Source organism: Bombina bombina, chromosome 2, assembly GCF_027579735.1.
Source record: "Bombina bombina isolate aBomBom1 chromosome 2, aBomBom1.pri, whole genome shotgun sequence".
NCBI lineage: Eukaryota > Metazoa > Chordata > Amphibia > Anura > Bombinatoridae > Bombina > Bombina bombina.
The window spans coordinates 812,211,888-812,283,976 of NC_069500.1; the positions used below are offsets into that span (position 1 = coordinate 812,211,888).

At 38.0% G+C, this 72,089-nt stretch overlaps 5 protein-coding genes across 8 annotated transcripts in view; 2 read left to right on the forward strand and 3 right to left on the reverse strand.

Annotated features, from left to right (window-relative positions):
• Positions 1–6,083: 6,083 nt before the first annotated feature.
• On the reverse strand, positions 6,084–25,272 carry MED11 (mediator complex subunit 11). 2 transcript variants are annotated; one of them, XM_053703039.1, is made up of 5 exons: positions 25,133–25,272; positions 23,795–23,926; positions 22,332–22,479; positions 7,107–7,237; positions 6,084–6,551 (listed from the first exon to the last, which is right to left on the reverse strand). In XM_053703039.1, the coding sequence occupies exons 3-5, from the start codon at positions 22,414–22,416 to the stop codon at positions 6,411–6,413; spliced, it is 357 nt and encodes a 118-aa protein (XP_053559014.1). In that variant the 5' UTR covers positions 22,417–22,479; positions 23,795–23,926; positions 25,133–25,272; the 3' UTR covers positions 6,084–6,410. The 2 variants fall into 2 exon arrangements, with proteins under 2 accessions (XP_053559014.1, XP_053559013.1); XM_053703038.1 differs by having other exon boundaries at positions 25,122–25,261.
• Positions 25,273–25,393: 121 nt separating this feature from the next.
• On the forward strand, positions 25,394–43,003 carry LOC128649658 (uncharacterized). Its single transcript, XM_053703036.1, has 5 exons — positions 25,394–25,524; positions 39,463–39,548; positions 39,782–39,846; positions 40,595–40,756; positions 41,523–43,003. The coding sequence occupies exons 1-5, from the start codon at positions 25,434–25,436 to the stop codon at positions 41,593–41,595; spliced, it is 477 nt and encodes a 158-aa protein (XP_053559011.1). The 5' UTR covers positions 25,394–25,433; the 3' UTR covers positions 41,596–43,003.
• On the reverse strand, positions 41,841–47,442 carry NDUFA11 (NADH:ubiquinone oxidoreductase subunit A11). Its single transcript, XM_053703037.1, has 4 exons — positions 47,313–47,442; positions 43,072–43,164; positions 42,812–42,934; positions 41,841–42,036 (listed from the first exon to the last, which is right to left on the reverse strand). The coding sequence occupies exons 1-4, from the start codon at positions 47,389–47,391 to the stop codon at positions 41,921–41,923; spliced, it is 411 nt and encodes a 136-aa protein (XP_053559012.1). The 5' UTR covers positions 47,392–47,442; the 3' UTR covers positions 41,841–41,920.
• A 13,833-nt stretch (positions 47,443–61,275) lies between these two features.
• VMAC (vimentin type intermediate filament associated coiled-coil protein) overlaps positions 61,276–72,089 on the reverse strand; it is a 15,090-nt gene continuing 4,276 nt past the window's right edge. Inside the window, exon 3 of the mRNA XM_053703044.1 lies at positions 61,276–62,414. Within this exon, the coding sequence (XP_053559019.1) occupies positions 62,105–62,414 (310 nt within the window). The 3' untranslated portion in view covers positions 61,276–62,104. The remainder of the gene's footprint in view (positions 62,415–72,089) is intronic.
• The window catches only part of CAPS (calcyphosine), a 154,587-nt gene continuing 144,853 nt past the window's right edge, over positions 62,356–72,089 (forward strand). For 2 of the 3 annotated variants that reach the window (XM_053703042.1, XM_053703041.1), the window contains exons 1-2: positions 62,362–62,436; positions 71,055–71,117. The gene's annotated coding sequence lies outside the window, so the exon portion shown is untranslated. Of the gene's footprint in view, positions 62,437–71,054; positions 71,118–72,089 lie in introns of all 3 variants that reach the window. The other variant, XM_053703043.1, reaches the window with a different exon arrangement.

Consider the following 72,089-nt stretch of genomic DNA (forward strand, 5'->3'; position numbering starts at 1 on the left):
ATTGATATTCCTGTTAGTAACTACCTTAGGTAAGAACCCAGGTTTAGTACGCAGAACTACCTTGTCTGAATGAAAAATCAGATAAGGAGAATCACAATGTAAGGCAGATAACTCAGAGACTCTTCGAGCCGAGGAAATAGCCATCAAAAACAAAACCTTCCAAGATAACAGCTTGATATCAATGGAATGAAGGGGTTCAAATGGAACGCCTTGAAGAACATTAAGAACTAAGTTTAAGCTCCACGGCGGAGCAACAGTCTTAAACACAGGCTTAATCCTAGTTAAAGCCTGACAAAAAGCCTGAACGTCTGGAACTTCAGCCAGACGTTTGTGTAGAAGAATAGACAGAGCAGAAATCTGTCCCTTTAACGAACTAGCAGATAAGCCCTTTTCTAAACCCTCTTGTAGAAAGGACAATATCCTAGGAATCCTAACCTTACTCCATGAGTAACTCTTGGATTCGCACCAATATAAATATTTACGCCATATCTTATGGTAAATTTTTCTGGTAACAGGCTTCCTAGCCTGTATTAAGGTATCAATAACCGACTCCGAGAAGCCACGCTTTGATAGAATCAAGCGTTCAATCTCCATGCAGTCAGCCTCAGAGAAATTAGATTTGGATGGTTGAAAGGACCCTGAATTAGAAGGTCCTGTCTCAGAGGCAGAGACCACGGTGGACAGGACGACATGTCCACTAGGTCTGCATACCAGGTCCTGCGTGGCCACGCAGGCGCTATCAGAATCACCGAAGCTCTCTCCTGTTTGATCTTGGCAATCAAACGAGGAAGCATCGGGAACGGTGGAAACACATAAGCCATATTGAAGACCCAAGGGGCTGTCAGAGCATCTATCAGCACCGCTCCCGGGTCCCTGGACCTGGATCCGTAACAAGGAAGCTTGGCGTTCTGGCGAGACGCCATGAGATCCAGATCTGGTTTGCCCCAACGATGAATCAGTTGAGCAAAGACCTCCGGATGAAGTTCCCACTCCCCCGGATGAAAAGTCTGGCGACTTAGAAAATCCGCCTCCCAGTTCTCCACGCCTGGGATGTAAATCGCTGACAGGTGGCAAGAGTGAAACTCTGCCCAGCGAATTATCTTTGAGACTTCCAACATCGCTAGGGAACTTCTGGTTCCCCCTTGATGGTTGATGTAAGCCACAGTCGTGATGTTGTCCGACTGAAATCTGATGAACCTCAGAGTTGCTAACTGAGGCCAAGCTAGGAGAGCATTGAATATTGCTCTTAATTCCAGAATATTTATTGGGAGGAGTTTCTCCTCCTGAGTCCATAATCCCTGAGCTTTCAGGGAGTTCCAGACTGCGCCCCAGCCTAGAAGGCTGGCGTCTGTTGTTACAATCGTCCAATCTGGCCTGCGAAAGGTCATCCCCTTGGACAGATGTGGCTGAGAAAGCCACCATAGAAGAGAATCTCTGGTCTCTTGATCCAGATTTAGTAGGGGGGACAAATCTGAGTAATCCCCGTTCCACTGACTTAGCATGCACAATTGCAGCGGTCTGAGATGCAGGCGCGCAAATGGTACTATGTCCATTGCCGCTACCATTAAGCCGATTACTTCCATGCACTGAGCTACTGACGGGTGTGGAATGGAATGAAGGACACGGCAAGCATTTAGAAGTTTTAATAACCTGGCCTCTGTCAGGTAAATTTTCATCTCTACAGAATCTATAAGAGTCCCTAGAAAGGGAACTCTTTTAAGTGGTAATAGAGAACTCTTTTCCACGTTCACCTTCCACCCATGCGACCTCAGAAATGCCAGAACTATCTCTGTATGAGACTTGGCAGTTTGAAAACTTGACGCTTGTATCAGAATGTTGTCTAGGTACGGAGTCACCGCTATGCCTCGCGGTCTTAGTACCGCCAGAAGTGAGCCCATAACTTTTGTAAAGATTCTTGGAGCCGTAGCTAATCCGAAGGGAAGAGCTACAAACTGGTAATGCCTGTCTAGGAAAGCAAATCTTAGGTACTGATAATGATCCTTGTGAATCGGTATGTGAAGGTAGGCATCCTTTAAGTCCACTGTGGTCATGTACTGACCCTCTTGGATCATGGGAAGGATGGTTCGAATAGTTTCCATTTTGAATGATGGAACTCTTAGAAATTTGTTTAGGATTTTTAAGTCCAAGATTGGTCTGAAGGTTCCCTCTTTCTTGGGAACCACAAATAGATTTGAATAGAATCCCTGCCCGTGTTCCGTCCGCGGAACTGGGTGGATCACCCCCATTAGTAAGAGGTCTTGTACACAGCGTAGAAACGCCTCTTTCTTTATTTGGTTTGCTGATAACCTTGAAAGATGAAATCTCCCTCGTGGAGGTGAAGTTTTGAAGTCCAGGAGATATCCCTGAGATATGATCTCCAACGCCCAGGGATCCTGGACATCTCTTGCCCAAGCCTGGGCGAAGAGAGAAAGTCTGCCCCCCACTAGATCCGTTTCCGGATAGGGGGCCCTCTCTTCATGCTGTCTTGGGGGCAGCAGCAGGTTTCTTGGCCTGCTTGCCCTTGTTCCAGGACTGGTTAACTTTCCAGCCCTGCCTGTAACGAGCAACAGCTCCTTCCTGTTTTGGAGCGGAGGAAGTTGATGCTGCTCCTGTCTTGAAGTTACGAAAGGCACGAAAATTAGACGGTTTGGCCTTTGATTTGGCCTTGTCCTGAGGTAGAGCATGGCCCTTACCTCCCGTAATGTCAGCTATAATTTCTTTCAAGCCGGGCCCGAATAAGGTCTGCCCTTTGAAAGGAATATTAAGCAATTTAGATTTAGAAGTCACGTCAGCTGACCAGGATTTAAGCCATAGCGCTCTGCGCGCTTGGATGGCGAATCCGGAGTTCTTAGCCGTAAGTTTGGTTAAATGTACGACGGCATCAGAAACAAATGCGTTAGCTAGCTTAAGTGCTTTAAGCTTGTTCATAATTTCATCCAATGGAGCTGTGCGAATGGCCTCTTCCAGAGACTCAAACCAGAATGCCGCCGCAGCAGTGACAGGCGCAATGCATGCAAGGGGCTGTAAGATAAAACCTTGTTGAACAAACATTTTCTTAAAGGGACAGTATACACTCATTTTCATATAACTGCATGTAATAGACACTACTATAAAGAATAATATGCACAGATACTGATATAAAAATCCAGTATAAAACTGTTTAAAAACTTACTTAGAAGCTGTCACTTTGGCTCTGTTGAAAAGGTAGCTGGAAAGCCCACTGCAAGTGGCAAATAAGACACTCCCCCCCTCCCCCTTCTTTTGCATATGAAAAGACCCTTTACACAAACAGGAGCAAGCTGGAGTAGGTAGTCGAGCATATTCACATAAAACTTTGGGGCTTGGTTAGGAGTCTGAAAATCAGAGCAATGTTATTTAAATATAAGCAAAACTATACATTAATTAAAAAAAAAAAACTTTATGGGCTATATAAATAGATTATCTACAAAACATTTATGCAAAGAAAAAATGAGTGTATAATGTCCCTTTAAGGTAACCCTCTAATTTCTTATCCATTGGATCTGAAAAGGCACAACTATCCTCCACCGGGATAGTGGTACGCTTAGCTAAAGTAGAAACTGCTCCCTCCACCTTAGGGACCGTCTGCCATAAGTCTCGTGTGGTGGCGTCTATAGGAAACATTTTCCTAAATATGGGAGGAGGGGAAAAAGGCACACCAGGTCTATCCCACTCCTTGCTAATAATCTCTGTAAGCCTTTTAGGTATAGGAAACACGTCAGTACACACCGGTACCGCATAGTATCTATCCAACCTACATAATTTTTCTGGAATTGCAACCGTTATTACAATCATTCAGAGCCGCTAATACCTCCCCTAGCAATATGCGGAGGTTCTCAAGCTTAAATTTAAAATTAGAAATCTCTGAATCCAGTCTCCCTGGATCAGATCCGTCACCCACAGAATGAAGCTCTCCGTCTTCACGTTCTGCAAACTGTGACGCAGTATCTGACATGGCTCTCACCTCATCCGCGCGCTCTACCCTTAACCCAGAGCTATCGCGCTTGCCTCTTAATTCCGGCAATTTAGATAATACTTCTGTTATAACAGTAGCCATGTCTTGCAAAGTGATTTGTATAGGCCTCCCTGATGTACTTGGCGCCACAAAATCACGCACCTCCTGAGCGGGAGGCGCAGGTACTGACACGTGAGGAGAGTTAGTCGGCATAACTTCCCCCTCGTTGTCTGGTGATAATTTCTTTACATGTAAAGATTGACTTTTATTAAAAGTAGCATCAATGAAATTAGTACACAAATTTCTATTGGGTTCCACATTGGCCTTTAAACATAGTGAACAAAGAGATTCATCTGTGTCAGACATGTTTAAACAGACTAGCAATGAGACTAGCAAGCTTGGAAATACTTTTCTAAATAAATTTACAAGCAATATAAAAAACGCTACTGTGCCTTTAAGAAGCACAAAAAGCTGTCACAGTTGAAATAACAATGAACCAAAATAGTTATAGCAACCAATTTTTCACAGTAAATGTATTAAGTTAGCAAAGGATTGCACCCACCAGCAAATGGATGATTAACCCCTTAATACACAAAAACGGATAACAATTTAATAATTAACGTTTTTCTCACAGTCAAAACACACTGTCACAGGTCTGCTGTGACTGATTACCTCCCTCAAAATGAATTTTGAAGACCCCTGAGCTCTTTAGAGACGATCTGGATCATGGAGGATGAAGTAGACAGATTGTGACTGAATTTTTACTGCGCAAAAAAGCGCTAAAATAGGCCCCTCCCACTCATATTACAACAGTGGGGAAGCTCAGAAAACTGTTTCTATGCAGAAAACAAAGATGGCCATGTGGTAAAAATCATGCCCCAATAAGTTTTATCACCAAGTACCTCACAAAAACGATTAACATGCCAGTAAACGTTTTAAACATACATTTGAAAAGTTATGAATTGTTATTAATAAGCCTGCTACCAGTCGCTTTTACTGCAGTTAAGGCTCATACATTATTTCAGTATTAACAGTATTTTCAGAGTCAATTCCATTCCTTAGAAAAATACATTCAGTGTACACACACTCATCAGCCTAATACCAGTCGCTATCACTGCATTTAAGGCTGAACTTACTTTACATTGGTATCAGCAGTATTTTCTCAGTCAATTCCATTCCTCAGAAAAATAATTACTGCACATACCTCATTTGCAGGGGGGGCCTGCATGCTATTCCCCTTCTCTGAAGTTACCTCACTCCTCAGATGAGAACAGCCAGTGGATCTTAGTTACGTCTGCTAAGATCATAGAAAACGCAGGCAGATTCTTCTTCTAATGCTGCCTGAGAATAAACAGCACACTCCGGTGCCATTTAAAATAACAAACTTTTGATTGTAGAAATAAACTAAGTTAAAAAACACCACAGACCTCTCACAGCAACCTATCTTTAGTTAGGCTGCAAGAGAATGACTGAATATGACATGTGAGGGGAGGAGCTATATAGCAGCTCTGCTTGGGTGATCCTCTTGCAGCTTCCTGTTAGGAAGAGATATATTCCACAAGTAATGGATGACCCGTGGACTGACTACACTTAACAAGAGAAATGTATTTAGTGTTTTAAGTCCGTTTAACTCTTCCTACTCCAAATATAAAGCCAGACAGTACATCATATTGTTCTCACTTTGTCCTAATACACAGATTTAAAAATTATATCAAACACCTATAGTATTGAAGTAAAACTTGAGTTTGTCCCATACTCCACATGAGGGTAAAAAATAAATTCTCTAACCTGCAAATCATATGCAGCATTTTAAAAACCTAAGTAACAGATTTAGCATTTTGGACTCTCTAGGAAGCTTGAGACAAAGCACAATTTTTACACAAAAGCAAGATGTGATTACTGGCCCTTTAAGACAGCTAACCTCTTGCCACCTCCTATTACAGGCATCAAAGTAATCACATTTACAATTATAAAGACAGGACACATACTGCTTAGGTCACTTTTAGAACTCTCATCACCTTCTAATATTTTAACATAAACATCACACATCTATAAACAAAAGAGGAAAAATTATAACAAGGCGACAGGAGTGGATATACAAATTAACCAATACAGCAAGATGCAAGTATTTATTTCTTCAATCAAATGCTCAGCTAACATGAGACTATTAATATAATACATTTTAGGAACAGCATCAACAGCATGAGAATGAAAGTGTGGAAGTATTTTTCTAAAATGGGGTCCACTTGTCAATGAAACTGGCTATTTCTTACATTGCCACAGCAATAAGTTTAAGGATGTGTTATCCGTGCAGTCTTTGTGCCTTTTGTCAACTTAGAGGGGTGGTTTTGTACGATTTTGTTTTGTGTTCAAATCTGCACCAGTGTTTTTCTGTATTCTTACAAAACTTGGTGATAGAGCTTCTTCGGTGTATCATTCAAGGCTGCTCCAACATCTGCTCACATGTCCTGCTTAGTTCTGTTATCTTTACTCTGGCATAGTCAATTCTATTTAATGCCATGGTGCCATCCTTCCGGGAGCTGTAACTGGAGCCTTCATGCGGCTGTCCTGTTGCTACCTGCAGTGAGAGTACAGATTCCAAGATCAGTGGGTTATCTGAACACTAACATAGCACCAAGCTGCAAAGTATTGCTCTGCCAGCTTCCAACTAATTCAGTGCTGCTCCACCAATCTCCCTTCATTCATTAACATTCTTAAAGGGACACTAAACACAAGTTTTTTTTCTTTAATGATTCAGATAGAGCATGCAATTTTAAACAACTTTCTAATTTACTCCTATGATCAAAGTTTTTGTTCTTTTGCGATCTTTATTTAAAAAGCAGGAATGTGATACATAGAAGCCGGCCCATTTTTGGTTATGCTTGCTTATTGGTGGGTAATACATGTCAGCCTCCAATAAGCAAGCACTATCCATGGTGCTGGCTGCTAAGAGTTACATTCATGATTTTCAAATAAAGATAGCAAGAGAACGAAGAAAAATTGATCATAGGAGTCAATTAGAATGTTGATTAAAATTACATGCTCTATCTGAATCATGAAAGAGAAAATTTGGGTTAAGTGTCCTTTAATTTTGATTTGCTGTCAGACATTGCCCCTATCTGACAGGTGTTACCTGGGTAAGGTAGCGGATCTGTGCCGAGAGCTCAGACTCCACCTTTTGTACAGAGCCTGTAAACTGAGTTGCATGTCTGTCCAGTATACGTTCATTAGGCTTTTCCTTTGAGAGCTCCAAAATCACATTCCCTGCAAGAGAGGAGAAAGTGAAGAATATCATAGTATAATGAAATAAGTAACTATCCTACTTTATACCAACACTGCCAGATAAAGACTAAATGCTATGTAATTGTGTGCAGAACAAACCTAAAACAGTGCATCATTAAAAGGGGCAATTTACTTCTATTAACAAAATGTGTACAGTCATTTTATATTTAAACTTTTTGAGTCACCAGCTCCTACTGAGCATATGCATTTGTGATTGGCTAATGGCTGTCACATGGTACAGGGGGAGTGAAAATAGACATAACTTCAAATTTCGAGTAGAAGATTTTTTTTTTTTCTCTGACAATTTTAAGTTCAGACTAAGTGCTATTGCATGGTCTTTTTATCATGCATATCTAATGTGTTTACTAGTCCTTTAAGATAGGAATAGTAAATCCTATATTAGGATTAAAACTGGATTGGGGAAATTCAAAAGCGCTAAAGCCCAGCGCGGTTAGTATGGAATAGAACACCATAACGGCATTAAAAGGTTAAAAAGGGTATAGATATATATATATATTGTACAAATATATTTTATCAAATGTAGAACTCTATTGTATTATAATCACTATCTGTATCAGTATTTCTCAAACAGTGTGAGGTGACTTGAGCCACCAAATTTTAATCCAAACTACACTTTTGCTGATAATATAAATTATTTGTTGTATAAAAACTTTTGCCAGCCAGCTACATAATCATTCACATCCTGGGCTCCTTTCTCCTCTCCCACCTGTATTTTAATTGGCATTTTACCCACTCTAGCAGATCAGCTTTAGGATATTGAATACAAACAATAGTACAGTATTAGTAAATCAGTCAATAGGATTAGAGCTGCTAAAATCCTATTGGCTGTTCCAATCAGCCAATAGGATTGAGCTCTCATCCTATTGGCTGATTGGAATCTTTCAGCCAATAGGAATGCAAGGGACGCCATCTTGGATGGCGTCACTTGCATTGAAGTTCCAGTTTACGGCGGCGACCGTATGAAGAGGATGCTCCGCGCCGGATGTCTTCAGGATGGACCCGCTCCGCGCCTGATAGATGAAGATAGAAGATGCCGCCTGGATAAAGATTTCTTGCCGCCTGGATGAGGACTTCTCCGGCTGGATGAAGATGGAAGAGGCCGCCCATTGCCGCCTGGATGACGACGACTTTTCCGGCTGAATGGATCCTTACAGCGGGACTTTAAGAACTGTAAGTGGATCGACGGTTGCAGGGAAGTTGGGGCGGTAGATTAGGGGTGTTTAGACTCAGGGTTTATGTTAGGTGTAAATGTTACTTGTTTTCTACCATAGAAATCAATGGGTTATATTTCTTTATCTTGCAGCATTGAACATAAACTTCCCATTGATTTCTATGGCATCCACAGCCTCCAGGGTGGCGGATTGAAAACTAGGTACGATGCTTCCGAATAGCCGCGAGCGTACCTGTTAAAAGTTTGAGAACTTGGAAAAAAAAGTGTCAGATAGAGCCGAATGTGTATTTGGAACATCTGTAATGACGTAAGCATCGATCTGCATCGGATTGAGACCGGCGGATAGTATGTTACGTCACAAATTTCAACATTTGCCGGTCTTGAGGCTTTGATAACTAGGTCGGATCAATCTCACAACAATTATGACGTGGAATTTCGGCGTATTTTAGGTTGACAGCTTGATAAGCCCCTAGGGGTTAATCTTTTCTTTATTGGGACGTTTTTCCTCTTTGGGCTAATTTTGTTGAAATACTTTATTAATATGTGTGTGTCTTATGTTTTATACAGGCTTTTTACTTGCTGCATAGCTTCCTCTCTCTGCCGGTTATGTGACTTCTCTCTGCTGTTGGATATTCACGGAGCGGCGTCATTAAAGGGATACTGAATCCAATTTTTTTCTTTTGTGATTCTGATAGAGCATGCAATTTAAAGAAACTTTCTAATTTACTCCTATTAGCAAATGTTCTTCATTCTCTTGGTATCTTTATTTGAAAAGCAAGAATGTAAGGTTAGATGCCGGCCCATTTTTGGTGAACAACCCGAGTTGTTCTTGCTGATTGATGGATAAATTCATCCACCAATAAACAAGTGCTGTCCAGGGTTCTGGACTTTCTTTTTCAAATAAAGATAGCAAGAGAACGAAAATAACTTAATAATAGGAGTAAATTACAAAGTTGCATGCTCTATCTGAATCATTAAAGAAAAAAACTGGGTTCAGTATCCCTTTAAATTTCAGTCTCTTCAGTGTCGATCTACTATACGATCGTTTTAGAGACTTCTGGCAGCCAGATTTTGCTGCACAGGTATCTTCTGCGGTATCTGCAGCATTATCTGCTTTTCCTATGCTGGGAAAACGCAAGGAAGAAAATTAGACATTCAGATAGTAAGGTTTCTTTTCCACCTACTGTTTATTATCGGTTATTTGTAGAGCGCCAACAGATTCCGCAGCGCTAACTGTTACGTAGGTTGTCCTCCCTAAGTCTGATGAGGATACGCCGGTAGCCTCTGAGGGAGAAATCTCAGATTCAGACAGTATTATTCCTTCATCTGATACTGAAGACGTAAAACTTCAGATTTAAGCCTGAACATCTTTGTGTACTGTTAAAGGGGGTATTGGTTACTTTTGACGACTCCGATACGTCTGTCGTTGTCAACCCTAAGAAGTCTAGTAAACTTAATAAATGCTATGATGTTCCTTCCTCTGTGGAAGTTTTTCCTTTCCCAGACCGTGTGACAGAGATTATTTCACAGGAATGGGAGAAGCCAGGGATTCCTTTCTCCCAGCCGCCCGTATTTAAAAAGATGTTTCCTGTTGCTGACTCCATTAAAGATTCTTGGCACACGGTGCCTAAAGTAGAAGGGGCTATTTCTACTCTGGCTAAGAGAACTACGATCCCTATAGAGGATAGCTGCTTCTTTAAGGGTCCCTTGGACAAAAAGCTTATTTAAAGAAGATGTATGTTCATCAAGGTCTTCAATGGCAACCTGCAGTTTGTATTGCCACAGTAGCAAGTGTGGAATCTTATTGGTGCGACGCCTTGTCTGAATCAATTTTAGTAGAGACTCCGTTGGAGGAGATACAAGATAGGATTAAGGCTCTCAAACTAGCCGATTCCTTTTTTTCTGATGCAAACATGCAATTATTAGACTGGGAGCCAAGATGTCTGGCTTCACTGTCCTAGCCCACAGGGCATTGTGGCTAAAATCTTGGTCAGCTGATGTTACCTCTAAGTCCAAGCTTCTTCCTTACAAGGGGAAGACCTTGTTTGGACATGGTCTGGTAGAAATCATTCCTGATATTACGGGTGGAAAAGGGTCTTTTCTACCGCAAGACAAGAAGAACAGACTCAAAGGACGTCAAAGTAATTTTTGTTCCTTTCGTAACTTCAAAAGGTCAAAAAAGTCTTCCTCTCCCTCTTCCAAGCAGGAGCAGTCCAAGTCTTCTTGGAAGCCCAATCAGTCTTGGAATAAGGGAAAGCAATCAAAGAAACCTTCAGCTAAGTCTAAGTTAGCATGAAGTGTCGGCCCCCGGTCCGGATCAAGTGGGGAGCAGACTTTACCTGTTTTGTCAAGCGTGGCGACGAGATGTCCCAGATCCTTGGGCTGTGGACATAGTATCTCAGGGTTACAAAATAGAATTCAAAACTTTCCCTCCCAGGGGCAGATTCCACCTCTCAATATTATCTGCAGACCAGGTAAAAAGAGAGGCATTATTGAACTGCGTTCAGGACCTTTCCTCCTTGGGAATGATTGTTCCAGTTCCAGTAAGGGAACAGGGTCTAGGATTCTATTCAAATCTGTTTGTGGGAACTTTTTGACCCATTTTAGACCTAAAGTGCCTCTACAAGTTTCTCAGGGTACCGTCCTTCAAAATGGAAACCATTCGTTCCATTCTTTCTTTGGTCCAAGAGGGTCAGTTCATGACGACCATAGACCTGAAGGAAGCTTATCTTCATGTTCCCATCCACAGGGATCATCACAAATTCCTGAGATTCGCCTCTCTAGACAAACACTTTCACTTTGTGGCTCTTCCGTTTGGCCTTGCCACAGCTCCCAGAATTTTCTCAAAGGTTCTGGGGGCTTTCTTGGCAGTAATCAGGTCTCTGGAAATTTCAGTGGCGCCATACCTGGATGACATCTTTTCAACAAGCAAACTCTCATACAGAGATCTTGTTGTCTTTTCTACGTTCCCACAGTTGGAAAGTGACTCCCTATCTATGAAATTTTTTCTGATGGGGGTCAGAAAATCCAAAATTCTCTCCTCTTGCCTCTCTCTTCAGTTTACTGTTCGGCCATCAGTGGCTCAATCTATGGCGGTAATTGGTCTGATTTCCTTTGCTTGATTCCATTTGAGAGCTCTGCAATTATGCATGCTCAGACAATGGAACGGAGACTATTCGGATTTGTCTCAGAGGATAGATCTAGACCAGTCGACAAGAGACTCTCTCCCATGGTGGCTTTCTCAGGACCATCTGTCTCAGGGCACATGCTTCCAGAGACCTTCCTGGGTGATTGTGACAACGGACGCCAGCCTGCTAGGCTGGGGAGCAGTCTGGGACTCATTAAAGGAGCAGGGACTATGGACTCGGAAGGAGTCTGCTCTCCCCATAAATATCTTGGAGTTGAGAGCGATTTACAATGCTCTGATGGCTGGCCTCAATTGTTCTTAACCCGGTTTATCAGGTTTCAGTCGGACATCACCTCAGTAGCTTACATCAACCACCAGGGAGGAACTCGGAGTTCCTTAGCCATGAAGGAGGTGGCACAGATTATTCAGTGGGCGGAAGCTCACAATTGTTGTCTGCCATCTACATTCCTGGAGTGGACAACTGGGAAGCGGATTTCCTGAGCAGACAGACATTTCATCCTGGGGAGTGGGCTCTCCATCCGGAGGTGTTCTCCAGGTTAACCATCACATAGGGATGCCGGAGTTGGATCTGATGGCGTCTCTGCAGAACGCTAAGCTTCCAAGGTACGGTTAAAGGTCAAGAGATCGTCAGGCCGCTCTGATAGATGCTCCGGCCGTTGCATGGGATTTTGGTCTAGCATACCCGTTTCCTCGGTGTGCGCTCTTTTCACATCAAAACAAGAGAGCATCTGTAATTCTAATAGCTCCTGCATGGTCTCGCAGGATCTGATATGCAGACTTAGTGAAGATGTCTTCTCAGCCGCCTTGGAGGCGGCCTCTGAGGAAGGACATTCTAACGCAGGGTCCATTACAACATCCAAATCTTGTTTCTCTGAATCTGACTGCTTGGAGATTGAACGCTTAGTTCTGTCTAAGCATGGATTTTCTGAGTCGATCATTGAGACCATGATCTGGGCTTGCAAGCCTGTTACTTAAAAAATTTACCATAAGGTATGGCGTAAATACCTTTATTGGTGTGAATCTAAGGGCTACTCTTGGAGTAGGGTCAGGATTCCTAGAATTTTGTCTTTTCTCCAGGAAGGTCTGGAGAAAGGGTTGTCAGTCAGTTTTCTGAAAAGGCAGATTTCTGCAAAAACTATTTAGTTACACAAGCGTCTGGCGGATGTGCCAGATGTTCAATCTTTTTGTCAGGCCCTGGTCAGAATCAGGCCTGTGTTTAAACCTGTTGCTTCTCCTTGAAACCTTAATCTTGTTCTTAAAGTTGTGCAGCAGGCTCCGTTTGAGCCAATGCATTCCATAGATATTAAAGTTGCTATCTTGGAAGGTTTTATTTCTTATTGCTATCTCTTCTGCTCGTAGAGTTTCGGAACTCTCGGCTTTGCAGTGTGATTCACCTTACCTTATCTTTCATGCGGATAAGGCGGTTCTTCGTACTAAATTGGGGTTTCTTCCTAAAGTAGTTTCGGATAGAAATATTAATCAGGAAATTGTTCTTCCTTCTCTCGGTCCCAATCCTTCTTCTCATAAAGAACGTCTGTTGCACAACTTGGATGTTGTGCATGCTCTAAAATTCTACCTACAGGCGACTAAGGATTTTCGCCAGTCTTCTACCCTGTTTGTTTCTCAGGAAAGCGTAAGGGTCAGAAGGCTACTTCTCTTTCCCTCTGGTTGAGAAGTACGATTTGTTTTGCTTATAAGACTGCTGGACAGCAGCCTCCTGAGAAAATTACAGCTCATTCCACTAGGGCTATCTCCTCTTCTTGGGCTTTAAAAGATGAGGCTTCTGTGGAACAGCTTTGCAAGGCTGCAACTTGGTCCTCTTTGCATACTTTTTCCAAATGTGATACTTTTGCCTCGTCTGAGGCCTCTTTTTGGAGAAAGGTTCTTCAAGCGGTGGTGCCTTCTGTTTAGGTCTGCCTGTCTTGTTCTCCCTCCCTGTTCATTCTGTGTCCTCTAGCTTGGGTATTGGTTCCCACTAGTAATTGAATGACGTTGTGGACTCTCCATATCTTGGGAAAGAAAACAAAATGTATGCTAACCTGATAAATTTCTTTCTTTCCGGATATGGAGAGTCCACGACCCCAGCCTTTATTAAGACAGTAGCATAAATTTTGTTTTACTATAAAAAATATATATATATATATATATATATATATATATATATATATATATATATATATATATATATATATATATAAATATATATTCTAAAATACGATGAAAAAATTGAAAGAAAGAAAAAAAAAAAACACTTTTTCTAACTTTGACCCCCAAAATATGTTACACATCTACAAGCACCAAAAATTCTGTCCTGAGTTTAGAAATACCCAATGTTTACATGTTATTTGGTATTTTTGCAAGTTAAAAGGGCAATAAGTACAAGCAGCACTTTGCTATTTCCAAACCATTTTTTTTTTTCAAAATTAGCAATAGTTACATTGTAACACTGAATCCCTGAATAACCCTTCACATGTATATATATTTCTTAAGTAGACAATCCAAAGTATTGATCTAGGGAGGCCCATTTTGGTATATTTCATGCCACCATTTCACCGCCAAATGCGATCAAATAGAGAGCTGTTTGAGAGGGATCAAGGGGTGGTGTCAGGTGAGAGGCTAACCTCTACACCACTGGTTTTCAAACCTGTCTGACTGCTTGGAGATTGAACGCTTAGTTCTGTCTAAGCATGGATTTTCTGAGTCGATAATTGAGACCATGATCTGGGCTTGCAAGCCTGTAACTTAAAAAATTTACCATAAGGTATGGCGTAAATACCTTTATTGGTGTGAATCTAAGTGCTACTCCTGGAGTAGGGTCAGGATTCCTAGAATTTTGTCTTTTCTCCAGGAAGGTCTGGAGAATGGGTTGTCAGTCAGTTCTCTGAAAGGGCAGATTTCTGCAAAAACTATTTAGTTACACAAGCGTCTGGCGGATGTGCCAGATGTTCAATCTTTTTGTCAGGCCCTGGTCAGAATCATGCCTGTGTTTAAACCTGTTGCTTCTCCTTGAAACCTTAATCTTGTTCTTAAAGTTGCGCAGCAGGCTCCGTTTGAGCCAATGCATTCCATAGATATTAAGTTGCTATCTTGGAAGGAAAACAAAATGTATGCTAACCTGATAAATTTCTTTCTTCCCGGATATGGAAAGTGCACGACCCCAGCCTTTATTAAGACAGCAATTCTTGACTAAACCTCATGCACCTCTACACCTTTGTGTTATTCTTTTTCCATTTCCTTTCGGTCGAATGACTGGGGATTATGGGTAGGGGACGTCGTAATCTCTCCATTTCCAAAAAGAAAGAAATTTATCAGATAAGCATAAATTTAGTTTTACTATAAAAATATATATATATATATATATATATATTTATATATATACAGGGAGTGCAGAATTATTAGGCAAGTTGTATTTTTGAGGATTAATTTTATTATTGAACAACAACCATGTTCTCAATGAACCCAAAAAACTCATTAATATCAAAGCTGAATATTTTTGGAAGTAGTTTTTAGTTTTAGCTATTTTAGGGGGATATCTGTGTGTGCAGGTGACTATTACTGTGCATAAATATTAGGCAACTTAACAAAAAACAAATATATACCCATTTCAATTATTTATTTTTACCAGTGAAACCAATATAACATCTCAACATTCACAAACATACATTTCTGACATTCAAAAACAAAACAAAAACAAATCAGTGACCAATATAGCCACCTTTCTTTGCAAGGACACTCAAAAGCCTGCCATCCATGGATTCTGTCAGTGTTTTGATCTGTTCACCATCAACATTGCGTGCAGCAGCAACCACAGCCTCCCAGACACTGTTCAGAGAGGTGTACTGTTTTCCCTCCTTGTAAATCTCACATTTGATGATGGACCACAGGTTCTCAATGGGGTTCAGATCAGGTAAACAAGGAGGCCATGTCATTAGATTTTCTTCTTTTATACCCTTTCTTGCCAGCCACGCTGTGGAGTACTTGGACGCGTGTGATGGAGCATTGTCCTGCATGAAAATCATGTTTTTCTTGAAGGATGCAGACTTCTTCCTGTACCACTGCTTGAAGAAGGTGTCTTCCAGAAACTGGCAGTAGGACTGGGAGTTGAGCTTGACTCCATCCTCAACCCAAAAAGGCCCCACAAGCTCATCTTTGATGTTACCAGCCCAAACCAGTACTCCACCTCCACCTTGCTGGCGTCTGAGTCGGACTGGAGCTCTCTACCCTTTACCAATCCAGCCACGGGCCCATCCATCTGGCCCATCAAGACTCACTCTCATTTCATCAGTCCATAAAACCTTAGAAAAATCAATCTTGAGATATTTCTTGGCCCAGTCTTGACGTTTCAGCTTGTGTGTCTTGTTCAGTGGTGGTCGTCTTTCAGCCTTTCTTACCTTGGCCATGTCTCTGAGTATTGTACACCTTGTGCTTTTGGGCACTCCAGTGATGTTGCAGCTCTGAAATATGGCCAAACTGGTGGCAAGTGGCATCTTGGCAGCTGCACGCTTGACTTTTCTCAGTTCATGGGCAGTTATTTTGCGTCTTGGTTTTTCCACACGCTTCTTGCGACCCTGTTGACTATTTTGAATGAAATGCTTGATTGTTCGATGATCACGCTTCAGAAGCTTTGCAATTTTAAGAGTGCGGCATCCCTCTGCAAGATATCTCACTATTTTTGACTTTTCTGAGCCTGTCAAGTCCTTCTTTTGACCCATTTTGCCAAAGGAAAGGAAGTTGCCTAATAATTATGCACACCTGATATAGGGTGTTGATGTCATTAGACCACACCCCTTCTCATTACAGAGATGCACATCACCTAATATGCTTAATTGGTAGTAGGACCAACATGCATAAAGAGGATGATGTGGTCAAAATACTCATTTGCCTAATAATTCTGCACTCCCTGTATATATATATATATATATATATATATATATATATATATATATATATATATATATATATATATATATATATATATATATATATATATATATATATTATAAAATATGATGAAAAAACAAACACTTTTTCTAACTTTGACCCCCAAAATCTGTTACACATCTACCAGCAACAAAAAACACCCATGCTAAATAGTTTCTAAATTTTGTCCTGTGTTTAGAAATACCCAATGTTTACATGTTCTTTGGTATTTTTGCAAGTTAAAAGGGCAATAAGTACAAGCAGCACTTTGCTATTTCCAAACCATTTTTTTTTTCAAAATTAGCAATAGTTACATTGTAACACTGAATCCCTGAATAACCCTTCACATGTATATATTTTTTCTTAAGTAGACAACCCAAAGTATTGATCTAGGGCGGCCCATTTTGGTATATTTCAAGCCACCATTTCACCGCCAAATGCGATCAAATAGAGAGCTGTTTGAGAGGGATCAAGGGGTGGTAAGTGTCAGGTGAGAGGCTAACCTCTACACCACTGGTTTTCAAACCTGTCCTCAGGCCCCCCCCCCCCCCAACAGGCCAGATTTTCAGGATTACCTTGAATGAGCTGATTGTTTCACCTGTGCTCCAGTTCAGATATCCTCAAAATGTGGCCTGTTAGAGAGGCCTGAGGACAGGTTTGAAAACCAGTGCTCTACAGCATGGCTAAAATTAACCTTACAAGTTACTTAATTAACCCCTTCACTGCTGGGAATAATAAAAAAAAAGTGTGGTGTGCAGCTGCAATAAGCGGCCTTCTTATTACAAAAAAGCAATGGCAAAGCCATATATGTCTGCTATTTCTGAACAAACGGGAATCCCATATAAGCATTTACAACCATTTGTGGTTTGTAAATGATTTCAGTGAGAAACCTAAAGTTTGTGAAAAAGTTAACTTTTTTTAAAATTATTTTATTGCATTTGGCGATGCAAAGGTGGCATAAAATATACCAAAATAAGCATATATATATATATATATATATATATATATATATATATATATATATATATATATATATATATATATATATATATATATATATTAGTTTTGATAGGTAAATAAAAAAACAAGGCTCTATTTGTGTGTATCCGCCACAATTCAATCCACCTACCTAGCACCAAACACACCATGTGACTCCGACATGAATAACGGACCTGATTTGGAACCTTATAACATGACTACTTGAATGGGAACTGTTTCCAATGACCCATCTGATTGGCTGACAATAAGGAAGTTGCAAGGAATTGGGTAGAACGAGTTCATACTCATCCAATCATAATAATAATTTTAAATTACAATTCTAAAATAAAAACATTGTTATTACGCCAATTAGTTTTTAAGGTGATTATAATAACAGACATAATATGAAGTTGGATGGGGATAAACTGTTAAAATAGGATGTTTTTCATTGCAAATATTTTGAGTCCTATTCCGGGAAACCGGAAGTGGAACGTTACTTACCTGTATTTAAAGCAGCTGAGCGTTTGAAACAGCAGCACTTTCTCAACTTTGTTGAAACGCGTAGAGCCATTTTTATACTTGTCTTTGAAAGACCTGTTTTAAATAAATGTTTGTTTTGCCAAATATTTGCTGTTTTTTTGAAACCACAAAAAATCTTTTTAACCACATTGCGAGGAGCTGGATTCTGACTTTATTGGAGTGAGTATACTGCACTTAAAGTGACACTGAACCCAAATTTTTTCTTTCGTGATTCAGATAGAGCATGCAATTTTAAGCAACTTTCTAATTTACACCTATTATCATTATTCTTCATTCCCTTGCTTTCTTTATTTAAAAAAGAAGGCATCTAAGCTATTTTTTGGTTCAGAACCATGGAAAGCACTTGTTTATTGGTGGGTGAATTTATCCACCAATCAGCAAGAACAACCCAATTTGTTCACCAAAAATAGGCCAGCATCTAAACTTACATTCTTGCATTTCAAATAAAGATACCAAGAGAATGAAGACAATTTGATAATAGGAGTCAATTAGAAAGTTGCTTAAAACTGTATGCTCTATCTGAATCACAAAAGAAAATTTTTGGGATCAGTGTCCCTTTAATATACTTTATTGAATACAACATATACCAGTGAAAGCTCTATTCCTTTTAGCTATATCCACTAAGGAGACAACCCTACAAAAGCCTTACTCCACATTAAAGAAGCACTCTGGAGAATTGAAGAAGTCGGACTCTAAATTTATCGGAGTGAGTATATTGCACCCATCTTATTGTGTTCATCTATACACATCAAAGTGAAGTTTCTTTTCTGCAGTTACTATTGGAAGCTTTGATTTATTGGAGGGGATAACATTAGAACCTGTGCCTCTTTTTTCCAAATTCCAATTAGTTTAACCCGTTAGGACGTTCCATGCCGCCCTAACTGCGATGGGCTTTTGCACCGTTAGGAAGGCATGGGATGTCCTAGCCATTTGGCTGTCCTGAAGCCATAGCTTTTGGGGGCGTGCCTAGCTTCATAGGCACTCCCCCCCCATCCCCGACCCCATCATTGAAATCACGCGATCGCATGAACGATTGCGTGATTTCAACTTTTACTTATTTGTAGATAAATAAGTCCAGGCAGGAAGGGGTTAAAGAGACAGTTTAGTCAGAATTAAACCTTCATGATTCATATAGATCTTTTTAAACAATAAAAATACTGGGAGTGGACTTTCCCATTAAAGGGACACTGAACCCAAAGTTTTTCTTTCATGCTTCAGATAGAGCATGCAATTTTAAGCAACTTTCTAATTTACTCCTATTATCAATTTTTCTTCATTCTCTTGCTATCTTTATTTGAAAACGGCATCTAAGATTTTTTTTGGTTCAGACTCTGGACAGCACTTTTTATTTTTTTATTTGTGGATGAATTTATCCACCAATCAGCAAGAATAACCCAGGTTATTCACCAAAAATGGAACGGCATCTAAACTTACATTCTTGCATTTCAAATAAAGAAAATTTGATAATAGGAGTAAATTAGAAAGTTGTTTAAAATGGCATGCTCTATCTGAATCACGAAAGAAAAAAAAATTGGGTTCAGTGCCCCTTTAAGAGAAACCCCAGTTAGAGAACAATGGAAAGAAAAGGAGGCTGCTGCGCATTTGGCATTTTTAGACAGAGCTTTCATTAAATTTTCAAAAACAGAAAAGCAATAGTTTTACATTTCAAAAATATGCATCTTAAACAGTATTTAAAAATAGTTAAAGGGATATTAAACCCAAATTGTTTTCTTTAATGATTCATGTATAGGGCATGCAATTTTAAGCAACTTTCTAGTTTACACCTATTATCACGTTTTCTTCATTCTCTTGGTATCTTTATTTGAGAAAGCAGGAATGTAAGTTTAAAGGGACATCCCGGTGAAAATTTAAATGCACATAGATGAATTACATCTTTGAATAGAAACATATTTCCAATATACATGCATTTACAAAAATGCTTCTATTAAAAGTTATAACTGTTTTAGTGTTAACGTTTTTCTATGCACAAGCATGTGAAGCATAACTAGATATTCTCAGTGCACCAGCATTTTAAGTGTTGCAGCTGCTCAGAGCGCCAGAGGGGCTTGTATCATGTCAGCAAATAACAAATTGAGTAATTACCAGATGGTACAAGCACCTTAGGCTCTCTGAGCAAGTGTTGTATTTAAAATGCTGGTGCACAGTGCATACGTAGATACACATTTGAAACAGCTATAGTTTTTATTATAATCATTTTTGATAATACATATATATTACAAAAATGCTTCTATTCAAATATGAAATGTTACTGGCCCATTTTTGATTCAGCACCCCGGGTGGTGCTTGATGATTTGTTCTCTTGGTATCAAATAAAGATACCAAGAGAACAAAGAAAAAATGACAATAGGAGTAAATTGGAAAGTTGCTTAAAATGGCATGCTCTATCTGAATCATGAAAGCAAAAAAATGGGTTTCATGTCCCTTTAACCCCTTAACAACCGAGGATGTGTCAGGCATGTCCTAGAAAAATAGAAAGAGAGCCAGCGAGTCATCCAAAATGCTCAAGTAGTAAAATATAAAACTTTATTCAAACAGATTCAAGGAAAAACAAGTACAAGGCAGCAGACAATGGGCTATCTTACGCGTTTCGGCCTTCAGGCCTTATTCATATACATGTGTCCTACAAAAAGCAGCCGTTAAGAACCAAGGACGTGCCTGACACGTCCTCTGGGGTTTCAAGCTCTGGAAGCGATTGTGATCGCTTCCAGACACTTTCAGGGTATTGTGGCGATACCTCGATATTGAGGCATCGTGCAATACCCTTTCCTAAGACACAGATGCAGAGAGGGCCATTTTGTTGCCGTCTCTGCATCGGACAGTGATAGCGCCGATCATTGATGGCGTGGGAGGGACCGATAGATCCGATGAGTGATCACGGCAGTGAGTGGGATGGAGGGAGGAGGGAAAGGTAGGAGAGGGGGATCCTATGTGGGATCCATGCTTCTAAAGGGAACATTGGAGGGGGGGCAGCTACACTACAGAAAAATAGTTTTTTTTTTATTTATTTTTTAATACAAAAAACGCAAAATTTTAACCAAACTGGGTACTGTGAGACAACTGACAGTACCCAAGATGGTGGCAAATAGGTAGAGGGGGGAGGGTTAGAGAGCTGTTTGGGGGGGCTCAGGGAGGTTGGGTGGTAAGGGGGATCCTACACTGCAGAAAATATATAATAAAAAAAAAAAAATCAAACCCTTTTATTTTTATACTGGCAGACTTTCTGACAGTACTTAAGATGGTGGTGACAATTGTTAGGTGGGGGAGGGATGAGAGCTGTTTGAGAGGTGTCAGGGAGGGATCAGGGGGTGTAATGTGTCAGGTGGGATGCCGATCTCTACACTAAAGCTAAAACTAACCCTACAAGCTCCCAAATTAACGCCTTCACTGCTGGGCATAATACAAGCGTGGTGCGCAGCGACATTTAGCGGCCTTTTAATTACCAAAAAGTAATGCTAAAGCCATATATGTCTGCTATTTCTGAACAAAGGGGATTCCAGAGAAGCATTTACAACCATTTGTGCCATAATTGCACAAGCTGTTTGTAAATAATTTCAGTGAAAAACCTAAAGTTTGTGAAAAAGTGAACAATTTTTTTTTATTTAATCGCATTTGGCGATGAAATAGTGGCATGAAATATACCAAAATGGGCATAGATTAATACTTTTGGTTGTCTACTAAAAAAAAAAAAATATACATTTGAAGGGTTATTCAGGGATTCCTGACAGATATCAGTGTTACAATGCAACTATCACTAATTTTGAGAAAAAAAAATGGTTTGGAAATAGCAAAGTGCTACTTGTATTTATTGCCCTATAACTTGCAAAAAAAGCAAAGAACGTGTAAACATAGGGTATTTCTAAACTCAGGACAAAATTTAGAAACCATTTACCATGGGTGTTTTTTGGTGGTTGTAGATGTGTAACAGATTTTAGGGGTCAAAGTTAGAAAAGGTGTGGGGTTTTTTTTCCATTTTTTCATCATATTTTATAAAAAAAAATTATAGTAAAGATTTAATGAAAATAATGGTATCTTTAGAAAGTCTATTTAATGGCGAGAAAAAACCGTATATAATATGTGTGGGTACAATAAATGAGTAAGAGAAAAATTACAGTTAAAAACAAACACCGCAGAAATATAATAGCCCAGGGTAAGAAAATTGAAAAATGGTCTGGTCACTAAGGGATTAAAGACTTTTGTGCTTATTTACAAGTTTCTAGAAATGTGATTATGTATCCATTACATGTCTTGCAGAGATGTCTAATCTCTATTCTGGGTACCTGCATTTAGAAGGATGGCTGCTATTTCCCTCTCAATCTCCTCCAGGACACGCAATCTCTCGTTCGCCATACTGTAGGTGGCCATAAGACTTTGCTGTGTGTGATTTAAGGAATCTTTGCAGCTTAATTGTATACCTTATCAATGTCACTAAAGGAAAAACAATGTTCCTGGTTATTAAAAGTCTCAAATGTCAGAACACAAAAGGCAATGCAAACACTAGAAAATTAGACAGATTAAAGAAACACAAACCTTTTATTTTGGGGTTACGATAAAACATACAAATTTTAATTTTTTTTCTAAATTTACAGCTATTATCAAAAGTACTTTGTTCACACTGCATTCTTTGTTGAAGAGCATACCTAGGTAGGTAGAGTGCACGAGTCTGGAGCACCACATATTAGCAGACACTGCTGTCATCTAGTACACTTGCAAATTTGTAACATTGTTAAAAGTATTCTCAAAAACTGATGCCCTATAGTGCTCTGGACACGTGCATACACACAGTAGCCTATCTACCTGCTTTTCAACATAGGATAATGAGAGAACTAAGTAAATCAAATAACAAGCAATTTGGAGTTTATTTTAACAAAAAATGTATGTCTTTTTTTTTTAACTCAAGATACATGTTTTTATACAGATTTTATCACAAAGTATCAAAGGCTCAATATTTTATCCACAAAGCTCTGAAAAGTTTAATTGCATATATTTAGATCAGTAATGTCCAACAGATCAGTAATTTAGAAGCTTTAAAGGGATTGTAAAGTTTGCCTATTTAATGCACAGCATATAAAATCATTCATAAAAACAGGGGCAAATCATTCATTAAAATATTTAAAGACGCTTCCTTTGTACAAGCTGGACGCCAAATGTGGCACGCAATGATGGGATGAAGCCGGATTCATCATTGATCAGCTAAATAAAGTATAAGATGTGGGCAAAGGAACAGCGCAATGTTTACCATCAATAATGGTAATTATTTTAAGAATGAAGCGTCTTTAAATATTTTAATGAATGAAAGTGTCCCTGTTTTTATGGATGATTTGATATACTGTGTATTAAATAATACAAACTTTACAATCACTTTAAGAGCCACAGATCAATATTATAGAAGCCGCACTGAAATGTTGAGGGGCACAGAGCCTGATTTAGGGAAGGTTGCAGGATACTCTCTGCTGTTTTCCCCTGAGGCACTGCAAAAACTAGTGCAGAAGGTCTATAGTGGCACACAGGCCCCATTTGCCCCCCCCCCCCCCTATTTATATAGAAACTTCATGTAGAAATAGAGTAAAAAGAGAGAGGATAGTATAGGCCCTGTTCAAATGAGTGGGCATTTTTTTGAAACATCATAAGATTTGCAAAATAAAAAATTAAACAAAACAAGAAAGGGATAATACCATGTTAAAGGGATATTGTAATGCAAACATATTCTCAGAAACATTGCAACATGTAAATTTTTACTTACCCCCAAAAAGGGGTTAAATACATAGGTAAATTCCACCTTGGAAGCTATAAGGTTTGCAGCTCCATAGCAGGACTGAGTCAGTGAATGGGGGGTTGTGTAATTGCTGATCTTGATTATCTGTCCGGATGTATACTGCAGAGACAATAATCATAAAACCATTAAGAAGAGTTTTCAATCTGTATCTAGATAAAAGGTTTCTAAGTAAATCTGACAATACACTATTGCATATTTTAAAACTGGTTTGAAATACCTTTAACAGCTATCATGGTAGCAGTGACCAATGCATACTTGGGTGAGCAAATATAATGTAAAAAATATTCTAAATAAACTAGAAAATCACTGATGTGTATTTCAAATAACCCTTACTGTATTACTTTTTATAATCCATCAAATGTATCTTTAATCTTAAATTATTATCTAATTGTTTTTTAAAAGACCATTAAAAAGACACTGAACCCAAATTTTTTATTTCATGTTTCAGATAGAGCATGCAATTTTAAGCAACTTTCTAATTTACTCCTATTATCATGTTTTCTTCATTCACTTGCTATCTTTATTTGAAAAAGAAGGCATCTAAGCTTATTTTTTGGTTCAGACTCTGGATAGCACTTTTTTTATTGGTGGATGAATTTATCCACCAATCAGCAAGAATAACCCAGGTTATTCACCAAAAATGGTCCGGCATCTAAACTTACATTCTTGCATTTCAAATAAAGATAGCAAGAGAATGAAGACAATTTGATAATAGGAATAAATTAGAAAGTTGCTTAAAATTACATGCTCTATCTGAATCACGAAAGAAAAAATTTGGGTTCAGTGTCCCTTTAAATACAGTAGAATTACATACGCAACAAAAACACTCTCTGAATTTAATTTCTTACAAATTTCAAAATGTACTTCAGTTTGCCAGCCCCTGTATCATTTATTTGCCATTAGCCAATCAAAGACTCAGACATATACACTGTAAACCCTTGCACATGTCAGTAGTAGCTGGTGCCTCGAAAAGTGTGCATATAAATAGACTGTGCACAATTTGATAACGTAAGTATATTGGAAAGTCGCAAGTCGCTTTCAATTGAATGCTCTGATTCATGAAAGTGTAATTTTGTCTTTAGTGTCTTTCACTTTGTGCCAATCTAAAACTAGTTTGCTTTTTAATGTAGTCACGTTGTGTCAATAAATGTTATCAAAACTTTATAAACCAGTCACACAGTAACGCCCGACAATAGACTGCAAATGTTATATTGAGTTGAAAATAGAATATAATTATTAACATACTTTGCAACAAAATAGTTACTTAAAACAAAGTGCCAACATTTTTACGTACACTTCACTTACGGCGGCAGCCTAGGTTCTCCCTGTACAAAGATGACAGGACACTTCCGGTTCCTTTAACTCTACATACAGACAGTCTGACACCCTTTTAGTATGAGTACTGTATATAGCTAGTGTAGTTCACTGCTGATGGAAGATGTCAAATGATAATATGTATTGTACGTTCTCAATATTTGGAGTACAAAGATGGAGGCAACACTAATTTCCGGATGTCACCGAGCTAACAAAAGGACTACGCTTGCGGCGCTAGAACGCCTCCTACGCTGTGAATCCTCCACTGCAAATCGCTAAGTGGTCACGTGATATGGAATCAACTTGGAAACTGCAGATCCGACGCCAGTTGAAGAAAAGGGACAGAATGCAATTGGGAAACTACGGAAGCCTGGTGGAATCATGTAAAAAAAAAAACACACAAATAAAAAACAACATAAATGTGATGTTTAGTTTTCAACTTTATGTCACCATTTAGCTGTTTAACCACAAATGTATAAAAACATTTAATTGGAATACTTGCATATTTATTAATTTGCGAGATACTGTTACAGTAATCGTGCTACTTAAAGGGACATACAAACAGTTTAAACTTGTAATATAAAATGTATGTGTGTAGGAAAAAAAACTTCACAATGCACTTTATATTGTAGGTTTTCTCAATCCCACTGAGTGGGCATTCTATATTGGAACCTAGGTTTTCTTCCTTATCATCTCTGTTGAGAACAATTAGGGGAAGATATAAAACAGTCAATAAAGGGTGTATGCAAGCAAGGGCTTTGTGGAATCCGTTAGTTTTGTTGGCACATTCCCTAAATTTATTAATTTATATCTCTCCCTATTTGTCCTCTGAAGAAAAGGCAGATTATGGAAAATTTAGGTTGTGGGTTCAGGGTGTTGTCTTTTACTTAAAAAGTAAAGTACTTGATAGAAATTAAACGTGCATACTCCAGGCTTCAGAGATTTAACCCTGCTACATTCTACACAGTAATTGCTTGAACATTATAGTAAAGTAACTAATTTATACAGTAATATATGTCACTAAAAGGCCCTGGCAGAGTAGAAAAGAGGCTTTCCAAATGGTATGTCCCTAGACAGCAAAACTATGCACAGTTTGCTATAAAAGTGACAATTTAAAATGTTTTTTTACAATTGTCTTCAATAGCAGATCTGTTTCAGTGTAGTGCCAATATGTAATATGCATAAAACAATTGTTTAGTTTCCATTTAAATTTTAACATGACATTGAGCAAAACTTTAGCATCTCAATGGGCAACATTTTAGTGAGCTTGTAGAATTGTCTCTAGCTTCTTTCTATATTTGATAATATTTGCTTATTACTCTCTTATGCGGTACCTGCAACTAAAAATAATAAGCTCTCCAAAAAATAATTGGAATATTTTTTTAAGGACAATAAAATGCATTATTTTTATTCAAGGATGTACTAGCTAAATGTTATATTTTATTACCATTTGAGTCATGCCTTTTTCCAAGTTAAAACATAGCTCTGTGTTTTTCCATGTAAAAGTAGCCCAGGTGAATAGGACATTATACTGTTTGGGTAAAAATTATTTTTTTTACCCTTTTCCTACAATTTAACTCTGAATGCTGTGGGCTTTCCAATTCCTGTTAGAAATGGAAGTGCAAACTCCATACTTAAAGGGACAGTACACTGTAAAATTGTTTTTCCATAAATGTATTTTAAATGACTTGTTATACCAACTGCAGAGTATAAAATATTTGAGAAATTGCATTTTCGGGTTTATTTGTGTATCTGAAGTAGCTGGTTTTGTGCTTTGAAATCATAGCCTATTACAATGGCATTTCATTAACATATCTCTACCGTATATCAGAAATCTTGTCTGCAAATTTAATTGTTTTCCAAACCCACTCCGTGGGTATCCTTTACTCTGTACCAATCCGTTTACAATACCTAGGTTTCAAAATGGCGCTTTAAACACAAAGTTATTGGTTTAAGTATTTTGAACATGCAGTGCTGAAAATAGTGGGCAGGATAACGTGACATCATCGGCGAATAAAAGATATAACTTTTAGAACGTTATGAAACTTCGTTTTGGAGAAAATATAGGTCAGTAGGTTTTAATTAATGTTTATTAACTTTAATATGTTAGTTGTTTAGCTTAAAAATTATAACAGAAAGTAATCCTTTCAGGTAATATCTGATCTCATTATGTCATCACTTTCATGTACACAGACTTGCTTCCTTATCTTATATTTGTCTGGAACACCAAAGCTCAATACATAGAGAGAACAATGGAAAATTATCATTTTATTACTTAACTACCATGCCCCCCACTGAGGGTGTAATCTCTTCTGCTGGTTGTGTTTACTTAGGCTTGTCAATAGCGTATACGCCAGTATCAAAACTTTCAGTATAGGTTGGGAAACCACAAGCTAAATCAGCTATTTCAAATGCTGAAATATGAGTAAAGGAGCTACTTGCAACCAATTTAATACACTCTAGCAGGTAAAAAGGATCATTGGGAATAATTTAAAGGGGAGAAAGTTTTTGGGTGAACTGTCCCTTTAAAGAGATAGTAAAGTCCAAATTAAACTTATATTTACATTTGCTGCCCAACTTACCCCCTTTGCTGCACTAGTTCTCATGCCGTTTCTGAAGGTATAAGAACGAGGCTCCCATTGGAGCCTATGAAAGCGTGCTCTATTGAGCACAAATCTTCCATGCAATGCAAATGCAAGGCCACTTTAGAGTGGAGCGCAAATTTTACGCTTGGAAAATCGCAATTTTGCGCTCTACTCGTAATTTGGCTCTTAGTGTTTAATCTCCCTTTATTGCAGACAGAAGCATTATTGCTAAGACATTCTCAATTAAATAAAGCATTTTCCATTGTGCATTCTTTGGGGCCGAATTATCAAATGGCGGGCGGACATGATTTGCGGTAGCCCGACATCGCGAAATGCCAACAGCATACGCTGTCGGCATTTAACATTGCACAAGCATTTCTGGTGAAATGCTTGTGCAATGCCACCACCCCCTGCACATTCGCGGCCAATCGGCCGCTAACAGGGGGTGTCAATCATGATTGCTGTCTGCCACCTTAAAAGGTGGCGGAGAAGTTAAGAAGTAGCGGTCTTACGACCGCTGCTTCTTAAGGGACAATGAACCCAACTTTTTTATTTCTTGATTCTGATAGAGCAATACATTTTAAGCAACTTTCTAACTTACTCCTATTATCAAATTTTCTTTATTCTCTTGGTATCTTTATTTGAAATGCAAGAATGTAAGTTTAGATGCCAGACCATTTTTGGTGAACAACCTGGGTTGTCCTTGCTGATTGGTGGATAAATTCATCCACCAATTAAAAAAGTGCTGTTCAGAGTTCTCAACCTAAAAAAAAGCTTAATGTCTTTTTTTTTTTTCCAAATAAAGATAGCAATAGAATGAAGAAAATTTGATAATAGGAGTAAATTATAACGTTGCTTAAAATTGCATGCTCTATCTGAATCACGAAAGAAAAAAATTAACTTCAGTTTCCTGCGAGCCTGAAACTTCAGGGGTAGATTGCAGCATCCGCTGCTTAATAAATGTACCCCTTGCCTTAAGAGATATAGGGCTAGATTTATTAAGCCCTATGGCAGCAAGTTCTCTCAAGAACTTGCTTGCCGGTATTTATCAAGCAGCGGTCACCAGACCGCTGCTTCCCTAACATCTACGCCACCTCTATTGTAGCGAAATTCAATCTCCTCGGTCGAGTCTTGACAGCTCCTGCCCGCGCGTGATTGGCTGTGCGCGGGCAGGGGGCTGGATTGCACACGAGCGCAAAATTGCGCTCGTGTGCAATGTTAATTACCTGCGGGTAATTTCGCCCCGCCACAGGCGAGCTGAGGCGTACAGGGGCACGTATACGCGCCCCTGTACGCCTCAGCGTTGATAAATCTAGCCCATAGTCACAGTGTACACAGTATTTGGCTTTTAACTGAAGCTCTACCTTTGCTAATATGCAGAGTTTCCCAGCCTGTTACTTGGCAATACACGTTATAGTGTAGAGTTCAGTATAACTCCAGCAGCACAAATTCTGATTAATAACAACTGTGTTAGTCACTCTGTTGCTTTGATTGAACCACCTGTTGTCAAGTAGGGAAATCCTTATAGTCAGGGGCTGTATCAGTTTTGGAAAATGCTGCTTTAGAGTATTGTTGGGAAACAAGTGGCTTTATGCTACCAAATATGTACTTAGCTGGTTATCCCACTTATGGAAAAGCTACGTCACACACTCAAACTCTTAATAATCTTTTGGAGGAAGTTCCAACTATTTGATGGGAAATCGGTCTCTCTAACTCAATTTAATATAGACACACTTATTTGTCTTGTATTCTCCCCCAAGCGCTAGGTTAATTGAATGTCTGGGTTGTGCATGAGTGGAAACTGCACATACACACATATTCTGCAGAACAAACATCCCCCTGACTGTTCTGTTTGGAAACTAAGTACTAACGGCACCCAGAAGCATATATGTATTATACAGAAAGACAGGTCAGGCGTGTATTTTAAAGTTTATTTTTGCACAGCTGGGGCTATCTAACTTAAAGTGAATGTAAAGTTTAATGAATGAATGAGCGCCCGGTTTTTAAAAATACTATTAAAAACAGGGGCACTTTCATTCATTAAACTTTACATTGCAGCGGTTTTTTTTTTTTTTTGGTTTTTTTTAAATACTTACCTTTTTCTTTAGCAAACACAGACTGCGATCCTCCGCCAGGCACTCATTCAACTTTACATTCACTTTAAATGAATATGAACCCCATTTTTTTCCTTCATGATTCTTAATTCTGTTTTCCAATGGACCTTGTTCTGTTTGTATCCTTTTTTGAAAAGCAGGTAGTTTGGCTCAGAAGCAAGTATGCGCCAAGAGCATCATATGACAGCAGTTTATTAAGAAAACTTTTACTGTTATACGTTTGCAAAGATGTGGTCCTCCAGACACGTGCACACTACCTACTTGCCCTTTAACAAAGCATACCATGAGAACAAAGCAAATATGATAATAGAAGTAAATTGGAAATATTCTATTTTTAAAATGATGTGCTCTGTCTGAATCATGAAAGGAAGAAAAATCTGTGTTTCAAGGCCCACTTTCCTCTATTTAACAGCTCATCTATCACACAAAGCCAGGGGACTAGTCTGATGTGTATTCTTTATCATTAATTCTTTAGTTCTAAATCAGCAAACTTCATTTGAAAAGAAATTGTCAGGCATGCTTGGTAAATGTATAGTATATAGGGCTAGATTATGATGGGAGTGGTATTCTGCCCTCTCTCATATTCCCCTATGTGAAGAACACTGGAATGTGAAATATTTATTAACACAGTTAAACACTTTATTAGATATGAATATTGCATAAATATGATTTTACATGTTTTCAGCTACTTGACTGCAAAAGGGCTCCTATATATATATCTGTGTGTGTATATATATATATATATATATATATATATATATATATTTGTGTAAATATGTCTGTAAACAAATACGGTATATATACATACTGTATGTATATACACACGCACCTGTGTATATATATATATATATATATATATATATATATATATATATATATATATATATATATATATATATATATATATATATATATATAAAACACGAAAGGGAACTGCACTCTCATACCGGACCGGGTACACATCCCATGACCCTGCAACATGCTCAGCCCTGGGTGCCACTGGCGCTGAGAGCTTGTAAGTGAGTGCTGGGTTTTCTCTGTGTTGTATTAATTTGTTTTGTAATTTTCCCTATGGTTCTTGCACCCAGACCTGTCTGGGGTTAACTGCTTGTGGCTCTGGGGACAGCACAGCTTCCTGTGAGTGCCAGTGGCACCCAGGGCTGAGCATGTTGCAGGGTCATGGGATGTGTACCCGGTCCGGTATGAGAGTGCAGTTCCCTTTCGTGTTTTGTATATGTCTAGGGTGGTTACATATTCCTGTGCACCCTTCCCTTGTTTTCAGTTTGTTTGGATTTGAAAGCTTGCATTGTGTGGCTGTTTTAGGGTCTCAGGTATTGGAAAGGACCTTGACGTGGTACCTGAGCTTGTCCCATTTGGCCAGATGCGGTGACTAACCTTTCCATTTTTGCTTTTAAATCTTAGCTGAGAGCTTGTAAGTGAGTGCTGGGTTTTCTCTGTGTATATATATATATATATATATATATATATATATATATATATAGGTGTAGGTATGGCGCTGGAGAACCGCCCTATCAATACTTCTAACCTAGAGTGTGTTGCTGGCTGCCTGCGAATGTCTAACCAGTGTGAATTGTGCCCCCAAGTACTCTTCACCTGTTAGATAAAATATGAAAAAAATGGTTGGGGAAAGGGAAAGGGGATAAATTCGGATGGCGCCACACTCTGGAATAAAGCTCAATATGTAATTGAAAATATGGCTGTGATGAAGATAATAATATATATAACGATGTTTCGATTCAATGAAACATAAGTAGTATATGTATACTAGTGATAATTATAATACTGTTGTTATTGGTAATGCCACAGGATTACTAAAATAAAATAAATTAAAATAAAGATAGTGTGTCATATGGTTACACACAATACTGACCCATGTATAGCTAATAGTGTGAATAAACAATCACATTGCCGTTATATTAATAATGCTCAGGGTCTCAAAATGTAAGAAACAATATTAGTAGTACAAAAAATTCGTAAATTGGGGTCACAGTAGACAATGTTACTAAAAAATAAAATATTAATTACAAATTCTGAATAAGAAATAAATACAGAGTAAAAAAGGATCACCTAATATCGTAATAACCTGATATTGGATACACAATAAAAATGATATGTGTTGAACGTCCTAATTGACAAAATAAAACTACTATGAGTGAGTGATATTATAGTCCATATCAAATGTGCAGTACTTCAACTTGATAATGCTTCAATCCACAACGTTCCCGTTGGGAGCTTACTTACACTCCTTCACCTCAATCTCATGAGGTAAGTGCCGCGTAGTGTACAGATAAGTCTCCTTCCCGGTATCGGCTGTAGGTTTGAGATGTGTTGTCTTTTCAATACTGTTCTCTCCTCTCACCGCTCTTTCCCCACAGTGCATGCAATCATATAAGAAAAAGGACATACAATAGTGCAACACTGTTTCAAAATGACACACTATTTATTAATGTATAACGATGTATGCTTACATCAAGAACCCTCAATATTATGAGGTAAATTAAAACTTAAAACTTTAAAATCCTTTTGCTAGATTGCGGGGGCACGGTGCTGGTCACATATGCACACAGTGCAAACTTAGCATAAGGTAAGACACAATCCTGACGCGTTTCGAAGGGACACAAGCAATTCAGCCCTTCTTCCTCAGAAGTAATACCTCTGAGGAAGAAGGGCTGAATTGCTTGTGTCCCTTCGAAACGCGTCAGGATTGTGTCTTACCTTATGCTAAGTTTGCACTGTGTGCATATGTGACCAGCACCGTGCCCCCGCAATCTAGCAAAAGGATTTTAAAGTTTTAAGTTTTAATTTACCTCATAATATTGAGGGTTCTTGATGTAAGCATACATCGTTATACATTAATAAATAGTGTGTTATTTTGAAACAGTGTTGCACTATTGTATGTCCTTTTTCTTATATGATTGCATGCACTGTGGGGAAAGAGCGGTGAGAGGAGAGAACAGTATTGAAAAGACAACACATCTCAAACCTACAGCCGATACCGGGAAGGAGACTTATCTGTACACTACGCGGCACTTACCTCATGAGATTGAGGTGAAGGAGTGTAAGTAAGCTCCCAACGGGAACGTTGTGGATTGAAGCATTATCAAGTTGAAGTACTGCACATTTGATATGGACTATAATATCACTCACTCATAGTAGTTTTATTTTGTCAATTAGGACGTTCAACACATATCATTTTTATTGTGTATCCAATATCAGGTTATTACGATATTAGGTGATCCTTTTTTACTCTGTATTTATTTCTTATTCAGAATTTGTAATTAATATTTTATTTTTTAGTAACATTGTCTACTGTGACCCCAATTTACGAATTTTTTGTACTACTAATATTGTTTCTTACATTTTGAGACCCTGAGCATTATTAATATAACGGCAATGTGATTGTTTATTCACACTATTAGCTATACATGGGTCAGTATTGTGTGTAACCATATGACACACTATCTTTATTTTAATTTATTTTATTTTAGTAATCCTGTGGCATTACCAATAACAACAGTATTATAATTATCACTAGTATACATATACTACTTATGTTTCATTGAATCGAAACATCGTTATATATATTATTATCTTCATCACAGCCATATTTTCAATTACATATTGAGCTTTATTCCAGAGTGTGGCGCCATCCGAATTTATCCCCTTTCCCTTTCCCCAACCATTTTTTTCATATATATATATATATATATATATATATATATATATATATATATATATATATATATATATATATATATATATATATATATATATATATATATATATATATATATATATATATATACATATTTAGTCATGTGTATGTATGTATGTATCTCTGTTAAAGCCCTTTGCATGCACTCATATCTTTGAGCTTTTTATACATTTTTCTTTGCAATTTTTGAAAATAATTTTTATTAGATAGTGTTATGAGTGTAACTGTACTTTTAAATGTATTTTTGAGGTGCAACTTTTTAGTTGACCAGAGCTCGGAAGTCATGCTATCCCGACACACGTTAAATTCAATTGCGCTCAAGCAAACTTGTTTACTTTTAACATGCGTGCTATTTCCGATGCTCACAAAGAGGCGCAATAAACCACTTTTTGCTTGTGTGCAACAGTTATTGTGCCACTCATAATCTAGCCCATAGTTGGCACATCACTAATAAATGATTGTTGCTGAGCCTGCCATAGATATTATAGGTTTGCTGATAATGAAGTGTAAGGGCTCCCTCTAGTGTCTAAAACAACTCATTACATGTTCTTGCCCAGTGTTACAATTTGTATAATGATTGGATATAATACAATACTTTTATAATTGTTTTTAGATCTTACATTTTAAGGAAATGTTGATAATGTTGTTTCTCATAATGTATTACCATGATAATCATGTCCATAATAATGTATTATTAAAGGGACAGTCAACACTAAAATTATTGTTTAAAAAGTTAGAAAACGTCTTTACTACCCATTGCCCAGCTTTGTACAACCTAAATTGTAATTAATAATATACTTTATTAAAACTTTTAAACCTCTAAATTTCTGCCTGTTTGTAAGCCACTACAGACCGCCTCTTAATCACATGCTTTCTTTTTTGCTTTTCACAACAGGAGACTGCTAGTTCATGTGGGGCATATAGCTAACATTGTGCTCACGCCCGTGGGTTCTGCACAACACAACTAAAATTCAGGTCAATAGATAATAAATAAGTCATATGATCAGGCGGCTGTCTAAGAGGCTTAGATACAAGGTAATCACAGAGGTAAAAAGTGTATTAATATAACTGTGTTGGTTATGCAAAACTGGGGAATGGGTAATAAAGGGATTAGCTATCTTTTTAAACAATAACATTTTTTGAGTTGACTGTCCCTTTAACCCCTTAATGACAACTGCCGTACCAGGTACGTCCTGCAAAAACTGACAGTTAGTGACAATGGACGTACCTGGTACGTCGGTTGTCTAAGAGAGTGCTGGAATCGATCGCAATCGCTTCCAGCAGCTCTCAGGGTATTGCAGTGATGCCTTGATATTGAGGCATCCTGCAATACCCTTTAAAAAGCATCCGATGCAGAGAGGCGGGTGGGCGGCCCATCGCTCCCCGGCATCCGGTTCCATCAAGTGCTTTGTGCACGCCGGATGCTGGGAGCGTGCGGAGGGGGGGGCCTGCGGGCACGCGCGAGTGCGTGTGTGTGTGTGTGTGCGTGCATGCGCGCGCAGCAACCACTACCACCAATGACTAGAGAAGAGAGAGGGGGACAGAAAACTTTTTTTTTTTTTTTTTTAAATAATAGGATCTGCTAGGGTAGGGGGATGGGGTTAGGTGGGGGGGGGGGCAGCTACACTACAGAAAACCACTGTTTAAGAAAAAGAAAGAAAAAAAAAAAACAACCTTTCTTTTTTGGGGAAAACTGGGTACTGGCAGACAGCTGCCAGTACCCAATATGGTGGCAAATAGGTAGGCTGGGAGGGTTAGAGAGCTGTTTGGGGGGGATCAGGGAGGTTGGGGGCTAAGGCAGGGGTCCATCACAGATGAATAATTAAAAAATAAATAAAAAAAATAAAAAAACACCTTTTATTTTAGTACTGGCAGACTTTCTGCCAGTACTTAAGATGGCGGGGACAATTGTGGGGTGGGGGAGGGAAGAGAGCTGTTTGGGAGGGATCAGGGGGTGGGATGTGTCAAGTGGGAGGCTGATCTCTACACTAAAGCTAAAATTAACCCTGCAAGCTCTCTACAAGCTACCTAATTAACCTCTTAACTGCTGGGCATAATACAAGTGTGGTGCTCAGCAGCATTTAGTGGCCTCCTAATTGCCAAAAAGCAACGCCAAAGCCATATATGTCTGCTATTTCTGAACAAAGGAGATCCCAGAGAAGCATTTACAACCATTTGTGACATAATTGCACAAGCTGTTTGTAAATAATTTCAGTGAGAAACCTAAAATTGTGAAAAATTTAACTTTTTTTTTTTATTTGCTCGCATTTGGCGGTGAAATGGTGGCATGAAATATACCAAAATGGGTCAAGATCAATACTTTGGGTTGTCTACTACACTACACTAAAGCTAAAATTAACCCTACAAGTTCCCTAATTAACCCCTTCACTGCTGGGTATAATACACGTGTGGTGCACAGCGGCATTTAGTGGCCTTCTAATTACCAAAAAGCAATGCCAAAGCCATATATGTCTGCTATTTCTGAACAAAGAGGATCCCAGAGAAGCATTTACAACCATTTGTGCCATAATTGCACAAACTGTTTGTAAATACGTTCAGTGAGAAACCTAAAGTTTGTGACAAAATTTGTGAAAAAGTGAACGATTTTTTTTATTTGCTCGCATTTGGCAGTGACATGGTGGCATGAAATATACCAAAATGGGCATAAATCAATACTTTGGGTTGTCTTCTAAAAAAAATATATACATGTCAAGGGATATTCAGAGATTCCGGACAGATATCAGTGTTCCAATGTAACTAGCGCTAATTTTGAAAAAAAGTGGTTTGGAAATAGCAAAGTGCTACTTGTATTTATTGCCCTATAACTTGCAAAAAAAGCAAAGATCATGTAAACATTGGGTATTTCTAAACTCAGGACAAAATTTAGAAACTATTTAGAATGGGTGTTTTTTGGTGGTCATAGATGTGTAACAGATTTTTGGGGTCAAAGTTAGAAAAAGTGTGTTTTTTTTTCATTTTTTTCCTCATATTTTATAATTTTTTTTATAGTAAATTATAAGATATGATGAAAATAATGGTATCTTTAGAAAGTCCATTTAATGGCGAGAAAAACGGTATATAATATGTGTGGGTACAGTAAATGAGTAAGAGGAAAATTACAGCTAAACACAAACACTGCAGAAATGTAAAAATAGCCATTGTCATTAAGGGTAAGAAACTTGAAAAATGGTCCGGTCATTAAGGGGTTAATAAAGGCAAAAATAACTTTTTGTTATCAATGCTTTTTTGTACAACTAGCAAGTGCAGTGTCCCCATTGCAACCAATAGATTACAAAACCTTGAAAAATATTTTATAGTGTGCACTAACCTGAATATTTAATATCACAGAAAGTGACCTCAAATAAACCTGCTACAATATATAAATTAACTAAACCCTCCTTTTATTTACAGATAGCTGTTACAAATTCTGTTTTCTTAATATGTTCTAATATGTTGCTAAACATTTCAAGGGTTGAAATTCAGGTGTTTCAGCCCACATCCCCATTCAGTCACCAGCATTATTATTTGTGCATGATGTACGGCCAACCCTGCTCTGCAGGTCAGGGCCAATCATGCCCTGCTCAGGCGCCTGTTATTTTAAGTAACTGATGTGCAATAGCTTCTGGTTTTTATTATATTACACTTTTTTACTATTTAAAGCAGGTTATAAAATACAGTGACAAAATCAAATTTTATATCAAACTGGTACATTATACTTGTCAGCTTTGGCGTTTGGTTAAATAACAAAGGGGGGGGGTGCTCTTCCTTAAAAGGTTAGGGCTTATTTTTGCTCCACCAGCAAGTCCTGGGACTTGCACGCACCTAATCAAAGTGGTGAGATTCCAAAATTTTAGCAACAGGTCCTCTAACTTATCTATAATAATAATCATAATAAAAAAAAAAACTTTACACTTCCTACATTTTAGGAACAGGCTCTTTACACTTTCAGAATTTTAGGAACAGGTTCTTAAAGTGATGGTAAATCCAAGCATTTAACAAACGCTCGGATTTACCATCATTAAAAATAAAGTGGAGTTTAATCAAATATGTAAAAAAAGGGTGCTTAACTCACCCTGACTGTGCCGCCACACATCGCTAAAATCAGCGGCTCTGTTTGCCCACGGTACATCGGTCTTCTACAAATGAGGTGCCGCTTGCAGCTCTAAACCAATAGCCGTGCTTGCATACACAACACTGTCAGTTGACAAGCACGGCTATTGGTTTAGAGGTGCAAACATCACCTCATTGAAGGAGACTAAAGTGATGTTGGCGGCTGGAGCCGCTGACTTTAGCGATGTGCAACGCCACAGAAATAGTGAGTTTAGCACCCTTTTTTACATAGTTCACTTAAAGGGACACTGTACCCAATTTTTTTCTTTTGTAATTCAGAAAGAGCATGTAATTTTAAGCAACTTTCTAATTTACTCCTATTAATTTTTCTTCATTCTTTTGCTATCATTATTTGAAAAAGAAGGCATCTAAGCTTTTTTTTGGTTTCAGTACTCTGGACAGCACTTTTTTATTGGTGGATGAATTTATCCATCAATCAGCAAGGACAACCCAGGTTGTTCACCAAAAATGGGCCGGCATCTAAACTTACATTCTTGCATTTCAAATAAAGATACCAAGAGAATGAAGAAAATTTGATAATAGGAGTAAATTAGAAAGTTGCTTAAAATGTCATGCTCAATCTGAATCACGAAAGAAATTTTTTGGGTACAGTGTCCCTTTAAACTCCACTTTATTTTTAGTGATGTTAAATCCTAGCGTTTGTAATACACTTGGATTTACCATCACTTTAAGAACTGAGAACTGGCTGAATCCTACCACTGAGTCTGCCCCAAATCATCAAACAATCCTTTTGCATTTTGAAACATCACCTCCCAACTCGTATCTTTATTTATATATTTTTTTTATATCATGCATTACTTTTTGTCAAAATCTGGATATATTCATGTTTTACAAATTTAAAAATAGTAAAATATTGAAGCCAACTACTTATAAACTCTCTACAAAATAGTGCTGTACTGGTAATGTGCTGCAGAAATCCGTATATGTTGTTAAAAGGGCATTAAAGGGATACAAAACCCCAATCCTTTTTTTTTTTTTTTTTTTTTTCATGTTTCAGATAAATACAATTTTTAAAAAGTTTGCAATTTACTTCCATTATCAAATTTGTTTTGTTCTTTTCTTATTCTTTGTTGAAGAGATCTAGATATACATTAGAAAGAGCACTAGATGGTTAACATTGTTGCAAGACTGCTGCTATATAGTACTGCAGACATGCACTCCTGAACTTATCTTCCTGCTTTTCAACAAAGGATAACAAAAGAACATTTACATGTTAATAATAGAAGTGAATTGGAAAGTTGTTAAATTGTATGCTCTATCTGAAAAAAAAAGAAAAATTTTAGGTTTTACGTACCTTTTAAAGAACTTTTTGTGTAAAATGGTGTTTGTTCTATGTGCCTCAGAAAGGCCAAAATCAAATTCTGCAAATCAAATTAGCTGATTGAAGCAAATTGCAGCATTTTGGTAACCTAGGTAACATATTTGGCTTTTTGACCTCTCTAGGGAGCGTCGGAAAAGGCACAATTTTACACAAAATAAGGTGTGTTTTTTGGGTTACATACTTATTGTAAAGGATTTTTTTTTTCAAGAAAAGCTCTTTAAAATCTTCAAACACCTAAATTTTCGTCCTCCTTTAAAAAGAAAAAAATGATGTCATTTTAGTTTAGTTGAAGGTTATATTATTGCTCCAGTTTTATATCTATATTGTATTAATCTGTTACTTCAAGGAACAATACATCATTAGTACACACCTAGCTATGAAACTTGTACATCAGAATAATTATGTAAGACGATAATCACAAATCTTTCTCACAGATGCTCAATTACTGGGGGAGAAATATGAGGATACACAGATAAGACAAGGGAGAGAGAGTACAGAAGACAAAAAAGATTCCACAAAGGTAGGTGGAGAAAAGGGAAAGTCTTGAGAATTGAAATTATGTGGTGACAAATACTGCATAGACACTTGGACTTATAAAACTACCTTGGATACTATTTGAAATATGACATCAAATAAGAAACATTTAGTACATTTTCTGTTGTCCATGCATCAGTATGTTTCTGTACTGTCTAGCAGACAAATGGTTTACATTTTAGTATCACTTATAACTACTTTTTTTCATCTTTGAAACAGTCAGAAGAACCTTCAATGTGTGACAGATCTGTTAGTCAAAGAGCACTTCACAATATCTCCGACTGGTGAGTATATGACCTGGCAAACCACATGAATGAGAGATTTTGTTGCCTTGGGTGTGTAAACAGGTGATACTTCATCTTCCTTGAGCCGATGAGGGAAATAGTGACTGTGCCTGATCAACTTTCATTATTTATTTTGTCCCCTTTTCCTGGAAATCCATTCTGAATTTGAGCTTTTCAGCTCCTGTTATTACACAGCCATTGGCTGTACACGCTACTGACCTATTTAGAACTGTCCCTAACTGGTCACAGCAGAGAAGGTAACCTAAGTTACAAGACGGCAGCTCCCATTGTTCTAGAAACACTGAAACTGTACACTTATTGTCACTATTTAAAACAGCTAAGACTTTAAAAAATACATCTACATGTTCTCAGACTAATCTTTTCTTTGAATGCATCATTCTATCTAGCATTTATTTAGTGTTAAATGTCCCTTTAAGCATTTGTACCCCAATTTCTTAATTTCAGTAGTAGTTAATTTACAATAATTAAATTCCTATATTAAAAATGTGAGTATAATATAAAACTTAGCCATGTGTTATATTAACCATGTAGGAGTATAATATAATGTGGCCCACTAGCAACTGTCCCTTTATACAAAGTAGATTGGGTGCCCATGGTATAAAACTGTTCTACAGAACATAAAAATTAAATATCCACTAGAGAAATCTCTTAGGAATTATAGCCTATTGTTTTGTAATATTCACCAGTTATGTCTTCTCCCTAAAAACGACTGTTTTGTATAATTAAGTGTGTCCTGCCATGACTCACAACAAATGAAAGAAGAGATTGTAACATTACAGCATCATCTGAGTCACGTTGAAAGTGAGTACCAAGCTCTCCTCACACGGTGGATCGAGGAAAAAAAGAAAGAGGCAGAGAGAATTAACTACAGGAATGCAAAAGTAGAAAGGTAATGGGTAGCTGTGTAATCAGAGTGTTGGTTTGGATCTTTACAACTTATCAGGCGAGGATCAGTCAGTTCTGCATTGATGTAAAAAATAAACATAAAGGGGTGATATGAATGGAGATTAAGTGCTGGTTTTCTAATGTAGGGTGAGCTGATTACATATCAAGTAAGTTTGGTAATGCTAAATGTAAGTGTGATCTCCTGACTGCAATAATTAGGACAGTCTCAGGAAACTGTCCTAATGAATTTTATGTTTTTGACAAAGATTTAAGGGAAAGTCTACTTCAGAATGTGTTTTTTTTTTTTTTTTTTTTTTAATAAAGATAGGTAATCGCTTTATTACCCATACCCCAGTTTTACATAACCAACATATATTAATACACTTTTTAGCTCTGTGATTACGTTGTATCTAAGCTTCTGCAGCCTGCCCCCTTATTTCAGTTCTTTTGACAGACTTGCATTTTAGCCAATCAGTGCTGACTTCTAGGTAACTCCACAGGCGTGAGCACAATGTTATATGGTAAACATGAACTAATGCCCTATAGCTATAAAAACCTGTCAGAATCCCCCTGAGATAAGAGGCGGACTTCGAGTTCTTAGAAATTAGCATGAGCCTACTATGAGCTTACAACAAAGAATACCAAGATAAAGCAAATTTGATGATAAAAGTAAATTGGAAAGTTGTTTGAAATTGCATGGCCTATCTGAATCATGAAAGTTTAATTTGGACTTTACTGTCACTTTAATAAAAAAATCTTGTTTTCTACAGGTACTGGCGGCTCCTTTGGATAAAGGCACAACGTAACAAGACTCCGGTAGTGTCCATAACCTCTGATTTATAAACTAATACCTACAACAGCAGCCCTATAGTTTATGAATATTTTAATCTGAATCACATTTTCCATCCTTAGCTATTACACAAGCATCGTATGTACCTCTCATGCCCTTTTAACCAAATAATTATGTCTCACCTACTCAATATGCAAGCGCACACACACAATCAAACCACTTACAAAGATGAAGGCATCTAAGAAAGTGTTTTACAACATCACTGTATTACTTATAACAAATACTCTTCAGTACAATATTGTATACAGAAATCCATAAGCATAGGTTTTAGTTTAATAAGAGCAATTATTTTACAGGAAGCAGAGTGGTCAAGTGAGGTCATAATTTGGGTTCAGATGGAATTAAGACCCAGCCTTCCTTCTTCCCAATCTTGGTGAGGGCTGCAATTGTCCCCAGGGCAAGGCAGGCAGTTGTCCCGGTCATGTAGTTGTGGGCTGCAATAAAAACAATTAGATTGACATTTCAATTTCATCCCTCATAACATTTTTTTATGTGCAGATGAAAAGAAAAAAAAAGTGAAATACTGTAGTTTTATCTACTGCACCTAGAGAGATTGGGTGGAACCTGCAACATGCTACACAGGGATTTTTTGATCAGGGCAGGTGGTTATTTAAAAGTCCCTAAATGGCTACAGTAGAAAATAAACTACATTTCTTGGCCTTTTCAAGAGGTGTGTCCCTGGTCTACAAAATAACACTTTCCTAACAAAATTACAGTTTTAAGTCTTAAAAGTTAAAAAAAAAAAAAATTACTAAAATGTGCTAAACATTAAAAAATTAAAGACTCCAATTAATGCAGCTTAATCCAGCTAAGTCTATACATGCTATTAGTCTCCTGTATTAAAGGGATATTCGTGGGTAAAAAATAAAATGCTCTGTTCCTTTCTTCTACTATGTGTTTAGCTCTTCCAAAAGGGTTAAATACATAGACAAAGTTGTGCTCCTGTTGCACTCCAAATAAGGATACAGCTGGTAAGCAAATCAGGAGGCGGCATACAAGCATATCCTCCAATGTCTGGCTGTATCATCATCTGTAGCAGAATGGGAGTATAATTTTAACTATGTATTTAATCCTTAAAGAAAAAAAATGCTTAATAAAATGCTGTTAGCAGAAGCTTTACTGTAGAATTTCTAGTGAATGAATCCTGACCAGAAGTCTTTAGTTCTGCTTGCTCAGCATATACATATGAGTGCCATTACAAATACTCACTTTTGACACCTAGGAAGATGCCTGAAGCACACCCTCCTACAAAATAATTAAAAGCATCATCTGGCTTCTCGCGAATCTGGGCACTAAGACAGGTGGAAATCCCAAAGATTGCACCAAGAGTAGCTGAAAACAAACAAAGGATTACGCGGAAAATACGGGAAAACAAGAAATAAAATATTATGAAAACATTCATCACTGTTGTGTGATTATTATGCACCAAGATAACACATTTAACAGCAAATACTGACAGGAATACTTACCCATAGTTATGGTCCCTGTAGCAGCTCTCTGAAGTCCCTGCAACGCTGTGTTGGGCTGAAATGCGACAATATGGTATGCAGAACCAACCAGACCTGGAAAATACAGTAAAACAAAAATTCATAAGAGTTTTTTACATGGAAGATCTTGCTATAGAATAACATATCAGTCAAAACGTAAATTTGTTAAAAACAAACAGCCTGCTTGCTGCAATAGTTTTTAAATAGTCAAATCCCACCTACCATTTGTCTTATTTGGAGTAGACAATCATCCAGGCTTGAGTCTGCAGACAAGGCTAGCCAGTGTCATCATCTTAGTATAAAGTACATTGTTTTGCAGTTGTTATGAGCTACGGCTAATTAGGGAACAATATGTAGCAGGGTTTGACTTGAGCCTTTACAGTTTTGAGGTGTGTGGGGGGTGCAGCTAAATTACATTAAAGGGGACAAAACATAAATAATGAAAGTATATTGCAAAGTTGTTTTACTATGCATAACTAAGCATTTAATGTTAAAATCTCAGGGTGTTTACTGCCCCTTTTAGATGACAGTGTGTGAGCATAGGCAAGTCAATTAGTGATGCACGCATTTTGATTTTCTCAAAACTGTTCCAAAATCTTGGTTTATATCTAAGCCCCCTTGAGGATATTTATTTTTTCTAAGAAAGAACTATAAAAAATACAAGTGTAAAAGCTAGTTACAGCAGACAACGTTTATTAAGACCGCAGTACTGGGATTTTAAATTTAAAGTGATGGTAAATCCCAGCGTATAACAAACGCTAGGATTTACCATCACTAAAAATAAGCATTAGCTTCAGTCATTGTTTCATAAAAAAATGATGTTAAACTTGCCGTATCTATAAGAAAATAGATTGCTAACTCTGCGGCTCCGGCTGCCCATGGCACAGCGGTTTCTCCTATGAGGTGACATTTCCACCTCTAGACCAATAGCCGTGGCTAGGATGTCAGTTGAAACGAACGGCTATTGGTCTAGAGGTGGAAACGTCACCTCATTAAAGAAAGCACTGTGCCGTGGGCAGCCGGAGCCGCGGAGTTAGTGATCTACTTTTCATATAGATAGGGTGAGTTTAACATAGTTTTTTACGAAACAATGACTGAAGCAGTTTATTTTTAGTGATGATAAATCTTAGCGTTTGTTTTACGCTTGGTTTTACCATCACTTTAAGTTTTACATGTTTGATCATCTAAATAGATTGCATATGTGTTTGCAATGTCGGTCCCCTTTTATTTAGGCCCTACAGTTAAAAACAGAAATCTTTGTTTATAGGATGAATACATTTAAAATAATTTAAAGACTTACAGGAAAAAGGAGAATGGCTTTGGTAAGAACGTATTTAATAATCACTGGAATAATTAACAGTTAAACAATGTTTAAAATATGTCATTTTAACCTGGGAGCCGTATGCTGTTTAACTTTTAGTGTCTCAGTGCATATATAATGCTGTATTTGATTTCTTCATTTTTTTAAACTATTTTTGCTGTATATTTGTTAAAAGTAATAAAGATTTAAAAAAAAAACAACAAAAAAAAACACCTCTACATGGTGCGTTCTACTCCATGGAGATGGAAAGGATCTATTGAAAAAATATTTTTTATAAGCTAAAGAAATATACATAAATCATAAACCACATTGTTCTGTTTGAAAGTGCCAAATGCACTGTTGTCTCTTGGGTATGGCTTCATATTATGGAGCTTTCAGGAGGAAGGATGCTTTTTTTTGTGCAAAGTGGATCATTTTAGCTTCATTTTATAAATCTTTTTTTTTCCAGACCCCTTAAATTATTCTGTTTACATAGATACTTTTTCCTTTAACCCCTTCTCGCTCTTAGGACATTCTATGCCACCCTAACTGCACTTGGCTTTAGCACCCTTAGGACATATAGAACGTCCTAGCATTTTGGCTGTATTGTAGCTAAAGACGCTTCCTAGATGGTATCGCAGGCGGGAGGATGTGTAACATCAATAATATTACTAAATATTTGAAGGGTGGATTTTCAAGGTTTGCATTTTCTTCTGTTTAAGGTGGACAGCTTTAGATAAGCACACTTATCTCAACTATTTGTATACAATTGATTTTACTTAAAGGGCAATAATAGTGAAATAATTGCATTCTCTCATTTGTTAGAGCATGTCATTTTATCACTGTTGGTCCTGCAAATCTATGTGTTTAACCCCATCAGCAGAAAATTGCTGGTCCTGAGCGGAAATTGCCATTGACCCAATCAGCATGGCTAGTCTCATGACCCAGCTGTGCAACTAACACTGCGGATTGGCTCCTCTGCAGTTTCCACTGGGAGCTCCCAAATTATACTTTAACTGTGTGTTTAACCCCTTTGTGGGGATTAAAAACATAAGCCCCCCCGTGTACTAAAATACGGTCAGACAAGATTCTCAACAAGAGACCCTGTCTTCATGGCGAGTGGGCAGCAAAGTAAATCCACTGCCACCAGTTATCACATAACCTAGTTATCATATACATGACTAAGGGCCTGAAACGTTGTATTTCTTGCTCTGGACCCTATGTGAAAAATAAAGGTCTTTTATGCCAAACTTGGAGGCTGGAATTTCTATGTTAGACCAGTTATCACTTCACAAGGATAACCTCATGCAGCACTGTGCCCTGCTCTTACGTTTCCTGTAAATCAACCCAAACAAACATATGACCATTGCTTCTTAACTTGCACAGGAGGGGCTTGCTTCTGTGCTTAGTACATAACCCATAGATTTGTAGGATAGTGATAAAATGTACATGCTTTAACAAACAAGAGCATAATTCCCCCCCCCCCACCCCACACTATAATGGCCCTTTCACGTTTTCAAAAATCCAAAAGAACAAAATAAAGAAAACATAAATAAAATAAAAACATGGTCCTCTTGGGTAAAGAGGACCGCACTGAGACTTTCTAGGTGGTTCTTAGGTTTTGAGGATATCTCCCTGACATGCTACAGATTCAACCACTTCTTTGTTCTCTAGTGACCCTTCCAAATTCCTCATACTCTTGTGTCTGTTGTAATACGACATCACACTGCTCATGGCATGGAGGTGAAACTCTTAAAGCATCGATATCTCAACCCTCGCGCCACTAAGAGGGACAAGGGACCACTCTGCTAAAAGAAGGATGTTCTTCCAATTGAGCGGTTGCATGTCCCTCTAAGATGCAGGTGGTTGTTGTAAAAATTTAAATTATCTGCAAAACTAGTCACATGAGAGATCTATCAGAGACCTTGTCTCCTCTGTTTGGTACGAGGAACTCCTCATTTCAAAGAGGAAACTCCCCTCTTTGCTTACAAGCAATAAGAAGATTTTTTCTAAATAAATAGAGTAACTAAACAAAATAACTCCTCATATTCTCTGCTTAGATGGGACTGGGATCCCTCATTTCAATAATAAAGAGGAATTAGCGACTTCTTATTTTAAAGAGGCAATCCTGCTAGTTAAAATAAGTGTTTGTGACCACCCAGCTACCAGATAATAGTAGTAACAATAAATCCACCCTTTCTGGCTTGCACCTGACAGTGGAGCTGAGCTACAGACTGTTCTAGATAATAGTAGTAAACCACCAAAGCATGGTCCTATTATTGGATGTCATGCAACTCTAAAAAGAGCCCACCTCAAGCACCTCTTGAAAGTTGTAGTCCTAAAATGAAAATAGGTGGTTTGGCTTCATGCTCTTATAGCTATCAAAGTATCATCATTGTAATAATGACCAACTAGTAGCAAACAACATTTTGTTTTTACTTTTTATATTTTTACTTCAGCTTATTATCTAAACAAAGTACAAGACGGTGCAAAGTGACAATTATTTTCATATTTTACATTTTCAATTACTATTTATTATACATCATGGGACTAAAATCCTAGATTTGTATTTTTTTTTTGAACAATGGATACTAAATGTGATATTATAACGTTTCAGGTGGATATATTGCATGTATTGTTGTTTTTGTATTGTTTTTTAAATAAATACAAGATAGTGAAAATGATTTAGTGCAATGCCACAGTAGTTAAGCTGTTAAAAAATATCCCATGAATTCTAATTAGCGCTTTGTACATTTAGAGCGTACACTTTAAAAATTATTGGACTTATTTTATACGAATATTGTGGCATTGCATATTGAAAGGGAAACTTTAATTCATCATTATACTGCCCTTATTTAAGGGTGACAATAACCATATTTCCCTTCTTATCCTAAATACAATCCAGCATTATTCTCTCACCCACCCAGTGCTGCCCCAACTCGCGTTGTCAGCCATGTCTTCTTCACACAGTCGGTTCCCTCCGGTATCTCCCAATACCCCATTTTCACCCAGACTCCAAGGACAGACAGCCGTGTCGCTTGTGACGTCAAATGTATGCTACTTGGTTGGCCGCGCAACGTACAGTAACGCTACAGCAGCATATAGCCATCTTGTGGATGGCACGCAACTCACGTCTTATTCTGCTTCTATTACATACCTAATCTAGTTCATAACAGTCTGGAAGTACTTGGGGATCGAAAAAGTTAGTGCTTCTGAAGTTCTGAGAAATATGTTTATATATAGTTAGTTAATTTTACTATCTATCCATCTAATCTATTTTATGCATGTTTTTCTTAAAATAGCTTTTTCAATTAGGGTATTAAATGCTAAAACGTAAAACTAGAAGGAATATTTTTTTAGAACTGAATAATGTAATAAAATATTCAATCTAATTTTTTCCCTTAAAGAACAGATGTTTCTGTATTTGTTTTGTTACATTCTACCAATATCTGACATCAAACCCAAAAATGTCTTTCTTGATTCAGATAGAGAATACAATTTTTAAAAAGTTTCCAATTTACTTCTATTATGGCATTTGCTTCAGTCTCTTGTTATTCTTTGTTGAAGAGATTTTTAAATTGGTAGTGTGCTCATGGCTGGAGCACTACATGACAGGAAATAGTTCTGCCATCTATTGCTCTTGCTAATGTATAACAATGCTGCAAAACTGCTACAATATAGTACTGAAGACATGTGCACGCTCCTGGGCTTACCTTCCTGCTTTTAAACAAATGATAACAAGAAAACAAAGAAAATTTGGTAATAGAAGTAAATTGGAAAGGTGTTAAAAATGATATGCTCTATCAGAATCATGAAAAGAAAAAAAATATTGGATTTATGTCCCTTTAACCCAGCAGTAAATTCAGGATTGTCTAACCTATGCTGTGGGGACATACTGTGGGACTCCATTATATTTTATATGGCTACCATTTCTGTATCCAAGTATGTTTTTTTCTCCCAGGTATTCTGTCATAATAGCATGACTGACAGACAATTAACCACAATTTCACTGTCTGGATGTCATTGCTGGATATATTTCCTACCATGACATCCAAATGCAAGAATGTCATGACGAATGATTTTGATCTAAGCTAAGGTTAGGGATTTGTTATAGCATAGATGTTTTGCAATTTGTTGCAGATTTCTTTGGTATCCAAAAGATTAACAGGTGTTTTGCCCCTTCAACCAGCAGTAATAACTGATATATTCCTACACCAGTGACATTGCTGCATGCACATTGTAGCAGTATCACTGTTAGATATAATTCCCAATGAGGAAATAGTCTTTTATTGGAAATCCATAAAAACACTTAGACAAACATGGAGGCTGCAAAGAACTATCTGACATGTTTCATGCCCCTGAGTGGCGCTTAATCATAGACTCAATCATAGATACTGTAAGTATCCCTGCCCCATAGCAAATGCAATGATGAAGTCACTCTGGGCACTTTCTCATAGAATGTGATATAACTTTGCACATGCACTATGACTTTACTATGCTTGGCCAGTACAGCATATAATCTGGACTAACGTTTGTTCTTTCTCCTACTCGCCCCCCAAATATTAAGCAAGAGGACTGTGTAGAGGATGACGGAGCTAAGAAAAAAAGATCCCATAATTTACTCTTGAGGATATTGGTAGACGTTACTATGTTTTCTGTCCCTATGTTCATAGGCTCAGATAGACCCAGCTTTTTCACCAATCTGTATTCAAGTTTTAAGGCCAAATGCCTTGGATGAGAATGAATAACTAAATCTTGATGAAGTAGATCCCTTTTTACCAGAAGTATCCCTTAAAGGTACACTTTAAGATAGAGAATGCAATTGAAGTAAATTGGAAAGTTGTTTAAAATTGTATTCTCTATCTGAATCATGAAAGAAAACATTTGGGTTCCATGTCCCTTTAATTTAATCTCTTAAAGGGACACTGAACCCAATTGTTTTCTTTTATGATTCAGATAGAGCATGCAATTTTAAGCAACTTCCTAATTTACTCCTATTATCAATTTTTCTTTGTTCTCTTGCTATCTGTATTTTGAAAAAGAAGGCATCTAAGCTTTTTTTTGGTTCAGGTGTATGGACAGCACTTTTTTTATTGGTGGATGAATTTAACCACCAAGAAGCAAGGACAACCTAGGTTGTTCACCAAAAATGGGCCGGCATCTAAACTTAAATTCTTGCATTTAAAATAAAGATACCAAGAGAATGAAGAAAATTTGATAATAGGAGTAAATTAGAAAGTTGCTTAAAATTTCATGCTCTATCTGAATCACGATAGAAAACATTTGGGTTCAGTGTCCCTTTAAGAACCTTAAAAAGTATTTTTTTATGTACACACAGTTGTGCAGCCTTCCCTCTCTTTGCTGTATACTATTTGAGCAGTGAGGTTCCTGCTCGTTGTTTTTGGCTAGCACCCTGTCTAATAATTACGGATGAAGAAGACTGGTGATGTCATCTCCCTATGCCGCGTGTTCGGCGTTTTCGTACTGGTGAGCTAGAGGGGCTGAATACTTTACTAATACGATACTTTCAGTGCCCTATCCTAAACAGCCATTGTTTCATGAGATTTGAATTACCTTGTTCAAAGCTTACAGGCTGCATTTCAATTTGAAAAGAAGCATTGTTGCAATATACTTCTATTAGCAGAAATGCTTCTAGTAACAGTTATTACTGTTTTTCTTTGGCATACGCACATATCCTGTGAGTGTCATTGCACCAGTAATGAAACACCACACCTTCTCAGAGAATCAGCAGTGGCTTGTATGACCCAAATTACATCTTACACCACAAAAAAGCCAAAAGACGCATTTCTGCCCTGCAGCAGGCATTTCTCAATAGGACTGCCAACGGGCCGAAAAAGCGTCTGTTTTTCTTGTTTTGCGTGCTCTTCACCCCTGTCACCTGATGCCGACAGATCCAGTTATCGGCCAGGAAATGGGGGTAATTCTCGCTAGTTTTATTTTCTGGATTTTTATACAGTGTATTGTGGGTGTGAATTAGAAGAGGTTAATACCTTTCTATTTTAACAATGAGTTAATACAAGTTCATTTTTATTTGCACTAACATATAGTAGAATGATGCTGTAAGCCCCTGTTCTTTTTCTTTTATTCTTTTCTTTGGGGTAACTTACTAATTAAATGGGTTGCACCAGACTTAGCCAATTTTTTGGGCACAGTCATTTTTCAACATAAGCACAATTCACAGTGCCAGAGATAATTCTTTCGTGTGTCTTAAAAATTGCATCTTCACAGAATCAATACACACCACCGCTAGTTTTATGAGCGCTGAGCATGTAAGTTGTTTGAATACTAGTGCGTATGCTTAAAAAAAAACAGTGATAAAAAAAATTTTTCTGGGGTTCCGGTTACGGCGTTAGTCTGCGCCTGTGACGTAGGTGCGCATGGAAGCGTGGAGGCGGCAGTGAACGGCGGAGCACGCCAGCAGAAGAAGCTGTGGAAAGGAGAGCGGAGGCAGTATCAAGTTATTGACGGTCAGTCTGCCACCCGTGCTCATTCCAGTCCGGCCATAAAGAGGAAAGGAGATCAGGTCGGGTCGTCTATGCGCACTTGCCTGTGTCAGCGCCATCACAATCTCTTGGCAGGACTTATCCAGCTTGAGAACAGCCGTGGTGAAATCGGCAGTGAGGTCGCACAAGCTGAGGACAGCATTGCTTGGTCCGGTAAACCCTAACTATAGGCCTAATTCTGTCTACTGGCCACAGACAGTCTATCTAGTATATGCATCACTTTCTGTAGAGACTGATTTAATATCAATGGCACCGCATATCCCATGTATTTGGCACAGTTAAAATATCTGGGTAATTTAAGTCTGGTAGACCTGGGGAGGGTGAAGAAAAGTTATTGTGCATAAGAAATAAAGGTTGTCATATTAGCATTGATAACTGTCACATGCCTATATATGCCGATAACCAGCTGAGTAAGTCCCTCACAGAAGTCGCCAGTGAAGCTACCTAGGTCATTCAGTTCCACGGCGAAGCATTAAGATCTTGCATATAGGAAACAGGGTCAGTTCTTAGTCTGGAGGTACAGGGGAGGGTGAAGAGTGGGGAGACAAGGTGAAAGGAATAGCAAACATTTATGAGACTTTGTATTTGTTCGTCACCAAGTTCACGCTTAAGGTTAAGTCCCTCACCCTGTGGCCAGTGAAGTTACCCTGGTAAAAATATTAACTCTCTTCCTCTGTGGTCAGGTAAAACCGGAAAAACACCAGAGGAGGGCTGATATAAAAAGCCCTCTTTCATGAACAGCAAGGCCAGCAAGAGCAAAAGTGTAGTTAACTGTATATCTCTGCATACTTAAAGGGACTTTGCAGTTACACTGCTGTTCAGCTGTAATACTAACACCACTATAGGGTGTCAATCTTAAGCACTACAGAAAAGCGGCACAAGCTAGTTCAAAGTTATTAATGGGCTAGTCCCTGGATGTACCCTCTCTTATAAGTAGGACAGCTTACGCTGGACGAAGCATATAATCTACAATTGTATAAAACTTTTTCTTGTGTTATAACAACATAGATCTGTTGGGTGGGTGAAGAAAATCCAGGCATAGAGTTGGTAATAAACGTATGTTCAATCTCCATGTTGCCCCACCAGGGATAAGATAAAAGTAGCGGATGGCTATATATTCCTCTTGATGGACTATTAAGATCCAGCCTAACATAATCTGAATACATAAGTATCCTGAAAAATTATATTCATATCGCCCTATTTCGTTGCTCAATACGGATTACAAACTCTTAACATTTATTCTGGCAGCTAGATTACAGAAAATTCTTGACAAATTAATTCATCCAGATCAAACTGTAGATCCCTTTTCTCAAATCTGAGGAAATTACTGGTAACAGCAGAGTATTATAATACAAGAAAGCAATCACATAAAGTTGATTGGGACAAGGCAATTATTGCTTTGGATGCCGAAAAGGCCTTTGATTCCATTATATGGGAACATCTATTTTTTACGGTGGAACAATTTGGAATCAAGGGCTCTTTTCTGTCTTTTATACAAGCCTTATATGAAAAGCCAAGATCCGCCTTAATAGTCAATGGTCGGTGTACAGATTATTTTCAACTAGCGCGGGGTACCCGACAAGGCTGCCCGCTCTCCCCGCTTTTATTCAATCTATGCATTGAACCTTTAGCTATAGCACTTCGCAACTCCATTAAGGGGATTAAACTTGGAGAGAAAGAGATTCAAATATCTTTATATGCAGATGATCTGCTAGTATTCCTTTCTAATACTAAGGAGAATGTACCTTATTATTGAAGCTATTGGATACATTCGGCTCATTTTCAGGATATGCAATAAATTCCAAAAAATCCGAAATTTTGTGGTTAAATAGGCCTAGAGAATCTGCTGGGATACTTCACTTTAAAGAAGTTAAAATGTTAAAATATCTGGGTATTAATGTATCGAATTGCCCGGAAGAGTGGTATAACGCTAATTTTTCTGGGGTAATTAAGAAAATCTTGGAGGACATCTCCAGGTGGACATCTTTTACGCTGACTATAGCGGCGAAAATAAATTTAATAAAAATGATTGCTCTGCCCAAACTACTATATGTAATGCAAAATGTACCCCTTTTTCTTAGAAAAGCAGACATAAAATTATAAATTATCCAGACACAAATTATCTTTAAAAAGGCTAAATCAGTCAAAAGAAAAGGCTGGCCTCGGCCTTCCATCAATTTATAAGTATAATGTAGCTTGTTTGATGAAAATAGTTCCAGACTGGTTAACAGATAAAGGGCAGTTAGCACTCAAAGATATCGAAAATACTTTTTTCAAACCGTATACTTTAAAAGCTCTTATACATACGAGACAAAAAGCCTGGCCTCCCCTACTGAAAGCAATGCATACATTTAAAAACCCTGTCATTGCCTGGCAAAAACTATGCCTAGTTAAGGAAGTTAATTTTCAGTGTTCTAAATATCTACCAATACAAAATAATCCAGCCTTCCCTCCAGGCTGTGACACCGAAATGTTTCAAAGGTGGAAATTAGAGGGGTTGGAGTATTTCGCCCAATGGTCATTCAGTTCCACGGCGAAGCATTAAGATCTTGCATATAGGAAACATGGTCAGTTCTTAGTCTGGAGGTACAGGGGAGGGTGAAGAGTGGGGAGACAAGGTGAAAGGAATAGCAAACATTTATGAGACTTTGTATTTGTTCGTCACCAAGTTCACGCTTAAGGTTAAGTCCCTCACCCTGTGGCCAGTGAAGTTACCCTGGTAAAAATATTAACTCTCTTACTCTGTGGTCAGGTAAAACCGGAAAAACACCAGAGGAGGGCTGATATAAAAAGCCCTCTTTCATGAACAGCAAGGCCAGCAAGAGCAAAAGTGTAGTTAACTGTATATCTCTGCATACTTAAAGGGACTTTGCAGTTACACTGCTGTTCAGCTGTAATACTAACACCACTATAGGGTGTCAATCTTAAGCACTACAGAAAAGCGGCACAAGCTAGTTCAAAGTTATTAATGGGCTAGTCCCTGGATGTACCCTCTCTTATAAGTAGGACAGCTTACGCTGGACGAAGCATATAATCTACAATTGTCTAAAACTTTTTCTTGTGTTATAACAACATAGATCTGTTGGGAGGGTGAAGAAAATCCAGGCATAGAGTTGGTAATAAACGTATGTTCAATCTCCATGTTGCCCCACCAGGGCTAAGATAAAAGTAGCGGATAGCTATATATTCCTCTTGATGGACAATTAAGATCCAGCCTAACATAATCTGAATACATAAGTATCCTGAAACATTATATTCATATTGCCCTATTTTGTTGCTCAAAACGGATTACAAACTCTTAACAAGTATTCTGGCAGCTAGATTACAGAAAATTCTTGACAAATTAATTCATCCAGATCAAACTGGTTTTTTAAAAGGTAGATCCCTTTTCTCAAATCTGAGGAAATTACTGGTAACAGCAGAGTATTATAATACAAGAAAGCAATCACATAAAGTTGATCGGGACAAGGCAATTATTGCTTTGGATGCCGAAAAGGCCTTTGATTCCATTATATGGGAACATCTATTTTTTACGGTGGAACAATTTGGAATCAAGGGCTCTTTTCTGTCTTTTATACAAGCCTTATATGATAAGCCAAGATCCGCCTTAATAGTCAATGGTCGGTGTACAGATTATTTTCAACTAGCGCGGGGTACCCGACAAGGCTGCCCGCTCTCCCCGCTTTTATTCAATCTATGCATTGAACCTTTAGCTATAGCACTTCGCAACTCTATTAAGGGGATTAAACTTGGAGAGAAAGAGATTCAAATATCTTTATATGCAGATGATCTGCTAGTATTCCTTTCTAATACTAAGGAGAATGTACCTATATTATTGAGGCTATTGGATACATTCGGCTCATTTTCAGGATATGCAATAAATTCCAAAAAATCAGAAATTTTGTCGTTAAATAGGCCTAGAGAATCTGCTGGGATACTTCACTTTAAAGAAGTTAAAATGTTAAAATATCTGGGTATTAATGTATCGAATTGCCCGGAAGAGTGGTATAACGCTAATTTTTCTGGGGTAATTAAGAAAATCTTGGAGGACATCTCCAGGTGGACATCTTTTACGCTGACTATAGCGGTGAAAATAAATTTAATAAAAATGATTGCTCTGCCCAAACTACTATATGTAATGCAAAATGTCCCCCTTTTTCTTAGAAAGGCAGACATAAAATTATTAAATTCTGCAGTTAGGCATTTTTTATGGGGAAAGGCCAGACACAAATTATCTTTAAAAAGGCTAAATCATTCAAAAGAAAAGGCTGGCCTCGGCCTTCCATCAATCTATAAGTATAATGTAGCTTGTTTGATGAAAATAGTTCCAGACTGGTTAACAGATAAAGGGCAGTTAGCACTCAAAGATATCGAAAATACTTTTTTCAAACCGTATACTTTAAAAGCTCTTATACATACGAGACAAAAAGCCTGGCCTCCCCTACTGAAAGCAATGCATACATTTAAAAACCCTTTCATTGCCTGGCAAGAACTATGCCTAGTTATGGAAGTTAATTTTCAGTGTTCTAAATATCTACCAATACAAAATAATCCAGCCTTCCCTCCAGGCTGTGACACCAAAATTTTTAAAAGGTGGAAATTAGAGGGGTTGGAGTATTTCGCCCAATGCATTGATTGGGATAGAAAAGTCATACATGCCTTTTGTGATCTAAAAGAAAAATATAATCTGCCTAATCGTGATTTGTTTGGGTACTTTCAAATTAGACATTACCTTAATTCGATAGTTCTAGATGATTTTAGCACAAACTGGGAAAACGTATATATGTGTCTAAATGTCTGTCAGAAAGGCAAAGCAACCATATCACGATGGTATAGTTTATTAATGCTTAAAGAAGGCCTGTATGGTATGGAACGTCTGCGCGAAAGATGGTCTGTAGATGTCCCTCATATAGATTGTAAGACAATTGAGAAAAGCATAGATAGGGCATGGTCCGCGACTCTTCTTTTAGCCTGGCGGGAATCTCACATCAAGTTAATCAATAGGACCTATATTACTCCAGAAGATTTAGGGAAATGGAATAAAGCCCAAATGTATGAATGTTCACGTTGTAGCTATCCAAATGCTAATTTGATACATTGTATTTGGGCCTGCCCAAAAGTAAATCAATTTTGGGGAAAAGTATCATTCTGGCTTTCAAAAATATTAAAGTATGAAATTATACTGGACAAGGAGGAAATATTTTTTTTAAGGAATCATAAAGGCAGGGAAGAAAACATAAAGTTTATTAATGTCATAATTCTCTGTGCTAGAAATGTTATTTTTTCCTCCTGAAAATCTAACAAAAAACCTATGTTCACACTATTACTGAATATGTTAAACTTGAAATTAATTTATGAACAATACGAAACCTCAATATCCTCTGAAAGGGAAATTGATAATTTCTTCAGGAAATGGGGAGATTATATATTCTCCAACACTTTAGGAGTACAACAGAGCCTCATTGCCCCCTTTAAACACTCTGAATGGATCCAGAGTGCGATATTAAGAGGAGAAATTATAAGTGAAATCACCCTATAACATTTACAAGATCGGTTGTATGAGGGAGAGGGAGGGAGTCTAATTTTATGATGTTTTTTTTTTTCTCTCTTCTGTTTTTTTTTTATATCCTTGGTTCTCAATGTTATCACTGTATTAGTCGCATTGTGATGTTATGTTTGTTTTGTTTTTTTCATGATGTGTATTCAATATTGTTTGCTATGCGATTTTTGTATAAAATCATAAATAAAGATTTAAAAAAAAAACAAAAAACAAAAAACATTTTTTCTAAGGGGAATGCACCCGTGCACATTTCATTTTAGACCTTTCTATCATTTTAAGGCATATTAACCCCTTGTGCTAAAATGGTTGTATGTTCTACATCAACACAGTACACTGGGCAAAGTAGTGTGACTTACTGTGGCCCCCACTGTCAGCTTAGACAGCGAAGACTGCTACTGGGGGCAGAAGGTATCTGCCTTCATATAATATTTATAGCGCTGATTGTGCTCCCTTAATATATGAAGGCAGATCGCCAATCGCTACAGAGAGTGATACTGTCTGCATCATTCTGTAACTATGATAATTAGTTCTGCATAGAAGCGGTGGGAAGGTGGATCGACCAAGTGAGGATGGGGGAGGAAGGGGCAGGGTTCCCTACACTACAGAAAAAAATGTAAGGCAGGGAAGAGGGAGGGATGGGGATACCCTACACCGCAGAACTATATGGGCTAGAAGAGGGAGTTGGTGAAATGAATCAAAGCAATCTTAAAAATAAGTATAATTTGCTATTTGTAACTGACAGACTAACTGTCATTAACAAAGATGGTGGACAGTAGTGCGATGGGGAAAGTTAGAGAGCTGTTTGGGTAGTGCTTATGGTGGTGGATGGGTGAGGAGGAATCCCTACACTACAGAAATTGAAAGAAAAAAAAACATTTAAACAAAAAAAGACAATACAATCCCTAAACTGTATACTAGCAGGCATTCTGCCAGTACCTAAGATAGTGGTGACCAATGGGGGTGGGGGAGGCAGGGAAGAGAGCTGTTTGGGAGTGATCAGGGGGTGGGAGGTGTCAGGTGGGAGGGTAATCTCTACATTAGAGCAAATATTAACCTTACATGCTACTTTATTAAACCCTTCACTGCCGGGAGTTTCAGAAGTGTGGTGCACAGCTGCAGTTAGGTGCCTTCTAATTGCCAAAAACAAATGGCAAAGCCATGCATGTCTGCTGTTTCTGAACAAAGGGGATCACAGAGAAGCTTTTACAACCATTTGTCTTATGACTGCAATAGCTGTTTGTAAACAATTTCAGTGAGAAACACAAAGTTTGCAAAAAAAGTTAACAACTTTTTTTATATGATTGTATATAGTGGACAAATAGTGGCATCAAATATACCAAAATGGACCTAGATCAATACCTTGGGTTGTCTACTTTAGAAATATATAGTTCTGGAGGTTAATTTTGAGATTTTGCACAGTTCTTCTATACATTTGGTCTTGAATCATATGATGCCAATGAACAAATGTTATGATTTTCTACACTTAGAAAGCTACAACTTTTTCTGAAATGTGATAATTTATATATATATATATATATATATATATATATATATATATATTATTTTTTACTTTTGTGGGTACTTTTACAATAATTTCTGAAATCTGTGAATAAATAGCTAGTTGGAACCATCTTACTCTGAAAGCTCTCTTTATGCCAAAAATAAGTAAGTATTGTTTTCATAAGTAAATAAAAAAAAAACAAAGGCTGTTTCTGAGTGATAGCAAAAATACTAAAAATTCTCTGGTACTTTGGGTAAATTTTTCTATGAAATTCCCAGTAGTGAGTGAGTTAACTTTAGCACAGATGATTCAGTCAAGGTAACAGGACCAAATGTCTTAAAGTAAGAGTATCCTATGCTATCTTGTTATGCTTGGCAACCACTGGAATATATTACAGAATGGAGGTGTGAACAGTTCAGATTTGTTTTGTAACCTGTTAGATTGATCTTTGCACCTACATAGCAGACAGGGCATTGGAGCAGTGATATGCAGAAGCCATTGAAGAGCAAACAGTCACACTTATTGAAAGACCAATGGACCCCAGTCAGGTAAGAGCCGTTCTTTTATAATAGGCAATTTGCAAAATAGATGGACAATTGGATACTGTGGGCTTTATTTATTAAACAAAACGTTTTCTCTAAAGTGAAAAAAATCTGTTAAATTTCCATATTACTCTCTGGTGTTTTTACAGTGACAGAACTCACTTTTGTGGTTATAGAGCTTGATGATCTAATGCTCTCTGAATCTGGAAAGATTATCTAAGAAGTCTTGTCAGTACTGCTCAAAAAAGACCCCAAAGATTTTACGTAATTTCTCTCCATCCTGATGAGTCTGATTATCAGGCCCATAGTCCTATTTATTACTTATTTGAACACTTTCCTATTACCTGTCTCACTAATGGTATAGATAGTAGACTTATTTTGCCTGATGCACTTTACCATAGTACATACCAGTGGATATTTTGGCATTCAGCCGGCATTGCAAGTTTTAGGATAAGGCTAAAAGTCTCCTGTGGCATTATCACACTAATTGCAATATAGATGGGAATTACTTGTATTTAATTAACTAAAAATGTGATTAAAATCTGGTTTTATTTTGAGGTATTATCTTTAGCAAAAGTTGAAATATAATGTAATGTGTAAAGAGCAACATTAAAGGGACACTAAACCCAAAATTTTTCTTTCATGATTCAGGTACAGAACAACATTTTCAACAACATTCCAAATTACTTCTATGCTCTAATTTGCTTCATTCTTTATATATCCTTTGTTGAAGAAATAGCAATGCACATGGATGAGCCAATCACACAAGGCATTTATGTGCAGCCACCAATCAGCAGCTACTGAGCCTATCTAGATGCGCCTTTTAGCAAAGGATATTAAGAGAATGAAGCAAATTAAATAATAGAAGTAAATTAGAAAGATGTTTAAAATGTCCATGCGTCCAATAAAAATAAATAAAATTTAAAAAATATGTTGGCACACCTGCATATGGTGTTTTTTTTACAATATTCCTAATTTGATTTAAAAGTGCTCTACGACAGATGTACAGAGTTTTTGAATCTGTGTTCAACCTTGGTCTTTGAGTGGTGTGAGACATCCTGGCTGTATATATATATATATATATATATATATATATATATATATATATAAAAATAATCATACATATATATATATATATATACACACACTGTGATCTCTTGCACATGCTTAGTAGTAGCTGGTGACTCAGAGTGTGCAGATAAAAAGACTGAGACAGGAGATACGTATAGGATGGATATTTTTTTATGCATAAGGTGAAAAAACTCAGGGTACCAATACCTAAAATTCCAATGCTTAAAGGGATAGGAAAGTCAAACTTAAATGTGCATGATTAAGATAGAGCATATCATTTTAAGACACTTTTAAATTCACTTATATTTTCAAATGTACTTTTTTCTCTTGGTATCACTTGAATATGCACATATCTTACACCAGTGGGGGCTAGCTGCTGATTGGTGCCTGCACACATTTGTCTCTTGTGATTGGCTAACTAGATGTGTTCAGCTTACTGCCAGTAGTGCAATGCTGTTCCTTCAGCAAAGGGTAACAAGGGAATAAAGGAAATTTTATAATAGAAGTAAATTGGAACGTTGTTTAACCCCTTAACGTCCTACAAAAAGTTAAGGATCAAGGACGGGCCTGACACGTCCTCTGTTGTTTCAAGTGGTGGAAGCGATCACGATCACTTCCAGCCGCTTTCAGGGTATTGCAGTGATGCCTCGAAATTGAGGCATCCTGCAATACCCTTTTTTTAGGCACCGATGCAGAGAGAGCCACTCTGAGCCACTCTATTTAGCGGCCTTCTAATTACCAAAAAGCAATGCCAAAGCCATAAATGTCCGCTATTTTTAAACAAAGGGGACCCCAGAGAAGCATTTACAACCAATTGTGCCATAATTGCACAAGCTGTTTGTAAATAATTTCAGTGAGAAACCTAAAGTTTGTGAAAAAGTTGACGATTGTTTTATTTAATCGCATTTGGCGGTTAAATGGTGGCATGAAATATTCCAAAAGGGGCCTAGATCAATACTTTGGGCTGTCTACTAAAAGAAAATATATACTGTACATGTGAAGAGTTATTCAGGGATTCCTGACAGATATCAGTGTTACAATGTAACTAGCGCTAATTTTGAAAAAAAAAAAGTTTGGAAATAACAAGGTGCTACTTGTACTTATTTCCCTATAACTTGCAAAAAAAGCAAAGAACATGTAAACATTGAGTATTTCTAAACTCAGGACAAAATTTAGAAACTATTTAGCATTTTTGGTGGTGGTAGATGTGCAACAGATTTTGGGGGTCAAAGTTAGAAAAAGTGTGTTTTTTTAATAGTATGTTATATGATATTAGGGAAAATAATGGTATCTTTATAAAGTCCATTTAATGGCGAGAAAAACGGTATATAATATGTGTGGGTACAGTAAATGAATAAGAGGAAAATTACAGCTAAACACAAACACCGCAGAAATGTAAATTGAAAAATGGTCTGGTCACTAAGGGGTTAAATTGTATGTTCTATTCAAATCATGAAAGAAAGCTTTGGGGTTTTCTATTCCTTTAATTACCCACATAAATTTACACAATTATCCCCAGTCTATTAGTATATTTGTTGAGGTTTGTGAGACTCTCCTTAATGATATATGCTGTTTATAAATATAGAAAAATGCTTTCATTTGAAAGAAACCTTCAGAATACTGCAGAAAAACATTGTGTGAGAAAAACTGTAACGAGAAAGCCTTAAATTAAGAGAAAAAAAACGATACCCTGGTAAACATATTTTTTTATTTCTTGTAGACAAATTTCAGTAAAAAGTCATGTAGCATATTAGAAATGTAACATTTTATTTCTGTACTGTACAGGAACAAACCATAAAGGTTAGTTATGGTGTAAAGATGATCCTATAAACAAGGTATCAAAATAGTAAAATCCTTTATAAAAAAGGCAATTTGTACGTAATAAAATCAATTACATCTGTTAATAGAGGTCATCTCAGTTAGTATGACCCAGTAATTACAATATATGGTAAATTGTACTTTAGTCGGTAACAATAAAAATACTGTTTTGCTAATAAAGATTGGGTATTGAAAAATTATTTTACTTTAAAAAAATGTTTAGTCTGTATAGTTGTACCTTTTATTGATACAATTAGAATCAAGCAAAAGTAATGGTGTTTTAATAGAATATTTTAATAGATTGTAAACCTAAATTGGACTGTAATAAAAACATAAAAAACCCTTTAATAATTGACCATAACAATGTTATACTGCACCAAAATAAAAGAAAAAAAGCTACTTAAATATGTAAAATATGCGTTCAACCCAAATTAATAAAATAGACTAAGCAGAACATTTCTCCCAGAAAAAAAAAAATTTTTTATATGGAATATTTTTAAAAAATATATATTTATATATTAAAATGTAAATGCCCACAACATTAATCCAGAATTTTAGTGACATATAAAATAATACAGACAGCCATGTAATCTTTTTTCCCAATAAAATAACACTAATAACTGCCTTCTTTGAAAAGACACTTTATATGGGTAATTGAAAATAAAGTTTTCCATCTGCTTGCACCATAATTGATCAACGTCAAACAGTTGTCCCAAACAGAGTTTTGTCTACATCCGAATCTTCAAGGTCATCTTCAATTTGTGGATAGTCTGGGACGTTTATCAGGCCATTGCATTCCTCAACAGCAGGCAAGAAGGGGGCGCCTTCAGCTTCCATCATTAGAGACACCAGAGAGTCCAACAATGGACGGTTACGACACATCTGGGCCAGGAGACGACTGTGGTGCCTAAGCCTCTCCAGCTCTCTGTCCTTGTCATTAATGGAGGACACTAGCCTTTGATTTGCTTCCTCAGACTGTGCCAGTCGTTGCTGGAGCTCAGAGATCTCCCTATAGTGTCAGAAGGAGAGAGGTGAGTTCTAAAAGTCATCATCATTTTGTCTACTATGAAGAATCATGCTGACATGCTTAGATCCAAGGATTCTAAGAACCTGACTATAAAATAATTGGTATTATAAAAGGCAACCATACTTAAATGGTAGTTACATTTTTTTTTATGATAAGGTACATTTGTGATCATTTAAACATTTTACTTTTATATTTGACTTAACAGTGGTTCCGAGACCTAACCATACGTACCCTTAAAGCAGGGGTGTCCAAACTTTGCTCTCCAGAGGTTTTGGCACTACATTTCCGATGATGCTCAGCCAGCATTTTATCTAGCTGAGCATCATGGGAAATGTAGTTCCAAAACCTCTGGAGAGCAAAGTTTGGACACCACTGCCTTAAAGGGATATGAAACGCACATTTTTCTTTCATGATTTAGAACCTATTTTTGGTTCAGCACATGGGTAATGCTTGCTGATTGGTGGTCACCTTTAGCCAGCAATCAGCAAGCGCTACCCAGGTGCTGAACCAAAAGTGGCCCAGCTCCTATGCTTACATTCCTGCTTTTCCAATAGAATGACATTCAATAGAATTAAGAAAACATTGATAATAGGAGTAAATTAGAAAGTTGCTTAAAATTGCCTGCTCTATCTGAACAATGAAAAAAAAAAAAAGTTTTGTATCCCTTTAATGGGCCAGGGATTTGAGTTCATCCTGGGCACAGGTGAATTACCAGTGTCCCTGTTTATTGAGATATCTGTGTTCAGGTTAGGATGTCCTCAAATCCTAGACTGATGGGGTCACCTTAGGGTAGGTTGGAGAGCCAGTAATATAAGATATTAGAGAGCATGGTTGTTCCTTGGACAATGGCCATCAAATAAGAAGAGCAAGCAGAAAAACCTTCTTAGTTTTAGCTTAAAGGGACATGTATTGGCAAAAATGCTTCTAGTAAACGTTATTACTGTTTTAGGACCTGATATTCAAAACCTCGCTGCTCAGGTGAGTTGATCTAAGAAGTCTCATCGGTACGGGAAGGCACTTAAAAAAATTAGAAACACAAAATTTTATTTTGAGAAATGTTTCTGTATAGTGTTCTCTATTTGAAAGAGAGACTCCTATATAACAATACAAGGTCTAAAACAATCCCCAAGATTTTGCGTGATTTTTCTTCATGCCAGCGAGGTTTTGAATATCAGGCACTTAGTATTAACATTTTTCTCTGCATGTGCATGTGAAGCATAGCTAGATATTATCAGTGCACCAGCATTTTAAATGCTGCAGCTGCTCAGAGAACCAGTGGGGCTTGTATCATGTCAGCAATTAACAAATTGAATCATTACCAGATGGTACAAGCACTTTAGACTCTCTGAGAAAGTGATGTGTTCAAAATGCTGGTGCACAGTGCATATTTAAATACAATTTTGAAACAGCTGTAGCTTTTATTAGAATCATTTTTGCTAATACATGTCAATTACAAAAAGGCTTCTATTTACAACTGAAATACATCCACAAGGATTTAAATTTTGGCTGGCATGTCCCTTTAACTAACTTAAAGAGTAATATCAAATATTAATTTACTGTCTGAAACTTAATATTAAAGGGACTTGAAAGTCAAAATTAAAGTTTCATGATTAAGATAGAGCATGCAAGAGACCTTTCAGTTTACATCTATTATATCAAATTCACTTAGTTCTCTTGGTATCCATTGTTGAAAAGAATGCTTACTTTAACTATGTGTTTAATTCATTTGCTGAGGTCCTAGTAATAATTGATGCCATTTAAGCACATCCCAGAATTTAGGGATGGATCTAGGGTTGCTACCTCGGCCATGTTTTCCTGGACACATGAGTTATGAGTTACACATGCTACAGGGAAAGCAGGGCGGAACATGTATGGTGCCTCTGGACATCACATGAATAGAGCTGATGAACAGCACAATACATGTTCTGCCCTGCTTACCCTGCAGCATGTGTAACTCATAAGTGTCCAGAAAAACATGGCCGAGGCGGCAACCCTAGATGAATCCCTTACAAACATCACTGTATTAAATACACTGTGGTCCAATGAGGGACTGATCCCTTAAATACATCCCTGACAAAAGTCCTAGGAGGGGACTGATGTCTTAAATATGCCACTGTATCTACTACAATGTATTCACTTTATTTTTTACAAAAGAAATGAATTGGTTCTCCCTTTAATTTTGGTGCTCTCTATAATGATGTACAAATCACTTATCTGACCACCTTGAGTTAAAGGGACAGTCTACTCCAGAATGTTTATTGTTTAAAATGATAGATAATCCCTTTTTCTTCTGTTATGTGTGATCAGTCCACGGGTCATCATTACTTCTGGGATATAACTCCTCCCCAACAGGAAATGCAAGAGGATTCACCCAGCAGAGCTGCATATAGCTCCTCCCCTCTACGTCAGTCCCAGTCATTCTCTTGCACCCAACGACTAGATAGGATGTGTGAGAGGACTATGGTGATTATACTTAGTTTTTATGACTTCAATCAAAAGTTTGTTATTTTACAATAGCACCGGAGCGTGTTATTACTTCTCTGGCAGAGTTTGAGGAAGAATCTACCAGAGTTTTTTACTATGATTTTAACCGGAGTAGTTAAGATCATATTGCTGTTCTCGGCCATCTGAGGGAGGTAAAAGCTTCAGATCAGGGGACAGCGGGCAGATGAATCTGCATTGAGGTATGTAGCAGTTTTTATTTTCTGAATGGAATTGATGAGAAAATCCTGCCATACCGTTATAATGACATGTATGTATACACTTCAGTATTCTGGGGATGGTATTTCACCGGAACTACTCTGTTAAAAGTCACTAATCCTTTTAATAAGTATTTATCATGTTAAACGTTTTTGCTGGAATGTAGAATCGTTTACATTTCTGAGGTACTGAGTGAATAAATATTTGGGCATTATTCCACTTGGCAGTTGTTTGGTTTTAATTATGACAGTTTCGTTTCTCTTCACTGCTGTGTGTGAGGGGGAGGGGCCGTTTTTGGCGCTCTTTGCTACGCATCAAAAAATTCCAGTCAGTTACTCTTATATTTCCTGCATGATCCGGTTCATCTCTGACAGATCTCAGGGGTCTTCAAACTTCTTTAGAGGGAGGTAGATTCTCTCAGCAGAGCTGTGAGAATTTTATATTGACTGTGAATAAAAACGTTGCTCTGTAATTTTTATGTCAAATTTAATTATTGTTATTTTTCTAATGGGAACAAACCTTTGCTAAAAGTTGTGTTGTTTTAAAGTTTGATGCTATAACTGTTTTTCAGTTCATTATTTCAACTGTCATTTAATCGTTTAGTACCTCTTTGAGGCACAGTACGTTTTTGCTAAAAAAGATTATAACCAAGTTGCAAGTTTATTGCTAGAGTGTTAAACATGTCTGACTCAGAGGAAGATATCTGTGTCATTTGTTCCAATGCCAAGGTGGAGCCCAATAGAAATTTATGTACTAACTGTATTGATGCTACTTTAAATAAAAGTCAATCTGTACAATTTGAACAAATTTCACCAAACAGCGAGGGGAGAGTTATGCCGACTAACTCGCCTCACGCGGCAGTACCTGCATCTCCCGCCCGGGAGGTGCGTGATATTATGGCGCCTAGTACATCTGGGCGGCCATTACAGATAACATTACAAGATATGGCTACTGTTATGACTGAAGTTTTGTCTAAATTACCAGAACTAAGAGGCAAGCGTGATCACTCTGGGGTGAGAACAGAGTGCGCTGACAATACTAGGGCCATGTCTGATACTGCGTCACAGCTTGCAGAGCATGAGGACGGAGAGCTTCATTCTGTAGGTGACGGTTCTGATCCAAACAGATTGGATTCAGATATTTCAAATTTTAAATTTAAATTGGAGAACCTCCGTGTATTACTAGGGGAGGTCTTAGCAGCTCTCAATGATTGTAACACCGTTGCAATACCAGAGAAACTGTGTAGGTTGGATAAATACTTTGCGGTACCGGCGAGTACTGACGTTTTTCCTATACCTAAGAGACTAACTGAAATTGTTACTAAGGAGTGGGATAGACCCGGTGTGCCGTTCTCACCCCCTCCAATATTTAGAAAGATGTTTCCAATAGACACCACCACTCGGGACTTATGGCAAACGGTCCCTAAGGTGGAGGGAGCAGTTTCTACTTTAGCTAAGCGTACCACTATCCCGGTGGAGGATAGCTGTGCTTTTTCAGATCCAATGGATAAAAAATTAGAGGGTTACCTTAAGAAAATGTTTGTTCAACAAGGTTTTATATTGCAACCCCTTGCATGTATCGCGCCGATTACGGCTGCGGCAGCATTTTGGATTGAGTCTCTGGAAGAGAACCTTAGTTCATCTACGCTAGACGACATTACGGACAGGCTTAGAGTCCTTAAACTAGCTAATTCATTCATTTCGGAGGCCGTAGTACATTTAACCAAACTTACGGCTAAGAACTCAGGATTCGCCATACAGGCACGTAGGGCGCTGTGGCTAAAATCCTGGTCAGCTGATGTTACTTCTAAGTCCAAATTACTTAATATACCTTTCAAGGGGCAGTCTTTATTTGGGCCCGGTTTGAAAGAAATTATCGCTGACATTACAGGAGGTAAGGGCCACGCCCTACCTCAAGACAAAGCCAAAGCTAAGGCTAGACAGTCTAATTTTCGTCCCTTTCGGAATTTCAAAACAGGAGCAGCATCAACCTCCACTGCACCAAAACAGGAGGGAGCTGTTGCTCGTTACAGGCAAGGCTGGAAGCCTAACCAGTCCTGGAACAAGAGCAAGCAGGCCAGGAAACCTGCTGCTGCCCCAAAGACAGCATGAACCGAGAGCCCCCGATCCGGGACCGGATCTAGTGGGGGGCAGACTTTCTCTCTTCGCCCAGGCCTGGGCAAGAGATGTTCAGGATCCCTGGGCGCTAGAGATCATATCTCAGGGATACCTTCTAGACTTCAAATTATCTCCCCCAAGAGGGAGATTTCATCTGTCAAGGTTGTCAACAAACCAGATAAAGAAAGAAGCGTTTCTACGCTGTGTACAAGATCTGTTATTAATGGGAGTGATCCATCCGGTTCCGCGGTCGGAACAAGGACAAGGGTTCTACTCAAACCTGTTTGTGGTTCCCAAAAAAGAGGGAACTTTCAGGCCAATCTTAGATTTAAAGATTCTAAACAAATTCCTAAGAGTTCCATCGTTCAAAATGGAAACTATTCGGACAATCTTACCCATGATCCAAAAGGGTCAGTACATGACCACAGTGGATTTAAAAGATGCTTACCTTCACATACCGATTCACAAAGATCATCACCGGTATCTAAGGTTTGCCTTCTTAGACAGGCACTACCAGTTTGTAGCTCTTCCATTCGGATTGGCTACGGCTCCAAGAATCTTCACAAAGGTTCTGGGTGCCCTTCTGGCGGTACTAAGACCGCGAGGGATTTCGGTAGCTCCGTACCTAGACGACATTCTAATACAAGCTTCAAGCTTTCAAACTGCCAAGTCTCATACAGAGTGAGTTCTGGCATTTCTAAGGTCGCATGGATGGAAAGTGAACGAAAAGAAGAGTTCTCTTTTTCCTCTCACAAGAGTTCCATTCTTGGGGACTCTTATAGATTCTGTAGAAATGAAGATTTACCTGACAGAAGACAGGTTAACAAAGCTTCAAAATGCATGCCGTGTCCTTCATTCCATTCAACACCCGTCAGTAGCTCAATGCATGGAGGTGATCGGCTTAATGGTAGCGGCAATGGACATAGTACCTTTTGCACGCCTACACCTCAGACCGCTGCAATTGTGCATGCTAAGTCAGTGGAATGGGGATTACTCAGATTTGTCCCCTACTCTGAATCTGAATCAAGAGACCAGAAATTCTCTTCTATGGTGGCTTTATCGGCCACACCTGTCCAGGGGGATGCCATTCAGCAGGCCAGACTGGACAATTGTAACAACAGACGCCAGCCTACTAGGTTGGGGCGCTGTCTGGAATTCTCTGAAGGCTCAGGGACTATGGAATCAGGAGGAGAGTCTCCTTCCAATAAACATCCTGGAATTGAGAGCAGTTCTCAATGCCCTTCTGGCTTGGCCCCAATTAACAACTCGGGGGTTCATCAGGTTTCAGTCGGACAACATCACGACTGTAGCTTACATCAACCATCAGGGAGGGACAAGAAGCTCCCTAGCAATGATGGAAGTATCAAAGATAATTCGCTGGGCAGAGTCTCACTCTTGCCACCTGTCAGCAATCCACATCCCGGGAGTGGAGAACTGGGAGGCGGATTTCTTGAGTCGCCAGACTTTTCATCCGGGGGAGTGGGAACTTCATCCGGAGGTCTTTGCCCAAATACTTCGACGTTGGGGCAAACCAGAGATAGATCTCATGGCGTCTCGCCAGAACGCCAAACTTCCTCTCTACGGGTCCAGATCCAGGGATCCGGGAGCGGTTCTGATAGATGCTTTGACAGCACCTTGGAACTTCGGGATGGCTTATGTGTTTCCACCCTTCCCGCTGCTTCCTCGATTGATTGCCAAAATCAAACAGGAGAGAGCATCAGTGATTCTAATAGCGCCTGCGTGGCCACGCAGGACTTGGTATGCAGATCTAGTGGACATGTCATCCTGTCCGCCTTGGTCTCTACCTCTAAGACAGGACCTTCTGATACAGGGTCCATTCAAACATCAAAATCTAACTTCTCTGAAGCTGACTGCTTGGAAATTGAACGCTTGATTTTATCAAAACGTGGTTTTTCTGAGTCGGTTATTGATACCCTGATACAGGCTAGGAAGCCTGTTACCAGAAGGATTTACCATAAAATATGGCGTAAATACCTATACTGGTGCGAATCCAAAGGTTACTCCTGGAGTAAGGTTAGGATCGCTAGGATATTGTCCTTTCTACAAGAAGGTTTAGAAAAGGGTCTATCAGCTAGTTCATTAAAGGGACAGATTTCAGCTCTGTCCATCTTGTTACACAGGCGTCTGTCAGAAAATCCAGACGTCCAGGCCTTTTGTCAGGCTTTAGCTAGGATCAAGCCTGTGTTTAAAGCTGTTGCTCCGCCATGGAGTTTAAACTTAGTTCTTAACGTTTTACAGGGTGTTCCGTTTGAACCCCTTCATTCCATTGATATAAAATTGTTATCTTGGAAAGTTCTGTTTTTAATGGCTATTTCCTCGGCTCGAAGAGTCTCTGAGTTATCAGCCTTACATTGTGATTCTCCTTATCTGATTTTTCACTCAGACAAGGTAGTTCTGCGTACTAAACCTGGGTTCTTACCTAAGGTAGTCACTAACAGGAATATCAATCAAGAGATTGTTGTTCCATCCTTGTGTCCAAATCCTTCTTCAAAGAAGGAACGTCTTCTACACAATCTGGATGTAGTTCGTGCCCTCAAGTTCTACTTGCAGGCAACTAAAGATTTTCGCCAAACTTCTTCCCTGTTTGTCGTTTATTCTGGACAGAGGAGAGGTCAAAAAGCTTCTGCTACCTCTCTCTCTTTTTGGCTTCGTAGCATAATACGTTTAGCCTATGAGACTGCTGGACAGCAGCCTCCTGAAAGAATTACAGCTCACTCCACTAGAGCTGTGGCTTCCACTTGGGCCTTTAAGAATGAGGCCTCTGTTGAACAGATTTGCAAGGCTGCAACTTGGTCTTCGCTTCATACTTTTTCCAAATTTTACAAATTTGACACTTTTGCTTCTTCGGAGGCTATTTTTGGGAGAAAGGTTCTTCAGGCAGTGGTTCCTTCTGTATAATGAGCCTGCCTATCCCTCCCGTCATCCGTGTACTTTTGCTTTGGTATTGGTATCCCAGAAGTAATGATGACCCGTGGACTGATCACACATAACAGAAGAAAACATAATTTATGCTTACCTGATAAATTCCTTTCTTCTGTTGTGTGATCAGTCCACGGCCCGCCCTGTTTTAAGGCAGGTAAATATCTTTTAAATTATACTCCAGTCACCACTTCACCCTTGGTTACTCCTTTCTCGTTGATTCTTGGTCGAATGACTGGGACTGACGTAGAGGGGAGGAGCTATATGCAGCTCTGCTGGGTGAATCCTCTTGCATTTCCTGTTGGGGAGGAGTTATATCCCAGAAGTAATGATGACCCGTGGACTGATCACACAACAGAAGAAAGGAATTTATCAGGTAAGCATAAATTATGTTATTACCCATTCCCCAGTTTTGCATAACTAATACTGTTATAATAATATACGTTTTACCTCTGTGATAACCTTGTATCTAAGCCTCTGCAGACAGGCCCCTTATTTCAGTTCTTTTGACAGATTTGCCTTTTAGCCAATCAATAACTCTACCAGAGTGAGCACAATGTTATCTATGACACACATGAACTAGTACTGTCTAGCTGTAAAAACTGTAATAATGCACTGAGATAAGAGACGGCCTTCAAGGGCTTAAAATTAGCATATGAGCCTACCTAGGTTTAATTTTTAACTAAGAATACAGAGAGAATAAAGCAAATTTGATGATAAAGGTAAATTGGAAAGTTGTTTAAAATTGCATGCTCTATCTGAATCATGAAAGTTTCATTATGACAAGACTGTCCCTTTACCTATACTCAGCAGCCATCTTGATGTGTGCAGGTGATCATGCCCACAATTTATTTTACTTCTCCAGGATCACTGCAAGGTGACTCATCTAACAAATGACATCAGTCCTTGGTGCCCCATAATGCATGTGGTAAGTTTGTTAAATATATGTAACATTTGTATTAAAGAGAGCTATGGAAGAGACATGCGGAAACATAGGAATTATTTCAAATGATGTCAGCAGGACACCTGGTGATTTTTGATAAAAAGACAATTTACTCAAGGTGTGACAGCTCTGCAAATAGTGGGAGGAGCCATTACATCATTCCCCTGTGTGGCAGTTTGTGAAAGGAGCCTAGCATCTGTTCAGTAAACGTCTACCTGCCTGCAGGCCAAACCTACAAGATAAATATAGTGGGTGTTTCCAGTTATAAGGCAGGACTGACCAACTCCATTTCTTAAAGGGACAGAAAACCCTAAAAGCATACATATTAAATTAGTATTAATAAGTTTATTTTTATTTTAAAGCTAAAATGAAGTGCAAATGGACATTAAGAAATGATGATCATCTGCTTTTCTGTTGGACTGTGATACTTCACGAGCACAGAAACAATTTTTGTTTCTCAGTACAGGAACATATATTTTACAAAGAAAAAACTTCCATAGAGACTGTCATTTTACAATTTCTTTGCTGGTGAACAGGTTAATTTGATTTTTGTTTTGTTGCTTGTAACCCCAACCAGTGGATCATGGGCATATGTGTTCCCAAACTGAAGATTCACCCCTCCCACACTTAAAGGGACATGAAACCCCCAAAAAAGTATTTCATGATTCAGATAGAGAATACAATTTAAGAAAAAGTTTACAATTTAGATCTATTATCAAATTTGCTTTGTTCTCTTTTTCTTTATTGAAGAGATATCTAGTGCTGCCATGTAGTGCTCTTGCTAAAGTATAAAATTGTTGCAAAACTGCTGCCAAAGAGTACTGCAGACACGTGCACACTCCTGAACTTAGCTTCCTGCTATTCAACAAAGGATAACAAGAAAACAAAGAAAATTTGATAAGGGAAGTAAATTGGAAAGTTGTTTAAAATTGTATTTTCTATCTGAATCATGAAAGA

Excerpts from the sequence above, each read along its gene's own strand:
- MED11 (XM_053703039.1), bottom strand. The coding sequence starts at position 22,416 with ATGGCCACCTACAGTATGGCGAACGAGAGATTGCGTGTCCTGGAGGAG. Across the intron at positions 7,238-22,331 it reads AGCCATCCTTCTAAATGCAG|GGAATGTGATTTTGGAGCTC; the intron begins GTACCCAGAATA and ends CCTCTCTTGCAG. Across the intron at positions 6,552-7,106 it reads AGATCCGCTACCTTACCCAG|GTAGCAACAGGACAGCCGCA; the intron begins GTAACACCTGTC and ends CTCTCACTGCAG.
- LOC128649658 (XM_053703036.1), top strand. The coding sequence starts at position 25,434 with ATGGAATCAACTTGGAAACTGCAGATCCGACGCCAGTTGAAGAAAAGG. Across the intron at positions 25,525-39,462 it reads CGGAAGCCTGGTGGAATCAT|ATGCTCAATTACTGGGGGAG; the intron begins GTAAAAAAAAAA and ends TCTTTCTCACAG. Across the intron at positions 39,847-40,594 it reads CTTCACAATATCTCCGACTG|TGTGTCCTGCCATGACTCAC; the intron begins GTGAGTATATGA and ends TGTATAATTAAG.
- NDUFA11 (XM_053703037.1), bottom strand. The coding sequence starts at position 47,391 with ATGGGGTATTGGGAGATACCGGAGGGAACCGACTGTGTGAAGAAGACA. Across the intron at positions 43,165-47,312 it reads GCGAGTTGGGGCAGCACTGG|GTCTGGTTGGTTCTGCATAC; the intron begins GTGGGTGAGAGA and ends TGTATTTTCCAG. Across the intron at positions 42,037-42,811 it reads CATCTTCCTAGGTGTCAAAA|CCCACAACTACATGACCGGG; the intron begins GTGAGTATTTGT and ends TTTTTATTGCAG.